The following is a 72,089-nucleotide window of genomic DNA, read 5'->3' as shown; positions in this document are numbered from 1 at the left end:
CTAAAAGTTGTTTTATTGTTTTAATTAAATTTATTTATATTTAAAATATTTTCATACATTTATTTGCTTACTAAGATGCTCATAAGAATTTTTGAAAAAGAAAAAAGAAAACAAAATATAAAATAGTCAACAATTAATTTTAAACTTTGCATGCATATTTACAAATAAAAATATATCAATGTCCATTAAAGTGTGAAAATAAAAAAAAAAACATAATAAAAACAATTAATCAAAACCAAATTTGAATGAAAATGATACTAAATTCACAACAATTCAAGATTTTTGAAAACTTATCTTTACTAAAAATAATAATTAACAATTTTGAAAAGAGAAAAAACCTAAACGATTATAAATAAATGAGTGTATTTAAATGTATAATTTTGTTTTTTGTAATTTTGCGCTTTATTCTGAAGTATTATGAAGTATTATGAATTTTCCATAATCCTCTTATTTCAAACTATATTTTTATCGGAATCACCGGTAAAGCGTTCACAAATGAAATGACGACGATATTTACATTGAGTATCGTTCCATTTACCCAACTCACGAAAGCCCATCTCCACACAGTGTTCGTTTTTCTGCCAATTATCGGGCATACCGGGTAACCAGTTTGTATACTTAAACGCTTCACCAGTCGATGCCCAAACAAAATTACCACGAGAATCGTTGTCGTTGCCTGATGTCCAATAAATAAATCTATTATCAATCTCAGGACGATCTATAAAGCCTGTGAAATAGAATTAAAAACATGAGTATTGACTAAGTCTACGGTACGGTTACACTATCACTCCACAAACATACAGTAATAAGTGCAACTTTTACTACAAAACACACACAAAGGTCTAATCATTGCCTTCGATCATTTACATAGATTTTGTTTCAAAGATAAGATATCCCTATGTTAATATACAACTGTCAAGTTTATTCAAAAAATGAAAACGTACTACTTATTATGTTATATGTACGGTATATGAATTAAATGAGATATTACACCGCCTTTGCTTCATTGTTGACTTGGTAACTTGGTGCCTTGGTGACACAAAGTGTAGGGCTTAGGCCAAATCTAATATATAATAACATAATCTACAGAAATAACAAGCAGTCTGATGGAAATCAAATTAATTCTTGGTTTGTCTTTATATATAACACATCGGACTTTTGTCGATATGCATACAAATATCATTCTGATTCCAGTCGTAGAAGTAAAACCAACAAACCATTGAATACAAGATTAAAAAAAATCAAAAAAAAAAAAAACTTTAATGTAAACAATCAAGATAATTACTTTAGCATTTTTTTTTTGTGGTGAGGAGGTAGAATACTTTATGCACCATCAGACCGACCATTGTCGGAATGGTGTGCCCGATAGGGATATGTAGTATACTATATGTATACTACATGTAGTATACTGATATGTGGTATACAAATTAAAACATCCCCTTTTCGGCGAGACTTATTACTTCTCGAAACCTTTTTCCCATTACTTCGAAGAGGGTCCCTTTTATGCGTTCTCACAGTCTCTGTCGCCATAAATGCAGTCGGGTAGATTCACTTTTCCCATGTAATTACAAAAGAACCCATGTCCGGTCAGCGTTTGAGTGAGACAGTCATTTATGTCTCCCGATTTCTGTTTAAGCTAGGTGATTACATTTGGTATTAGTCTAGCCTATTAGTCTATTAGTCTATCTTCCTTGAGTGCTATTGTTCTCCTGCCATTTGTTGAGTATAGTAGTCGGTTATTTTCTTATTGTATACTCTTTGGCGCTCCTTTGTTTGAAAATTAATTTGAGATACACCTACAGTAATTGTTATTATAATTCATCAAGTGAACTGTTAAAAACCTTTAACAATAATATTTTTCTAATAGAATCCCCCCTTAACACAATCCTCTAATTAATATTAGTTATAGTTTAGTAAATTGTTTAACAACTTTAAAATAAAATATTTTGTAGTGTAATCCCCCTTTAAAACACTCCTGGCCACCCCACAGAAAAATACGAATGGAAGAAATATATGTATATTTCTATGATTATTCCACTATAAAGCATTTTCCATAGTATATGCTTATACAGATGCTACATTACTTAATTTATTAAACCATTTTTGGATTTAGATTTGGATTTGGAGTTAAACCAGAAAATTTCATTCAGATTTCGTACCGAACCAAAGGAACTTAGAATGAACTATGCTTCACCGATTGAATCTATCTGACTTAAGCAAAGGTTTTAATAATAAATAATATATAATATTATTTATATATAAATAAATAACAGTATTTTCCCCAATTTCTTTGTGTATGTTGTATCATTGAAATCATGCAAAGAGCTAGCAGTTTGGAAAAGTGGTCTATTCCGAGTATTGTTTTTGTTACTGAGATCTTGAAAATTATAAGTTTTTAAGGCATACATTAAGGTGAGTATGTTTTATTTCTTTATTTTCTTTCTAAACTAAAGTGACAATGACTAACTTTCTTTCTATCATAACTAGCCAGGGATTCAAAACAAACTTAAGAAATATCCTAAAAAATTTGTCTACCCTATATTCCAAAAATGTACCTAGCAGAAATGAAAATCTAACCATTTACATAAAAAAATATTTTTTGAGCCACTAAACTAAACTTTACGTAGTCAAGAATTAATCTATGGACTTTATTTTTCACTATATTATTTGTGTCTATTTTAATTATTTGAGTCATAATTTATATATTACCTACCAAGTTTCTCTAATTGTTCGTTCAGTTTCATCTGTTTTTCCTCTGACTCTATGGTTAACAACTGCATATCGTTATTTGCACAGAATTTTAACGCCTCCTTCCATGGAAACTATATAAACATAATGAAAAAAAACACCATTCTTTATATGTAATATTTAGTATATGTATTTTGAGAATACTGGTTAATATAATTATTGAACTGTTTATTATGTAAATAAAACTAATGTATATTGTAAGTTCCTTTAAAAATAGTTTTTTGTAGTAAGGTCAACTATTAGTAATAGTCTACGAGTATTACCAATTCTCAATAACATCAACCTGACTATAAGCTGAATTGAGATAATTTTTTGTATAAGAGCAATACCTTTTCTACCTTGAACATCTATGATATGTTGTATAATTTCTTTTTTATATCAGGTTCTACTTTATGCAATTAGTCTTTACACTCTTTCCAAGTGGTCCATAGCTTATAGAAGACACACTGAAACATTGAAAGGTGGTCTGATTCTTGCTTTTTCTTTCTTTCTTCTCTTCATCCTTCTTTATAGTAATTACTTTATTGCATTATTGAAATTACTGCGAGCGAAAAATTGATTTTTAATGGTGAACCAGTGAAAACGGTACAGCAATACAAATACCCAGAACTGAGGGTGAGAAATATAGGGATCAAAGGACAATTTAAATACACTCTGAGCAGCTTTCCAAAACGATTTTTCAAGATGTACGCAAAGCAGTTTAGTCATGTGGGCTTTATGGCTGCAGGGCGGAAATATCTCTCACGGTGAAGAACAGCTATTTTGCAAAAAGAATATTGAACGTACCTCCAGCTCAAAAAGTACCCGGATTTTATGAATAAAACACACAAATTTAAATTTTATTCCAAATTTATTTTATCTCTTTCAATAAGCTCCTTCTGAAGCGATACACATATGCTAACGCTTAACCCAATCTTCCATACACTTTTCGTAGGCCTGTGAAGGTATGGCTTTTAGTTCCTTCAACGAATTCTCTTTTACCGATTCAATCGACTCAAAACACTTACCACGAAGGGGCAATTTGAGTTTCGGGAACAGGAAAAAGTCGCACGGATCCAGATCTGGCGAATATGGTGTCTGAGCGATGACAGTGGTGTTGACAGCCGTGTTTGGTCAAAAAATCGCGTAGAACAAGAATTTTCCATAGTAAAAATCGCTAAATGCACTTGAGGTATTGAGGTAGTCTCACATTAACAGCTGCTGTAAACAAACTAATTAACAGATGGCGCTCAAATTTGTACCATATGTCAAGAAAGGGTGTGCCAACATACCAAAAAAATTTTTGAAAAGGGTCTATTACTTAAGGAGTAGTTAACAAACAACAAAATCCGGTTACTTTTTGAGCATAAGGTAGACAGTTGCACCTTAAATTGATATAGTATTAAATATAGAAAAGCTAATAAAAGAAGAATATTTATGTTACAACAGTAACTCGGTGATTATCGACTGCAGTATTTGTTCGCTTCACATGTCAAGCAAAATGGCACCGCTTGTTACCAAAATCAAGGGAAAGCTTTCATTTCTGAGTTATTGCTCAGATGCTTACTATGTGTATTTGATTTATAAGGCAAACTGTATTGAACTACTTGCTGCCGAAAATATTAAAAAACGCAAGAAATCGCGAAGTCCGCGTATATAAACATCTTGACTTGGATCTGGTATTGTCATACTATAACGTTACCTAAGATCTCATGGTTGAAATTTAAAAATATATTTTTTTACAAGGCAATTATATATTCTGACCTATTAGGCTATCCAACTGATCTTAAATTAGTTTAAAATTTACATTTATTAATTATTTAATTTAATTCAATTAAACTGACAAGTAATTATCTTTGGATGATATTATAAAAAGTTTTATACTTACTTTTGTCTGATTCCAGACTAAAAACTCAGTATCACCTATTCGAAATTGTGGTGCCGAATCTGCAAAATTATTTTTTTGTCATTAATTTTTTTATTTTATTCATGAATTAATGAATTATTATTTATAATTCAGAAAATTATTATTATTAAAATTATTGTTTATAATTTAATGAATTATTTATAATGACAGAAAATTATTCAAATTAAATGACCATAGTTTTTCAACAATAATTTCACAAAATATTTCTAGTTCGATCTATTAATCGTAGTTCATTAAACGATTTCAAATTTTCAGTAAGAACCTGGCACCTCCACATTGTATAAAGCTTTTTACTAACAGCGTGATTTGAGGATTTTGAGTCAATACTGCTTGAGAAATAATATTATAGGTTTCACGTAAAGTGTGACCGATTTGACTATACTTCCGTTGTTTTACTTCAATATTAATGTTGTGTGATATTCTGACATCTGCGATATTTCATCGGTTGATTTAAAATGCCGTACCATTAGTTGAACTTACGTATAGGGATTCCTTTGTATTGATATTGATTTTTAGTCCAGGTTCTACTAGCAACACGTTTTCATCTGCATATCCTTTAAACACTCGTTTAATCGCCAGGTGGTTTTTTATTGGTACTAACAAAGATTTCCTGGAACCCATTAAACAAAACAATAAATAATATTACCAAAAATATACATCCTTGTCTAACACCTGAGGTAGAATCAATGGCTCTACTTTATTGTTCATTATATACTACTTCACATCTAGCATCCTACAAATTGTGTAGATGATATTCATAATTTTCTGAAAAATTGTGATCGCTTTCTAGCGCCCTCGAAATACAACTCTTATAACGAAGACAATTATAATGTATACAATGTTGAATTTATCAAGAAAATTGAATGAATGAATAAATATAAAATACACACATATAATAGAAATTAGAAAATTTTAATACTGGTAATATCGATATCCTAATGTAAAGTTAAGCAAAACAGGTAGCTTACCATAATTTTATTGTGTATTTGTGCCGCATTTCTTGAGAAACAATCTGGTATTATTATTTATTACTTATTTACAAAACTTATTGAATTCAGGGATAGAGCCCTTAAATTATTTGCGAAAACTGACAGATTTACCAACACTGCGTTATCGAATCTCAGAATGGTTACAGCTCCTCGGGGAGGTATGCAGATCTGAGGTTAATTATTGCTTAGTCTGATGAAGTGATAAACAATAATCCAGTGTAGGCGTAAAGAGGAGTTTTGAAGATACCTCGAATTAATAAAGAGTAAAAGTACTCAAGTGCACTGGTTCATATAGCTTCAACATAAATACTATAGTATTTACTTGGATAAATAATTATAATCTTTCATTAATGACGCACTTAGAATTATATAGTAATCCTTCACATTGATCTGACTTATATGTGTATTATATACATTTCATTTTTTTTAAGTTTTATAAATATTATTCGATATTTAATTAAATGATTATATTTTTGTTTTTCTCAATTAGTCTGTTAAAAAAATATACATTTTTTCCTATAGTTTTCTGCTATGAAGAAATACTTTACTGGTGACAATATGGTGTTGATTCGAAGAACTAGATGTGTTATAAAGAGTTAGGTCTGATTATCTGTAGAAAACATTAGGATCCATGTTAGGCATCAGTACTCTATTTATTTATTTATATATATTTTAATATCTTTTGCTTATAAAAATTTTATAATTTTTTGTTATTTTAATTATTGTACTTTATTTACTGCAATTCCAATTTTACAATTTCAATTAATGTTTTATTTTTAATGAAAGAATTAATCTGCCATGGACTAAATATGAACAAGTCTCTTTTATTTCCCTTAAAAGATATTCTTAATATAAATAATTCACATTATGAATTATCATTGATCTTATGTTGAAAGTATTTAATGATACACTATTTTATATTATTTAAAAGTGTTACTGATATTAACTCACTGGTTGCGGACTGCGCATCTATAAGCACCAAACACTTGATTATGAGTAAAATTATAGCAAAGAACTTTATCGATAAACACGAAAGCATGTTTGCTTCTGTTTAAATACGAGTTTGTTCGAAAACTAAAAAATTTTGTGTTTAAGTTCTTTATATTTATATGTCTAAAGTTCCAAAAATTATAAACGAATGCCTAACAAAACCCAAACCTTTGACAGAAGTTATATATACATTAGAGTCTTAGTTATCAGGTCTCATATTTTGTATCACACATCATTTTTAAGAGAAAATAAAAAGGTTTAAATTTAGAAACTGATTACGAAGCATTTTAAACATATATTACTAGCTAGAATCATGCTAATTCTCATAATATAGTGGTACAGATAATTAATCATCTTAATGAACAAACGTTTTCATATGAAAATATAATAAACAAACGCTTTCATTTAAAAATATATTTTTAAAGTTTTTATTAGTGTTGGCGAAAAAGCTACGCTTTCTTTATAATGACAAAGAGGCTACATTTTAAAATTTAGAAGGGTTTGAATAGAAATAAAAAGACAACAACAAAAATTATAGTTAATTTATTGAAATTTGGATGACCATACAATGCTACTTCGAGTATTGCCAAGTACTCATCATCAGTGGTCTTTGGAAATAATCGTATATAATTAGTTTATAGTCCATACATAATTATTTGTGTTTCCAAATAAAGCTGTAGTTTATAAGCTCGTTCTAATTTAAAGCTCGGCAAGTGCTTTGGTTAGTGTCACTAATTAAATAAAAAAGTGACAAAAAACCTGGGACTAGAGCACTGAAAGTTTGTGCAGCCTTATCTGCTTGTGGATAAACACGATAAGTGATTAGTGATTAATGACTATAAGCTAATTAAAACATTCGATTATTTCCTAAGACCACTGATGATGAGTACTTGGCAATACTCGAAACAGCGTTGTATGCTCAACCAAATTTCAATAAATTAACTATAATTTTTGTTGTTGTCTTTTTATTTCTATTCAAACCCTTCTAAATTTTAAAATAAAGCTTCTTTGTCATTAGACAGAAAGCGTAGCTTTTTCGCCAACACTAATAAAATCTTTAAATATATATTTTCATATGAAAGCTGTTGTCAGCTTTATTAAAGCTGATTAATTATTTGTACCACTATATTATGAGAACTAGCATGATTCTAGCTAGTAATAGTCACGAAATATTCTTACACAAATCTATCATTTTAAAGTTATATAAAATATATATATTAAGCTATGCTTCTTGGTCACTTGACATAAGAAAATTTGTTGTATTTTGAGATAAACTAATTTTGATTAAACCACATTTTTTAATTTAAAGAGCACATAAACACATTTTTATCAATAGCTTTGCACATAAACATATTTTTTTCATTTAATTATTTATCAAAAATTTAAAAATAATTCAAATTGACGAAAACAAAAAAAAATTAATATATTTTTACTACATTAACTTTCCTCAGCAAACAATACAATAATTTGTTTTTGTATATCACCAACGTCTGAAATATAAATACAAGTAAAAGTTAACATTGAGAACACGTTCAGGTCTCAAAGATATTTCCTGATTCTTCGTACCTTAACATATTTAATTGCATACTGACTATCGCTAGCAGTGTTGCTATCTTCGTTCATTTATTTTTGTTAATCTGATTCCTGACATTCTAACAATATATATTATTAGGTTCTATGGTCTATAAATTTTCCCTACACTCAGTAGTTAAAACATAAGAGTATATACTCGTATTCCATATATGCAAAAATGTATATCAAAGAAGTTTCAAAATGTGTAAAATCCTATATTATATTAAATTAATATAGAAACAGTATAACACTTGACTTTATAAAAATATGGTATGGATCCTCAAAAAGTATTTAACTTTTTCTATAATTCTAGGTTTGTGTGAGCGACAACTTATATGTTAATTTATTGCCACTTGAACACATCTAGAGTCTATTGTCATTATCAAAGTTGACCTTATCATCGTCCTTGCATATCAGTTGTCCTTGAATGAGGTGAGCTAGACCGTACCGTTCTTCCATTATAACTGTGTGCGTTGTCCTTTTTAAGCTACTTGATTATCTAGATGAAAACAAATCTAATAAGTTAATCTTTTTTATTTCTCTTAAACTAATTAAAAAACATTCTGCAAGACATTAAAGTCACTTTGTCTGTAGTATAGACTAAGAAAAAGTTCGATAGATTTCAAGTCTTTCTGATTATTGCAGCACCTACAATAGCGAAGAATAACTATTTTTTTAATATAAATAGTTCTTTCTAACTTTTCAAATTTTAATATTTCGTTTTATATTTGTACTTTGGTTTATTTAATTTATATATGTTTAATGATAAAAATTTGAAAAAAAAAAATGTAGGCATTATGTTTGAAAAAATAAAATTGTATGAGAGATTTTTAATTGCTTTTGAATGAATAAATACTGATGAAGTTCGCAAAAAAAAGAAAATATTTGATAATAATTCTCAACTAATGCGTATTTTAAAATTTGCCGGAACGATAAAAATAATCAACACCCATTAAGTACACAAACTGCAGAATTGCTGGAACCTAAAAGATCTTCAGTTCTTTTCTTATCTAACCTAGGCATTCGTCGCCGCAATAAAAAAACCATTTATGTTTATGTTTCTGAACTGGAATTCCCCTAACATAATTAAGGAACCTGGCGGATATCCCAGACATTAATCTCTAAAAAACATTCGCATTTATCAAACACGTAGGTTGGTTTTAAAAATTAAACAGACTTGGATAGAACATGAAACTCTGCTGCCACTAAAACCAACCAAACTAATCATATTCTCAAACAGTTTTTATAAAAGTATTTATGTTAACTTCAGAGCTGGTCTGACTTCCTTACCTGTTTTTTTTTTATCCAATGATTCAGAAGAATTGTCTGTAGATAAGGACGAGCCTAATGGTTGTCGTATATATGTTATTCTGTAGATTACGCACGATGGCATCTTCATTCTTGACTAAAGTTCCATTCACAGACCCAAGAAGCAAACCAGTCCACTAAAGTCATGTGAAAGCACAAAAAAACCTGTTTTTACATCTTAACTGTTTGTGACACAGGATTCACACAATATAGGTAGTACGAAGGCACCATCTGCATACGGTATAGGAGAATCATACATCATAATTTGCTATAGATTTGTACCAATGAATTTGTGTCATTGGAATATGGGATATATAACAGTGAATATGTAAGTATCCAGTAGAAATGTATGATGTTTGGAGAAATTGCTTCTTAGTGTTATTTTTAATTTCTTTTTCATTCATAAAAATAGTCCTAATATTCCGTATGCATTAAATATATACCTTCTGCTCAAAAAGTACTCGGATTTTGTAAATAAAACACAAATTTAAATTTTATTTTTTATTATTAATTTATTATTTATTATTAATTTATTTATTTTATTTATCTCCTTCAAAATATGCTCCTTTTCATAGGCCTGTGAAGGTATGGCTTTTATTTCCTTCGGCGAATTCTCTTTTACCGATTCAATCGACTCAAAACGCTTACCACGAAGGGACAATTTGAGTTTCGGGAACAGGAAAAAGTCGCACGGCGCCAAATCTGGCGAATATGGTGCCTGAGCGATGACAGTGGTGTTGACAGCCGTGTTTGGTCAAAAAATCGCGTACAACAAGAATTTACCAAAGTAAAAATCGCTAAATGCACTTGAGGTATTGAGGTAGTCTCACATTAACAGCTGCTGTAAACAAACTAATTGACAGATGGCGCTCAAATTTATATCATATGTCAAGAAAGAGTGTACCAACATAACAAAAAAAAAAACAATTTGAAAAAGGTACATTACTTAAGAAGTAGTTAACAAGCATCAAAATCCGGATACTTTTTGAGCAGAAGCTACATAAAAAAGAAATTACAGAAACTAAATAAGTTTAATTCAAATTAAACCATAAATAAAAAAGCACTATTCGTATTCAAAGGAAATGAGTTGTAGGGCAAGAATTCATTATATACCGCTTAAAATCCCTACAGAGTTATTATACATTTGGTGCTCTATCGTTGACATTGGTATATTAGTTCCTCCTATATGAACTTTGGTAAATTTTTTCGCTATATTGGGAACGAATGTCTGGATTACAATGTAAGTCAGAATTTTTGACTTTAACTATATCATTAACTATATATCGTAAAATTTTGTTTTAGAAACGCTGTACTATAGCAATACTGTTTTTGATAGTACCTACCCATTAAATAATTCTTAAACCAAACTGAACTTTCTTATATCTATACATGTACAGATATTTGATAATAATTTATATAAAAGTAGTTCTCTGTTATCACTAATATTTATTATTTTATATATAAACTAGATAACCCGACAAACGTTGTTTTGCCTTATAAATTATTTCTAGTTTCTAGATAAATTCTAGTGTAGACAAAAAGTAACTTACTTATTATAAGTGTGTAAGTATGTAGTATATGCATGAAATAGGCATGGAGCACTATGAACGAAAAGGAAAATAAATATAACAAACGCCAAACAATATTATTTTTAAGTTATTATAGTTTATTTATTAAATTATTAATTTAAAATCAATAGATTTGTATGATACCAAGTTCCCTGGCAACAACTGTTGTAAATAATAATAATGATAATGGGCCAGTAACATTAACCAACAACAGTCGAAGATAAAAGCACTCAGTGTGTCTTGGATTAACTGTAAATAAGCGTTCGATTTAAATAAATTGAGACATGGATCAACTGGTGAAACTTGCTTGCGGGGCATCCATTTTTTTGTTTGAGCCCATGTGAAATAGCGTGGTACTTGTGAATAGAGTAATGTTCTTGCAAAGGCACCAAAATCATCCGTACTATTACACAATTCAAAAAATGCAGTGAGTGTAGATACAGATGATGTGTTCAAGATGGACGGCTAACTGAACAGCTGCTGGATCCCGTTCATGAATTAGAAAACCGAAGATACGCCAAGCAGCTTCATTGGAGCTGATGTACCGACCAATTTGGTAGAGCGTAATTTCACCGTTTTTGTTCATTGGAGGAGCATTTACATTAGTATTTTCTACTCTAAACACAGCCATATCACTGCCTTTATGGACATACTTATATATTTGATGCTCTTCACAGAACTGCAAAACTCAACATTAATATGAGCATTGTATGTCTTGCTTAGCAGAGGCGAATACGGCACCACCCGCCATTGTCCCCTATTATCGGGATTTCTTCGACGATATATTGGATATCCGTCGGTATTTGTTATAGTATCATTAGTGAAATCTTTTGAAAAATTTTTAGTACATTTTCCATCTGCCATGCAAGGCGAAGACGAAGAAACGAAGTGGATGTAATGCTCGATGTACTTGTTGGCGTAGTTACATAAAATATTAAGAAAAAAATTTTTCTTTTTCAAAAATATAAACAACATTTATGTCAAAAAAATAAAAAATTTTTTGTCAAAGCAATAAGGATATTTTTGCTGGGTAGGGACTCCCTAATCACTTTAGCGGTATGAAAAATAGATAGTACCCGATTCTCAGACCTACTGAATACACCTATAAAATTTGGTAAAAATCGGTAAAGCCGTTTCGGAGGAGTACGGTAACTAATATTGTGACATGGAAATTTTATATATAAGACCGCAAACAGACATCGTTTGGCCTTGTGACTTATTGATGGTCTTTGCAAATGCCAATCTAATAGGAAATTGAACGCGTTTGAATTAAATTGGCTTGTCTGTGAGAATCATTGGAATTCATGGCAATAAAACTTTTTCGTTTCGGAACTTGCCATTCAAAATGGTGGCTTCGATAATGTTTTTCATCAATTTTTTAATTACCAATCGCGTACTATTGCATAGCCGTGGTGGGTTCAAATTCCGAAGTAAAATAATCGGTGATCCAACTTTCAGTCGTAAAATGTGTGGTGGGATGCCTGGCAAATCCAGTGAGTTTAAAAACTCTGCTGGATAGTTTACAACTTCGTTGGTATCACAAACTGTATCGATCGATTTGTATGATATTAAGTCGCCTGGCAATGTCTTTTTTATCTTGAAGTTTAATTCATCAACGTCCACGTTTTTTTTTGCTGCTAATGGCTCTTTCTCCCAGCCACCCATGATTTATGTATTGTATGTGTACATCTGGAAATACGCGGTCAATGAGAGCATTTTGGGAATCAACGATAGTGCAGAAATTAGGGGGCAGTTTTATGAATTCAGTATTTTCATAGACAACAACTTTTCATATCATAGCAAGTTTTCTTTTTAAAAATATAAAAAAATTTATGTCAAAAAAATAAAAAAATTTTTATTAAAGCAATAAAGATATTTTTGCTGGATAGGGACACCCTAATCACTTTAGCGGTATGAAAAATAGATAGTAGCCGATTCCCAGACCTACTGAATACGCATATAAAATTTGGTGAAAATCGGTAAAGCCGTTTCGGAGGAGTACGGTAACTAACATTTTGACAATGTTAATTTTATATATAAGATATAAATAAGTACTCGTGTCTACAGTTCTTTTGAATTCGTGATTACTAATTATTTTTTTAGAAACATACTAATGCATTATCATTTATAAACCAGATGCACAAGATATCTTTCTTCTTTCAACATATTAAAACCAATTCACACTACAATGTAAACAGACATTTTCATATTTATACCATATTCAGTAGAAATTTGCAGAAAATGCTTTTGGATAGTATCAGATACTTTGTTTTGCACTTTGAGGGCAATTTTAATTTCGATTGTTAAATCTGGAGCAAAATGTACAACACTCGAGATTAATTTACAACACTCAAGATATTTCGCCAGAGTAGTAAGATTACTCTGAAAATTTTCGATTGGGCAACAATATGCGACAGATAGCGTATAAATCTTGACTGAATCCAGATTTACCCATCGAAAACGTCATTATACAATACTATTCAACACAATTTTGGCGTAACTTGTAACTCGTATGTAGTAATACTGCAACGACCTCAATCCAAAAGGGTTAGATGTATTGTGCAAGTCCCCTGCTTTGTGACTAAGAATAGTATTTAAATGAAAGCTCTAAGTATATTCAAAGATTGAATAACCACATAAATCGACAAGCTTTGAAAATTATAATGCTTAACACGTTATATAATGAATAGGTACTTTAGGAACTGGTGTGCCAGTAAGAGTTGATCTATGACAGCAGACTCTATGTAAAATGCCTGGTTCATTGCGTTATACTAGGGATGTCGTTATATTGTATCCTCTTCAGTAATTCGATCATTTTACGAATAAAGGGTTTTTGTCAAATATGTACTTCTGTTAAGGTGTATCATTTTTTTGTGAGAATTTTGTAAGGCTTCCAATATCAGTAACTTTAGCTCTTCTCACAAAAGTATTTTCCAAGAATTGTAATATAATAGATGAAAGTTTCTTCTTCTTTCTCTTGCTAGAGTCTCTACATGCCTCCTTTTTAGGCAATATTCGATTACAAGGGATATAATGTCGCCGATATTATCAGTAAATTAGTTTTCATCTTCTTAATGTGTTCATAAATAAACAGGCTTGTTTAGGTTTGACGTAAATGGGCTCATTTTATCAACTTATTTGTATTTTTTTAGGAAAGGAACAATATCAAGCAGTTTTTCTATTATATCGCAAATAAATTTAAACTCACTTATTCATTGTGGAATAAAAATATAATCAAATTTATTTTTGAATTAAGAAATGTATATATATGCTGGTGGAACACTCCTTACTAAAAAAAGGACTGCATTTTGTTAAAAATAAAAGAGTATCTGATCCTGTGATCGGAACACTATTCGTTCTGTGATCGATACTACTTTGGCATCAGATCAAATGCTTAACCTGACGGATTCATTGACACCGAAGTTAACATGAAGCTAACATTGTTCAATCCCAACATGGACTCAAATAAATACAATACTCTTCGTTACATCCACACTTTCAAAGAATTACTACGATTTAACGCTACATAATAAACAAATACTTTTATAGTGAATACAAAGTATACTATCGAGTATACTACCGCATGGTAGTATACTCAATCTACTGTCTTAGGAAAATGAGAGCAAGAGACTCTTCCTCCTTTAGAGGAAGAAGGATCTAGTTAGGAAGCATTAAAAGGCTGTAGCAAAGTTCGAAAAGGATCACGCTACAAATCGCTCTCATCAGCAGAAGAGGGTAAGTCAAAGTCGAAGCAAAGTCCGTTAAGGATATCGTTTCAACTGAAGGTAAAGTGGATCAATCGAACGCGGTCAAGAACAGCAGCCTTAAGCGGCCACCAAGGACCAAATCCACAGGATCCTCTTCTTCGGGCTGTAGCTGTTCATATTCTAAATAATCACAGTAAACTGGATTATTATTTAAGTATATTGACAACATTAAAACTTGAAATTTAAAAAAAGAAAATTATATTCGAAGTAGAAGTTTCAGTTTTCTGATAAAGAAAATAAGTAGACTCAATAAATAATTTTGAAATTTAAATATAGTCTCTGTATTTCAATTACGTTAACGTACAGAAACCCGCTATAGGGCTATAAAGAGAGCACGGTCTAAAGAAGAGAAACATAAAAATTCCAATAACGAAAAATTCCTTGTCTAGCCATCATAGGCAAAGTTGAACCTGAAGGAAAGATATCGCCTAAGAATTGGCTACTTGTTGAAGCGTGGTTGATGACGGCAATGGCGGAGGTGCAACCAACAACCTTAACACCATTCTGTCATCCAGCTCCAACTAGTATACGATGGAGCTGAATTACAGAAAGGTGTTAAGGTTGTTGGTTGCAGCAACAAGAAATCCTTCGATTTCCTAGTGCGCACAATCAGCAATTTTGGCACACTGTGGCAAGGAACTCAACTTGAAGTAGTTCCTCGCTCTCAGCTCCCTGTAAGCCCAATTGTTTCTGTGTCCACATTCAATTCGATCCTGTTAAAACTCATCGGACGGCAAAATCAGGCGCTGAAAACATTCATTATCGCAGAACTTGGAATGGACGGTTATCGTCTTTACACTCCACTTAAACAAGGTAAGATTGTACAGTTGCAAAAAAAAGTCTTAATATTTTTCACCTAACTTCTTTCAGCAATGGAGATCTCACAGTGATAGTATGTGAACAAAGGCATAGCCCCAGATTGTTGCTAACGTCCGTATACTTTCCGTACTACGAAGAAGAACCATCATCAGTACCCTTTCGATCACTGACTGCCTATGCAAAATCACGGGGACTGTTTCTGGTAGCTGACTGCGACGCAAATGAACATCACGAGCTCTGGGGTAGCAGTGATACTAACAGTAAAGGTGAGTCCAATTTTGATTTTATTTAAAATCTAAAATCAAATCCAAAAGTCAGAATTGGCCAAGGGAACGCAAACATTGATAAAGCGGTCGGTCGAAATGCGGGCATTTTAAATAAATCTTTTAAATCAGCTTGCTGCATGACTAGGCCAAGAACCAAACCTCAACCGGTTTGGTGGAATGCTAACTAGAGGCTGCTGAGAACTAGATCCAGAAAACTTTTTAACAAGTTAAAGAGTAGCCAACAAGAAGAGAACTGAAATATATACAGAATCAGTTTTAACGTATAAAAAACTAGAATTAAAACTGCAAAGAGAAACTCCTGGCATCAGTTCTATAGAACTGTCGAGATTGTAAATGAAGTCTCAAGACATACCGTAGAGGTATGTCAGTAGAAAGTGCTCTCCATGAAGTGATTGGCACTATTGAAAGGTCACTTGAACTAAAGGAGTACACCTTGGCTGATTTCCTTGACAACGAGCGAGCTTTCAATAACGTAAACACTAAACACAATTACTATTCAACAGTTAGTGAGCTCATAGAATCGGCACTTGGTGAAATCTCCAGGTGGGCTAAAAGTATCGGTTAATCCTACTAAGACAAAGCTTGTGTGTTTCACATGGAAAACCAAAATACCTACTTTCATCTTATCCTAGACTAGATGGAGTTTCACTGAATCTTTCCTCGGAGTCCTTGATTCCAAACTAAATTGGAGAAGGAACATTGAGTAGAAAACTAAGAAAGAACTAGCTGCAAAAAGATTATGTTTGCGAAGGAGATTGTCACCGTATGTAGTCTACGGAATGTACATGACGACCATCAGACCCATCATCACCTATGCGTCCCTCGTCTGGTAGCAGGTGTTGAACAAAAAATGCAATTTAGCCCGCATCGGAAAAGCACAAAGATTGGCTTGCTTTGGTGTCACTGGAGTAATAAATAGTACGCCTTAATAGGGCTTAAACGTAATACTACGCCTCCTATCACTATGGGTATTTATTTAAGGCTGTGCTGCTAAAAGTGCTTTCAGACTTCGAGAGTCTAAGATGTAGTAACCAGTTAACTATGGACACCGCACAATTTTTAAGCAGATCAAAAGGAAGGATCGTGGCGAATCTAGATTCTGTTACAGACTACATGACACCAATACCAGATTTCAAAACCAGAATTTCCACTTTTTATCCAACCAGAGGTAGCTAGAAGCTTGGATCTACAGGTAACTCTGTAGTTACCAAAATGGTTAACTCCAAGATTATATTAAAATGTCGTGCCTCACTGATGAGCATCAAACATTAAAAGGTCTTTCTTTGCTGCGTTTCTGGGCATAGAGAAACTGAAGGGAGTGAACTACATACAAGAGAAGCCGACCTCTTTATACAATGACAAACAATTTATGGACTAACCGTGAAGACTGTGAGGTTACTAGAACCTTATGGCCTGGTTTAGACAAAAACAAAACGAAAAGCTTTTTAGGCTGCAGCAAACCTACAGTTCGTGTACTTACTGGAGTACTAACGGGGCACTGTGACATCGCGCCTATGCTCCAACGATGGCGAGTTCCAACAAATGGATTATGCAGGAGTTGCCAATATGAAGAGGAGGTAGAATCTATCAACCAATTCCTGCGTCTCTATGCAGGACTTCAATGTCTTGGGGATTGCTTTTTCACTGACTTAGAAGAGATAACGAAAGCAAACTTATCGTATCTCCTCAACTTTATTGAAAAACCAAATCGTTTAACAAGGTTAACAAAGGTTAGCAACTCGCCTCTCCCGACACAATTTTTAAGGGCATCACAGTAGGCAATATATGCCTCCGAGTTGAAGTGCTGCCAACTGTCAGCTGACAGCTGAGAATTCAACTGGAAAGATAATATTTTGCGAATAATAAATTACCCTGTTTGCTTGATCCAAACCCGACTTTATCATGTGCAAATAAATTATTCATATGCAAGACAGGGGTATCGCTAGCAAGTCTAATATTTCAATGGCACATACGCACCAATTCGAAATACTGATAATTGCAGTTATGCAGTGTAATGTATATCAACTTACATAGAGATTAACTAAATGATGGTAGAACTACATAAATACAATATAAGGTGTACCATACGATTGTTTTCTCACACTCAAAAATTAAGTAATCCTACTACCAATACTCTAAATACCTATTAGAGACACAGCATTCTGAAAGCGTTTAAAATGCTCTGAACTTATGGATGTGGTATAAATATGTAAACGCGTGTAATACTAATTTACTCTATTTTTTATAGCGCAATTTTAACCTTATTGTAACTAATAAACTATAACAGCTGTACATACGGCATCCATATAAATAAGTATGCATCTATGGATTTTGGGCTTAATTGAGATTGAAAGCAATGAAAAGTCAGATGTGCTAGCAAAGAGAGAAGCAGGATCATAGCTTGTAGGCTAAGAGCAATTCTGTACTCTTAACAAAATTATCATTTTCATACTTATTAAAAAAAACAAAAAAGGTTATACTAACAAAACTTGCCGATTAACTACATACTACTGGGTTTTATAGGGGCCTACAATGAAAAGGCAAATGTGCTGGCAAAGAAAGAAACGGTATTATTGCTTGAAGACTGAGAACATATCTGTGACCTAGGCAAGAGTAACATTTTCCTACTTATTAGAAGTGAAGAAAGAAAAACGAAGAAGATTATAACAGAAAAATATAAACATATGAAATACAAACGGAATAGTTGCTCTAAAATTCTATATCTTTTTAAGCCGCTGTTCAATAATAATCGCTTCAACCTCAAAAACAAAAAGTTATTATATACTTAAATAATTAGACCAACACTACTGTATGGATGTGTAACAGCAAAGCGTCAAATGCTGTCATAAAGCAATTACAAATAGCACAAAATCTGGCTTTAAGAAGACTGATTAAGATTTCTTGGTATATTAGAATAACAGACATGCATAGAGATCTAAGAATCGACTCAGTAAAAAAGTATATCAACGACAGAGCCCTATTATTATTCACAAAAGTTGATACGTTGCCCAACCCCGCTCTAACAAACCTTAAGTCCACCTCAGGACGCACAGGAAGATATGCTGATCTACGGTCCGTCATTAGTTAGAAAATAAATAAATAATAATGTTTCTAGTATAGTTAAAGTTTAGTGTGAGGCAGGGATAAGCCCCCCAGCCACAAAAGAGTAAAAGTGCGCAATAGCACTTACTCAAATCACAACAACAATAACTTAAAAGGTTTACTACATTCAACTGCACTTATAGATATCTACAACCTGAGTCGGTAATTTTAGAATTATAACTGAAATTTTATAATAAACTGAGAACCGAGAAAAATAAACTGAGAATTGTCTCCAATGAAATTTGGAAGTTCTGGAGAAAGGACGAGAAGACCTTAGTGCCTTGCACTAATACATAATCAAAACAATATCCTAAATATAGACTAAACATCTGATAATGAATTGAAGCTTCGAATAATGGAACAAATAGTGCTATTTATTGATGAGGTAGAACCTAGTTAGTTACTCTACATCCAAGTAGAAGACATAATCTTAAAGTTTCAAAGCAAAATCTACTATTTTGAATAATAATAAATATCGCTCTGTATGCAGCAATTAAATGTTGTTCTGACCTAATGGTACCAAAAGCAAATGTAAATAACAAACAAAAAGTAAATTAAATTAATTGAAATATTTATTTAATTTATTTTTTATTTAAATAATTTAATATTGTAATATATTTTATAATTTATGGAAATCAAATGTACAAATCCTAAAATCGGGATGACAAAAACCAGAGCAACATTCTCTGTGCTTGCGGCAGGTGGAAATGACCACGTCCGGTATACAACCACTCAATGGCTATAAGAAAACAAAGATTGTTTTATAGATTATATCACATGAATTTTGATTTAAATCTTTTTACTTCATTTTTTGAATAACAAAAATGATATTTTGGATGACATTTTCCCTCGCAGCACTGCTGATCCACCTGACACTCTTTCACATCATATTTAGTAAGGCAACGTATCTAGATATATATATAATTATGTTTTAAAGTGAATAATCTATATTATGTAAAAATCTTCCTCGTACCTTACATTCTGCAAGGTGTCTAGAGTCTAGAAATAAATAAACTACAAATATTCTTAGAATACGAAATTGCATTTTACAATGATTTACAACAGCAAATGATAAAATACATTGTGTAACTAAAACTGTGAATCTTTAATTTTTGTTGCAGGTTTGTTACAATTTATTTTTAAATATTTTACATACATAATATTTTACAACAATTTACATGAATTATGCATTAAAACATTCATATACTCGCTATCTTAAACTAACACGACTAACACGACATAAGGATGTCTGCGACACCTTTTGAAACCCACTAGCCTTAGCCAGTTGCTCTACTGGCGATTCGTCTAATATTTATTATAATAAAAACGAAGACTTGATTATTTATAAATTCACTACAAGACCAATTTCATTTTTATTCCTAATAGGTCACATAGCTCTGACCTGTTGGTCACTATTTCAATTATATTAAATTGAAAAGTGATGGAAAGATTAAAATTAACCATGAACAGGAAATATACATTACTAAGCAAATCAGGACAATAAGACAATGACTTAGTTATACAATATAATTAACTTAATTAAGGATAACACCGTTCATTCCTTTTAGAAGCTAAAACATTGTCTTGAACAAATGCACTAAGATTTTCTTACCTTTAAATGTTTTTAGTATGTTTACACTTTCGCACTTAACTCCGCAAGTGTGCAGCAATTATTGTCACTTTCCATAAGAAGTCATTATAAAATCCAACAAAAACTCTTATAGTTCATATTTGCTTTCAACTATATATTTGTCATGCTTTAATCTGTGGTCAATCTCTTTTTTGGATCCTTGTGGTTTTGCATCAAATAACTTCCTCGTCACTCTTTCATACACTCACCTCATATATCACCATATTGTCACGTAGTACAATATTTTCAGACCGCTTGTGTATGCCAATGATATTGATATTATTAGCCTGAGCACCCGTACCGGCAATGTGGTTTTTTTATTTAGTAAAACATGGAAAACTAATAAATCTTATGATAAATTCACTAAGAGACTAACCAGTCTCTTATCGTTCCTTTCTTACTGGCGCAGAAGCATGGACATCAACTGACACGAATTAGAAAGTATTAGACGTATTTGAGAAAGAAATTCTTTGCAAGATATATGGTTTCTTACAACCTAAGAACTAGTATGGAATTAAATAGAAGGAACAATAATAGACAACGTTCATATCCTCACTAGAAAAACCTAGGTCAGTGATAATATAAAAGCACTCAGTATTAATAACACCGATACTTGGCAGGTTGCTGTCAAGTACGACACACATGACATAATTGGTAAAGACCAAGTAAGCCAGTTTTTTTACACTTATATATATATATATATATATATATATACATGAAATTATTTAAGAGTTCATTATTTCAGCATTAAAATATGGACAGCAATATTTTTCTCTCATGTGCTACTTTCTTTCTCTTTCACGCTCTCTCTTTGTCTCCCTCAATCTCTATCTATCGCTTTTGGCACTTTTCATTATTTTTATTTCTATATCAATATCAATATTTTACTATATTTCTTCCTGAATGTGTCCATCCACATTTCTTTCCGTTTCTTGTTTATTTATATCTTTAATTCGAGCTCAGACAACATTAAGAAATGAAATATAATAAAATGAACTCAGCAATGCAATTTAGTTTTACCTTTTTATATTGTGAGATAAAGTTAGATTCAAATAATTGATGTTAGATTTTACATAGAGTGAACCTGCAACCATCTTGTTCCTTTCACGTTCTTCGCGCTATAGAATCCACCATACAGTGAGGCAAATGCTTTGATTTAGTTGATTAAGGTCTGATAGTAATAGCATATCCGAAGAAACTCTGAGACTATATATGTAATAAAAAAAATACAAAATATATATATAATATATTATATATATAATTTAAATCAAATCAAGTATGATATACATCAACAAATATAACTAACTATAACTTGCTATAATACCCTAAGAAACAGTTCAGTGCACTTAATTTTTGTAGGGGGCATATCATACATATTCATATACGCCATCTCCGAATAAACAAATTTAGTGCAAACTATTTTTTATATTAATGATGGTGAATGATGATATAAATTCATATAATATAGCATTACCAAAACATTTAGATGAAATGCGAGTTTTATTTAATATTGACACATTTTGTCTAATCTTCTTCAGTCACCTCTAAACCACACTTCATGCAACAACGGTTTTGAAAGGCAATAACGGCTTCTTCCGCCGACAATTTACTCGTATTCTTCACGTTCGGGAACAAGAAGCAGTCATTAGGTGTCATTGGGTGTGTGGAGGATGGCCCATCAATTCGATTCTTTTAATGTTCAAATACGAGTAGTCGGTATGAGCACTCGCATTGTCGATCATTCGTTTCGACCACGATTACAATCATTGTATCAGTGTTTCACAGTGGCAAATGATGGAGCTTACTTCACATCGCCAAATGTGAAAGTTGATCGATGCACTCTTGTCTTGATTCAATTTTTTTGCGAACACTTAATTTCCACTTTAAATAACACTAATAACGCTCTCAGGTAGGTTATGTTTAATAATGTCAAACTTTCTTTTTGAAACTCCAGATGATACCTGACAATAATCAGTATTGACAAGGGTCAAAATATAAATAGTAACCTTCCAACCATCATAGCTTGTTTGCTGTCATAAGTCTTCTACGATATTTTTCATTTAACGTATTTTATTTTCATTCATTCTATATTTCATACTATATCTGTTTTGACATCTATGTGTGAGAAGGGGTATTATAATAGTGAGTATTATAATAGTTTTGAATGTCCGTAGCACATTTTGTTTAGCTATCGATTTAGGTTTCATTAACTGCATACATATATGCGTTTTTCAATTGTTCTAAAAAAACGTATCATCGTTTGAGAATGTGTCGAATTGCCCAAGATCATCGACTAATAATGTAAGCGTCACTCTCGTGACTTTTAAAATTTATGAAGTTCCGAGATTGACCTAAGAAATGACTGCTATTGAACAAGGTTTAAATCTTGGACATACGAACAAATCAACAGGATTAGATTCCTGAATTTTAACTGAACCTTAAAAAAATTTAGCTCAATTTCATCTTCAAAATTTTAAAAATGGAAAGACCAGCACCATAAATAGTTGATAAAGCTTGATACTACAAGTAGAACCCTGAAACATGGCAACAGACGATAGTATGGAGCCCAGAAAGTGCTAATCAACACGTTAAAATCCGGCAACAAAAGTAACGATGTCAATTTACGTCACTAGAAAAAAGGTTAAGACTGGCCATACTGTAAGTGCTAAATACTAAACTGCCACCTGCTTATCATAATTTTGCAAAAGGAAACAGTGTCGATACTGTCAGCATCAGAAAACGCGATATCTGACACTGCTAAAAAACAAACAAAATTATAATGTCTTCAGGAACTCAAAAAATTCGTCCAGCACTATATTTCTCAGATCCAGCGATATATGGCGTCTGCTTGTTTCCAAAAAGAAAAAAAATAGTTAAGAGGAAAGGTCATTGGCAGTATTGAGGAGATAATTAGTGAGAATTATTTTAGAAAGTGGATCTATCGACTTTAAAAATGAAAATATGAAAAGTAATTAAAATCTAAGTTATTAAGTTAAAATTATTATATTATTATATATTCTTTGTTATATTATTATTTTTCTTTGTAAACAGCTAACCACAAGGAACTTTTCGTAAGTCCTATTGGAGATAGTTGATATTTGTTGGAATTTTGTCTTCAAATAATGAAACTATGAAGTATTAAAAATAAAATATTTTCCAACCAATAGAATTCTTATTGACTGAAATGCTAATAAACCATTATCTTTAAGTAAAAACAAATTAAATTTATTGACTGAAATTAAAAAATAAATGTTGTGTCTCCCCAAATTCTTTGAAGACTGAAAATATTGAATCTTTAATCTACATTAAAATCACACATTTATAAATCTTTTCTACAATTTAATTTATTATATTGTATTTCTAATTTTTTTTATTGCTTTTACATTAAATAAAAATAATAATAAATTCAAGACACTCAAATTGTTATTACACATTTTTAGTATACATTTTTAAAATTCATATTTTATATTTTATTGTTAATAGTGATATAAGCATTTAACCGCATCATACGTATGACAAAACTTGGTAATAACAAATTAAGGTTTTAAAAATTATACGGATATAATCAGTAATAAAATTTTAATATTCAAAATAAAATAAAAATATGTAATTCTACGAATAAATATATTTTTAAACCAAATATAAAATTTTTAATAGTTTAAAATATTGTATATACCATGGAAAGGATGAAATAAGCTTTGGCTTTGCCGAAGATTCAATATCCTTCACACAACTGTTTTTTTTTTTTTTTTTGAAAGATGAGATATCTCATTATCGCTAATATTTTATATGAACACGATGCAGTCATCCAATTTGCTTGGATGCACTAAAAGTCCCTATGAAATACAATTAATACGATTATATCAAAAACTGAGACTAAATAGTTTAGCAATAAACAGAGAGACAAACAGACAGACATCACTTAATATATTCGTGTTGTAACGCTGTTTATAGATATGCGAGTATATGACCCACATGGATGTTCGACGATTTCTTAATCGCCTTACTTGTATTTTGATTAATTTAATTTAACCCTTTTAGATTACATACTCGTTTGTGAAGAATACATAAAATTTACATAGTTTCTGTTTTAAAACAAATTTTATACATGGTTTTTCGGTAATTGTCAATACACTTAAAAATATATTATTTGTTATTAAACGAAGACAACTTTTAGAAAATAAACAGTTTTGAAATGACATGTTTTAATTGCAAGTTTTTAAAGAGTTCAGCGACGGAGCTACCGACGACGTTCCCCTTTAACTGTTTTGCGTTTCTCCTTCTTCTCCTCGCGTTGTTGTTTCTGTTTTTCACGGTCTTCTCGGTCCTTTTGTTTTTTGGCTGCACTATCAAGTCGCGCTTGCTCCCTACGCTCTTTCTGCAACTGTATGACATCGTGAACGTTAGTGTTGCGTTCAATTCCGGTTAAACTATTGGCAGTGGTTTTCTCAGCAGTTTCCTCAGGCTCATCAGCATAATCTTCATCACTAACTGCAGTCTAGATTCAAGAAAACAAATTATTTAAAAATATAGTAATCAGAGTTGTCAAGCAAATAGACAAATATATATAGATTGGTGCTTCGATGTTCTGTTGTTGTTGTGGCCTGAGGAGATCTAACATATATTGCAGTAGACATGAAAGGAAACAGAAATCGCGAATGCTATAATTAGGATATGGATAGGAAGGGATAAATGCGAAGACGAGAAATTGTTTGACATAACATGTAGATAAGGACTGGGTGGGATTTATTTGAAACTAGCCATGCGCAGAGTAGAAAAATTGTGCTATTTCAATGGGTCGGAGCCAAAGTCAATAGGGCCAAAATTAGTGTCCACATTGATACATGAGAACAGATAGGCTACATGGATAGTAGAGCTTCATTTACCCTGGTCTCAGTTAGCCAAGGACTGTTCTTGCTACCTTTGTTTTTCCGTTCTTCCCTAAACATATCAGTCCTGCTAAGAAGTGTGTTGAAGTTCAATTGTGTTACTTTATCTTTATATATACTTTATCTGTGGGGAGAGCTACAAGTCTACGTTTAAATTCGACCTCACTGGTGTTTGCTCCATTACAATGAACGTTACATTAACATTATTATACAAAAAAGGTATCGTCGGATACATTGTGGAAGAACTACGAATCATGTTGCTATTGGGATGTGTATTTATGTGACGGGACGGTAAATATTGTGTAGATAATTTTTGATTACATTTCAATATAAGAAGCATTTTAATTCTACATAAAGATGATAAATATGAGACATGCGATAGGAACCAGTTGAAATCCGCACGACTGTATATTAGCAGGTTAAGATATTGTTCAATTGTGTCTAGAAACCTAAACATAGTTGACCAAAACAATCAGAAATGAATTTGATGGATTTCGTGGCATGTTGGGATTAAAAATAAAAATACAATTAAACTCGACAAAAAACCTCCAGCAGGCTGAAATATTTTATGACCTATTAAAAGACAGCTTGTCCTTATGTATTAAAAAATAAAAAGATAAATTTAAAGATGATTATACTGGAATAACTTATTAGGTTTATACACTTTATATTACTTATAGGTAGCTACAACCTAAATTGCTATAAGAAGTATTTGAACTTAACGAAAAACTTAAGAATTATAACTAAACTTATAACAGGACATTGTAGGTTCAATTATCGTCTCAATACGGTAGTTGTCTAACATAAAGAACGATTTATTGGTTAGCCTATTTGTGAAAGTCGTTACATCAAATGAATATAATAAACAAAGAGATATAACTTTCGGTACTTGTAATTATCTTTATCTTTCTTTTTAATTCAAAATTATTTATTTCTTGATACTCTGTATTGATTTGTTAGTTGCTTTCTTTTGTGAAATCATAATTTTGGGTTAGCGAACATTAGTTTCCATAGTCAAAGCCTAAAATATTCCTTATATTCGAAAACTGTATAGGAAACTGTATTAAATGTGGTCTGCAAGTCTGCAGAAAGGTAAAGAAAATAATTTGCGAATAAATTGAAAAAACATTTGGATTAATAATGAAGTAAGAATCAGTAAAATGGAAAAAACAATATCATTTATAGAGGAAGTAGGACTGACAAAAGCACTCGCAATTCATTAACATCTCGGTACCATATACACTATATATTAATAATAAAATTATCATATCATGGACATGACATTAATTAATGAAATTGAATTTATAAGAAAAATCATAAAATTATAATATACTAAAGGTTTTGATTATTCGTAACACACCAACAAAATTGTATATTGTAGAAAATGAGTTAAAAATGATGAATCTCTAAAACGGAGGTTACTTTAAAATGATAAGTAAGCTAAGCGACTGATTCGAATCTGTCAGCAATTAGTGCAGTTGAAGTAATAAATTAAAAGAAAAAAAATAACTTACTTGATATAAAGACAAATTTTATATTAAACACATAATACGAGGACACACACATCTTTTGCTGCCCGTCATATATTTAGAGACCATATCTAGGAAGTTTTCATGTATTCATCATATATCCCTGAAATGCCAGCGTAAGATTTTTATTTATTTACCCCGATCTTTGCAACAGTTTTTTGTTGACAAAAATGGAGAACTAAAAAAAACATGGAACTGGTTTTTAAAAAGAAAAATTAATAATTTAACCTCAATATTTTCATGATTTATCGTGTTCACATAACGGGACCACTTATGTTTTCAGACGTCCAAGTAGTGGCTCTTGTAACAGGGACAAAACTAGTAGGTCTTTTCAAATTATAATAACAATCTCAAATTACCAAAACACCATTTGGTTTTCAGAACCAAATGGGCTTTAACTGCAATTGTCAGTGACGTATGAAAGAAAAAATGATTTAAAATTCAAAACTCAAAAATCATCAACCAGACAAAACCGAATTCCAACTTTGAAGTCCGACATCTAAAAACCTAAGTCATAGGTCTACATACAGTGTATTGAAAAAAGTTGTTCCTCAAAGCCGTTCTTACTAAAACCCGAAACCCGTTGTTAAATAAGTGTGCCCGGAAAATCGAAGCTTAGGAACTGCTGATGTTAATAAAACGTACAAACAACGACCAACCATAAATAGTAGTAATGCTTCAGAACAAAAAATGTATAGACAAACCTCGAGCACATTAGATACAATAAATGGGAGTCGATCTATAATTATAAAAACCTGAAATCTGACTGCTACAGAAGAAACAGCTTTCGTCTGTTGTCTTGTCCCTTATACTGCTTCTGAACGTTGCTGATAGTGATAAAATTTGTCCTGATATGAGGCCATTATTGCTTATCTTAAAAATACAAACCATTTAACAAATTTATAACTACCTAACTGGATTTATTTTATTCCTTTATTTTAGTCATTTGTGCTGTTTTCTAACATATTTTGTTCTTGAATTAATTTGAGATTACTAGAAAAAGTTGAGGAGTTTTTGAATTAATTAAATAATTGATATCATAGAAAACAACACTTAAGCTTAGTCTTACTAAAGATTACAAATATATGGATTGTAATATACTGAAAACTTTAATAAAATTGTATTATAAAAAATTTTACAATAGTTAAAAATTTACGAAGGTTTCTGAAACAACCAGGCATATGTCCTAGATCTATTTGTCTTTTTAAATTACTAGATTCCACTTAGCATTTAGTCACAACAACGATGAAAACAAACTAGAGTACGAAGATAAAAGCTTTGTGGTGTCTCACAGCGTAATAGTTAGTTTATTAGTTGTGGTGGAGGGAGGACGAATCCAATTAGCTAAAAAAGAAAGCCGTTTTGAATCCACAAAAAACCTCGTAATAGTGGTTAGTAGATAGAGGGTCAACCTAGAACCAGCCAGAGGCATTAACAAAGGTAAGAATCTGGCTAACGCTAATGCTGGAGATATCGCTATGTGAGTTGAAGAAGGGGGCCCCCAGAAGCTTAAACGTAGTTCTGGCCAGATCTGGACAAAAACACATCAGGTGTTCTGGTGTCATATCTTCAAGAGCTGGTAGACACGCACTGCAAGAGGTACCACAGGGAAGGCCGAGTCTAGCTCCATGTCTTCCTGTGGGCCAGTATCCCGTAAACACAGATATTAGCCTGGACACCTCAGATTTGTTTCTACGAATAAAGTCAGAGGTTCTATATTTGGAATAGATGGGCCAAGTAGCCCTTGACCTGGCTGCAGAGGCAGTAAGGGTCCTCACAGCGTAATACAGAATCACAAATCTTTAAATAAAATTGAGATGTAAGCAGATTCTGTCAGCCCAATAACACAGTGCGTCTTTTTTTTTATTTTGATTTTTCATTTGTGTTAGGTTATTTTGAGACTGCTAAGCAAATCATCAACCCGTGTTTTCCTAGATATCTGGAACTCTTACAATAACTGATTAAAGTTAAAAAATTAAATTTTTAAATGGTTCATACAAAATTATTATTTTAAGTGATACGAATTTAGTGCCTAGCAAATTTGTTAAGAATAAATAGTACACATCTATAATATTACAGTCAAACCACTCTTTGACGAACCTCTCTGTAACAAATTCCTTTCTATAACAAAGTTTATTCAGGTATCTAAGCAAATTTTTGCATACAAAATAACCATAAATCTATAACGAATTTATTCAAACACAAGTTAACATTCAACTAACACGTATCATACTCGATATGAGCTCGTGGACATGTTATTCAGTTTATAATAAGAATGGGGACTGTTTGGCTCGCGAGTAGAATGATGAAAGTGAGAAAGAACATCATGTGAATTTGCTGAAAGTAAAAAAAATTTAAATGAAAGAGTAATCACCAAACACATGTGTGTGCTCTCCCTTTTAATACGAATGGTAGAGAATTTTTAGAGAGGTTTAGAAATTTTTGAGTCTATTAACTCGTTGAAATACTTTAATGACAAGAAAAAGATTTAAAGCAAAAATAATAGACTATTTTCGAGTTAAATAAAATAATAAATAATAGAACTTTAAGTTCTATATAATAATAAATTAAATAGTAATTAATAAAAATATTTTTTCTAAATACAAACCAATATATGATTAATGCTTTTAATATTTTGTATGTTTATATTAATAAGCATGAATTATATATATTTTTAAAGTAAATACGTACACAATGCCCAGTAAAACACAAAAAAAAATCCCAACAACAGAAAATTTGTTTAACGTCTCTATAATGAAGACCTTTCTATAACGATGACCTCTCTATAACGAAGACCTCTCTATAATGAAGACCTCTTTATAACGATGACCTCTCTATAACGAAGACCTCTCTATAACGAAGACCTCTCTATAACGAAGAGCTCTCTATAACGAAGACCTCTCTATTACCAAGACCTCTCTATAACGAAGACCTCTCTATAACGAAGATCTCTATATAACGATGACCTCTCTATTACGAAGACCTCTTTATAACGGTGACCTCTCTATAACGAAGACCTCTCTATTACCAAGACCTCTCTATAACGAAGACCTCTCTATAACGAAGACCTCTCTATTACCAATACCTCTCTATAACGAAGACCTTTCTATAACGAAGACCTATCTATAACGAAGACCTCTCTATAACGAAGACCTCTCTATTACGAAGACCTCACTATAACGATGACCTCTCCATAACGAAGACCTCTCTAGTACGAAGACCTCTCTGTAACGAAGAGCTCTCTATAACGAAGACCTCTCTATTACCAAGACCTCTCTATAACGAAGACCTCTCTCTCTATAACGAAGACCTCTCTATTACGAAGTTTTTGCAGGCACCTACGACTATATTTATAAAATAATATACATTATGGTCATTATGCGACATCTAATCGTTTAATACCAATGTTAAAATCGCACTTTTATATGATAGTGACACCTGCAATAAAATCGCCAGCAGCGGGCAATGTTTGAGAGGCTTTATCAACCGCAGTCTTTATCGCATCTTATGAATAGTGTGTAACCCTAAGCAGACCACTAAGATTCCTAATGACAAACAACGAATTAACTTTAACTTTGACAACAACGTTAGTAAGAAAATATATCGAAAATTAATACCCGGAAATATACTATGGCTTATCTAACACCAAACTCTCTAGACTTGAAATACGCCGGCAATACGTTGACTAGAAAAATTGAACCATTATTCTTTAAATGAAATTCAATGGAAATCATTTGTTATGGACCTATGTTTTGGGTAGAAATTTAAATGATAAAAATATATACCTTAATGTAGATTACTAGAAAACAGTAAAACGGAAACAAAAAGTTTTATGAAATATAGCCACAAAATGTTTTAAAATTTTAAATTTTAGTGATGAGTACTTTGGTTTTAACAAGAACTAAAAAAAATTTCAAATGACAACACTATTACTATCAGTTGTTGTTGTTGTACTCCAGGTACAACAATTTTGAAGTAGCTTGAGACGTAGTTATAATTTATTGAATATAAAGTAATGAAAGCAACTAGGATTCAAAATTCAGAACTAACCGAAACTATGTTTTAATCGAACCAACCAAACGGAGCTGACCATACTCGTTGGGGTTTCAGTATTTGTAAGGATAACGGTTATAACTGAGAGTCATTCACCATTCAAGTCGATTGAATTAAAACGGCATCTATACTGTATAACGAACAGGTCATGTACCCCACTTACAACTACTTAAAAGTTTATTTAAAGTTAAATGATGCCTTTAAATGAACACTCTTTGTGGAAACTAAAGCAGAGATATTAGAAAAGCTTTATAAGGGCGTCCAAGCGAATTATTTCGCTTTAAAGTACAATGTGACAAAATCTGCTATCACTTACATTAATTCCATACTTTTGCTGCTTCTGATACTTATGGAAAAGGAAGCAAAAAATCTTTGCTTGGCGCTGAAAATCCTTCGATGGAAAAATATCTGTTTAAATTGTTTTTAAGTCAGCGCAAAAAGATCTGTGAGTGAGTGCGTGGTGTAAATGAGTGGTTTCATAAGATATTTATTAAAGACGTAAACAGAAAGAATTTCTGTTTTTGAATTTATCATTTAAAAATATATTTCTTGTTTAACAGGTTTCCCGAATTTTAGTAGAAAATAAATTGACTCCGAACGCTCTTCTACTTATTGACAACTGTTCTGTTCATGCTCCGATAGAAAAACTGAAAAAGCGACGATGGAGATATTGTTGCATATTTCTTCTCAACAAATGTAACAACAGCTGTGTAACCAATGACCGAAAATCCTATAAGGTTGACAAAACTCAATTATGGAAATAAGTTTCTCGCCGAAATAATTGCTGAAGGTGGTGAAGTGAATAATTTTTAAAAACATCATTCCATCCGAAATGCAATAACTCTTCTAAAACAGGCTTGGGATAAGCTGCCTCACAAAGTAGTGAAAAACTCTGGGTCCAAGGTATTGTATTCGGACTCTGATCATTACGACAGCGATGATAAAATGCCACTTGTACGTTTAATTAGGGAAAATGAGGACTACACTAAAGCAATCCAAACAAATTTGGTTCTTCTAGCAAAATTGGACTCAAGTATTTCGATCTGTGCAGAGCAAAACGATGAATGGAATAGAGATGTTTTTCAAGACGGATCTGAATATGAGTTCAATAACAATGATTATACTTTAAATAACAATGAATATAACGTTCCTAATCCCCCGCCAAATGTGTCGCATTCTGAAGCAAATGAAAGCGTCAATATTTTGAGAAATTGATGCAAAAAGAATGACTCGTTTTCTATTGATTCGATGACCAATCTTTTAACTATCCGCAACGATATCATTGCAAAAAAATGTGACTAAATCTAAAAAACTAACAAACTACTAAATATTTTAAACAATAATGCTTAATGAAGACTGATTTCAACTGTAAAATAAAGTTTTTATGTAGAGTTTTAATTTGTTGATTATTTTTTATAGGAACTAAAAAAGTCCAGAAATTTGAACTACCCAAAAAACCAAGTGGTTCTAATTTGTGTCTCTACTGTACCTTATATAGCAGATACCTTTATCTATAACATTTAAAGCAACTACATTCATTAAACCATTTTGTCAATTTTCTTACAAAATGGTCACAAAATATTTACATTGGCGATGAAGTAGCCTATTTTGTTTATTTTAATTTTTATGAGTAATAAACTATACCCAAGCATAATGCAAAACAGACATTTATAAATTCCCATTAGTCACTATGTGCAATTGCATATGTTTATGAAAATGAATCGATGAATAAAGGCATATGTTTTATATGGAATAGTTTCACAATTTAAATGTTTTGTTGGTATCACCTCTGAGTATTGTGCTAATATTTGTTCACGTATCCGACGCTCTTCTTCTGTATATTGACGTTCCTTGTTAACAGGTTGTATTTTTTGTGCTTCCAATAACTTTGCCAATTGCTCATTAACGTCAATAGGAGCAGCTTTGGCTGTTTCTTCCTTCTGTGGCATTAGCTCTTTCCATTTTTCGAATATCATTTCAACTAAACCACTTGTATCACCCTAAAACAGGATCAAAGTAATGTTATAAACACTTAATATTATTGTCACAAACTCACCACCACTGCACCTAACAGATCCTGTAAAGCATCTGTTTTTTCCTCATGGGTTTCATCACTCTCCAAGACGCCAAGTATATAATTACCGAAAATCGATTCATCTGTCTGCCATTCGCGTAATCTTTCCAATAACCATTTTTTAAAAATAGCGTGGTTGTCGGTCATGTTAATATTGTAATTTTATTAATTGTTATGATTAATTTTATAATAAATTTTAAACAGTTCACAATTTATTCACTGTTATTCGACGTTTACATATAAATCAACAAAATTTATAACGTGAAGTTATATATTTTGTTGATTTATATTGAATATTATCATTTGCTTTATTTATATAAATGATTGACGGCGTCTGACTTATTTGGCTATTTTTGGTGTTGTACTCTTAATTCCGGCACTTTTCTTTTCATTTACTTAATTTTTATTGCTTATGATGTCTGACAGCTGTCAATTACAGTGGTGGCGGGAAATATTGCAATAACTCTAAGAAAATTTGTATTGTATATTTGGTGAAGTGTTCACACATTTTACGTAAAATTAATATATACTATATATAGTAAAAATATAAGCAAAATCGCGGTTGAATTTAAAAAAAATACCTTATTTAAAAATACATATAGGCAATACGAAGTATTTCGGTGGCTCGTAAATATGATAAAAAATGCATGCTAATCTATGCTGGCCGAAATGTACGCTAAACAATTGTCTTGCAATTGTCTTATAACTTTTTGTTTTTATTTTAACGTTTGGGTTCTGTTTTTATTCATGAAATACATTTATTTATAAAAACAGAAATTCAAAAATCCTTTATAAATAATTCATTTCTTCACAATTACTAGTCTATCAGTAATTTTCACAAATTTTGTTAAAATATTACTCTTAAAATATTTAAATTTATTCATTAACACTTGGAACAAATGTAAACAATAAACAGCTGACTGTTTCCATTTTCTTTCAAAAATCATTCACGATAGATTTTAAAGATAGTTAAATAGTTTAGATAAGCTTTGTCTTTTGTTGGTTTGCGATGGTAGTCAACTGATATCCGATTTCCAATTCCGAGGCATCCTTACGTCTTTCATTGGCCCAAATTTCAAATCCTGGGGATCGGACTCGCTGTACGCACTATTAGTTCATTATCCAGCGAGTACCCGATAACTTTCCAGGGGTGCCATGATATAGTACTGATAACGTCTAAAATATCTATCTACTTTGAAAAACTATATCAGTTTATTTTTTACAAATCACTCAATTTAATAAGAAAATTATAAATAAAGTATTCAGGTGCAAATTAAAGGACAACTTAAAAATATGCACTTAACATAAAATTGTTTCACATTAGGTTATACTTTTTATAATAGAAAAGATTTTTACTTTCTACAACCCATAAAAAGCGATGAAACTATTTTCCAGAATTGATAGAATCCTACTTTGATGTACAATAAAATTGGCAACATTGGTGACTTTCTTGATTCTAATATTCTATTTTATTAAGAAAATGTCTTCATTGAAGTCATACAATTATATCTACATGAGACATAAATATTATTATATTGTATATAAATTTTAAAATACAAATATATGTAAAAGTTTACTTTGTAACTTGTTCTTTTAAATTTTTACAATCATTCCTCATTTGTCATTAGAGGGTATAACATTAACATATATTCGTCTTGCATACACATTTCTTCTTGGATAGGTGCATATTTGGTCAAACTTTCTGTTAATATTACTTTCCATTTAAAACTCTTTTTAACTAATATCGAAATTTTAATCCCTTCCTTCTTTTACATCGCATAGGTTTTCTCAAACAAATTTCGATTACATCCTTGAAGATTTCTACATCCATCGCACTTGTAATTCGTATTAAATGTGAAAGGAAAACATCAGATACAGAATCCGGCAGGTCTAATATTTTAGTGACGACATTGACTTAATATCACATAATTTAATAGACCTAGTCAGTGGAAGGCAGTAAACAGCAAGCCACGTGATGTCATCACATTCCAAATTGTATTCAATAACAGCTTTGATAGGGATTTATAAGCAACATTGTCTATAAGTACAAATTAATATTTTATTGACTTCTTTTTAATTAAAAATTAGTTTGAGTTTAAATAGTTAATGAAATTATTATAATCATAATTTTAAATAGGTAGTTAGATAGTAGCTTAAGTAAAGGAAAAGGACGGATAAATAATATAGAGTAAGAACCTTTATAGCTTGCACCCTAGACTAATGACACACCTATTTCTTATAAATACATATTTTTTATTATTTTTTATATTATTTAACTCATAGGGAATATGTTTTCCGATATATTTCTACTTCCTAAAAGGTACTAACTTTACTATATTACACAGAACTTACATATATGCGAAAAATTTAAAAACAGCTAAATTCTTATTAAACTTAGACTAGGTGCTCTCTAGTAATAACAAAATTTTAATTTATTAACAATATAATCAAGATATTTTGAAGTTACAAAACTGATATAGACGAGTGCAGATATTTCATCTGGATCCATGTTAAAAACAACCCCTATACCAGTACCTACACCTGCGTCTTTCATTCTTCCTTCCTCATCTCACTCCATTGTACAAAGTCTTGTCAACCTTTTATGTGCTTGCTGTGAGATGGGCGTTTGGTTACAACAACAACAGTTAATGCAATAAAATTATTGGTATATTTCAGTCAAGACTTATATTTGTTAATATCTTGATTAAGCTTAATCAATTCACGATTATAGTTAACAATGGAATTCATAGCCAAATATAGATTAAATACAGAGTCAAATACATTTAATTACCCCATTTTTGCTGAAGTTTCACTATTTGTAATGCAGGTTATTAATCTTTCAAGTCACTATATAATCAATCCATCAACTATTAGAGCTCTTTTTACATATCATAATCCTCTAAGTTTTTTAGTTAGTTTCTCTAACCATAATTGGAAAGTTCACTCTAAATTATAATCAAGACTCAATTTTCTTTAAATGGTGTCTAATTTATTGCATTTCCTTATAGAGTGGATTATTATATCCGAAACTTTTTAGGCACTAATTATTCAAAACTAAATTATGTTTATGTAAAATATCATTTTGTCTTTCCTATAATCGCTTTAGCGAGAAACCAGTCTTTTATGTTCATATTAATTGTTATTATAAATAAATTACACCCAAGCTTAATGCAAAACAGACATTTATAAATTCCCACTAGTCACTGAATCGACGAATAAAGGCATATGTTTTATATGGAATAGTTTCACAATTTAAATATTTGTTAGTGTCACCTCTGATAATTGTGCTAATATTTGTTCACGTATCCGACGCTCTTCTTCTGTATATTGACGTTCCTTGTTAACAGGTTGTATTTTTTGTGCTTCCAACAACTTTGCCAATTGCTCATTAACGTCAATAGGAGCAGGTTTGGCTGGTTCTTCCTTCTGTGGCATTAGCTCTTTCCATTTTTCGAATATCATTTCAACTAAACCACTTGTATCACCCTAAAACAGGATCAAAGTAATGTTATAAACACTTAATCTTATTGTCACAAACTCACCACCACTGCACCTAACAGATCCTGTAAAGCATCTGCTTTTTGCTCATGGGTTTCATCACTCTCCAAGACGCCAAGTATATAAATACCGAAAATCGATTCATCTCTCTGTCACTTGTTTAATTTTTCCAGTAATAATTTCTTTGAAAAGATATTATGCGTTGTGTTCATCTTTTTAATTGCTACTGATTAATTTTATTTAACTTTTAGATAATTTTTGTTGTTCAGTGCAACTGTCTTTATTTTAAATTTACATTGTCAATTTATTTTATAATATCATTGTAAATTGATATTGTTAGATTATTAATAATTTCTATTAACGTTAATTATGTTTATTCAGGCATTTTTAAATTTAAGTAATTTTCTTTATTTACTTGATTTGTTTTTTAGTTTTCATTTGACAACTGTCATTTACAGTGGTGGCAATAAATATGTTCTTTAATATAAAAATGACTTGTTTAATAGTGCATGGTGTCATAATAACATTCGGGCTGTAATGTGATATGGGTATAAGACCACACATATCACACAACGTATAAGTGTTCCAAATAATTTTAACGTAAATATTTACAGAGTTCTATTTTAAATACCAATAAATTGTTTTCAAGTAATATGAGCCTCTATTTTGTTATTTTTATTTTACAGTAGTCATTATTTACAAAAATAAGTACAGACAGTTCGTAAAATATAATTATCATAAGGTTTAAAATAATATTTCTATAAAAACTAAAATGATTAACATTTTTACTTGGTAAGCCTTATTCAAAAACCTAAAATAAAAGTTATTTCAAAAATGTTTATGAAAAAAAGCAGCAACAAAAAGTTCATATTTAAGTATATAGTTATCATTCTAACAACTTTTATCCTTAATATTATGCATGCTTTTCATATATGAGCATACTAAAATAAAACTCAAAAAATAACAATTAAATTTGCTTTATATTATATCCCTCAAAAATGATTATTTTATGTGCCTTTTATTTTTTCGCGCAGAAATAACTCTTAAAACTCTGCTTTTTATTTTGAAACGCACAAATAACTGTTGTTCTTGCGTTATAAATATAAAAATCATAAATAATTGGCGCTAACCTGCCGAATATTTTTAAAATGAAATTATAAAATGCATTTTTCATACAAGGTAGTTGTTTTTGTAATTCCGTACAAAAAAATTAATAATAATTATAATGAATTAAAATTTAAAATACTATAATAATTTAAAATATTATAATATTTTTTATAAGTTCATATTTTTGTGTGAGAGTTTTAATTAGCAATAATTATATTAAATACAAGTAATTTAAAAATCGTAAATTATGTTCATCAGCAACGAGATAATAACAACACAACACAAACAAAATAACGAAAGATACCTGAACCTAGATAGCAACGACGCTGAGAGGACCAAGCCGATCCTCTGACGCTGTTCCTGAAGTCTAATTTTTTGTGGGCATGCTTCTTAGCATAAGCAAGCCGATTGCTCTGATTTTTTTTGATTATAAAGAATTTTTTTAGGTACTCGACCATTAATCGAATTCTCTGCCCATATTTTGAGTCGTATTCTCACGAACAAAGCGGTTAATGATGCTCTGCACAGTGGAGCGACTCAAATTAACAAATTCCGCAATTTTCCGCGGAGGTTGACCGTTCTTAAAATGGGTTAGCACTAATTGTCTGTGCTCAATTGCAGTGCGTCATCCCACTTTTTAAAAAATTATCGTGAAATATTCCATACTAATATAAAAGATAAACCACTGCTTCACATTCGTCATAGTCAAAATAAGCTTCGATACTCTTGCTTTACATTTGTTATACTCGCACCGAGGTGCACTATAAATCATATAAGATAAATTAATTATATACAAAAAGCTTTTTTTACCATCCATCTTATTTGTTTACAAACTGATCAGATTCAAGTGGTCTATCAAAATGCTTCACATGTTTTGATTAATTGGTCAAATTAAAACTTGATTAATTTCGTATCCGCTTTAATTTCGAAATAAGAGTGAATCAATGTTTCAATCACTGACTATGCTACAATTTTTTTATGTGATTTGATATTGAAGTAAGTATTAGTGTCGCTGAAAAAGTTACGCTTTCTTTATATGGTGACAAAGAAGCTATATTCTAGCTATATTTATTGAAGTTTGGTTGACCATACAATGCTGTTTCGAGTGTTGCCGAGTACTCATCATCAGTTGGACTGCAAGTGCCAGGCTTAGAACTCGTGCCTGTCAATTTAGAAGCGATGACTTATCGTGTTTATCCACACGTAGCCAATGCTGCACAAACTTTCAGTGCTCTAGTCCCAGGTTTTGGTCACTTTTTTATTTAATTAGTGACATTAACCAAAGCACTTGCCGTGCTCTAAATTAGAACGAGCTTATAAACTACAGCTTTAAATTATGTCATTGGATATTATATAATTTAAAACAGTGAAAATGAATTCTTAGCGACTAAATAGAGTAATTTTGATATTGAGTAAAACGAGAAACCAATATCTTAAACACTGACGTGATTATATTTTTGCAACAGGTTTGAATGCCTTTTTTTTAAAAAAAATAATTAAAATTTTTTTATTGCTATCGAATATACTGCTACCGATGGATTCACTCATTTGTAACCAAAATGCCAGTGTTTTAGAATAAAAATAACACAGCAATATCTACTTTTTCATTGTCGATTTTTATAGTAGAGAGAAATTTATTTTAGGAAGAAATAAAATACTTTTTATTGGGGCCGAAATAGGTCCATTAAATTGAAATTGAAAACAATTCGATAATTACATGGTTTACTAATAATATAAATATATTTTTGCAAGAAATGATCATGTCTAAAATCGCTTAAGGAATTCTTCTGCGCAGGTACGTGCCCTTGCGTTCACTGCCAATTTCATTTCACTGATCTCCTTGTCAATCTCTTCCATGAAACTTATAACAAAGTCCACTAATTTATGTTTGTACATTTGTTCTGTATGAAAGTTGGTAATAAGGAAGCTTATATCATAGCCATCAATTGGTTTTCTACGTAGTATTATGAAGGATTCAGCTCGTCTCATCATAAAACGTGTGAACTTATGGCAAAGAATTTTTTCAATCTCGTCGGCTTGTTTAACAGAGATACTAACACGTACCGAATTGATGGATGGTTCGATAAGTACACGTTCACGTTCATTTCGGGATACAATAATAGGTGTAAGTACCAGTTCTTTGCTGGAACAGACTTCAACCTCCGGTTTGTTGTGACGCTCCACTACCTGTGAGGGAAAATCTTGTAAACACATCGCAGCTGCAAGCGAATGCCGAACGGCTGTTAAATATGGTTTAAGTGTAGCCGCCATTGGAGCCTTTTCAAAAATGCATATATCAGTTTTAAATAATTTAATCAATTGTTCGCTATCTTTACAAATGAATCACGCACTATTCCAACATTAACAACAAACTCCACACAAATGCACTGCACCTTCTTGCTTGCAAATGTCATGCACACGAAATGTCAAAAATTGATTTTGACACTTTGCGTGCACCCTACAGAGAGTAATTTAGCTTTAAAGTAATGACGTGTGGTATTTGCTTCCATGACTGCATATCAGATATTATAGCAAAAACTTATAGTTATTGCTATTCATATGTTTATGGAGAATTTTTTAAATTTATTATCTTAAAAATTATGCTTAAAATTACAAAAGTAACATATAAAACATGCAAACCAACATTTGTCTTTCCTACATACATTTATTATTGTATACTATGAAATTAATCGCTAAAATAATTTCAAATATTGCTTTATCAGCTACATATAAAAGCAATAATAATAATGGTTTTTGTTATTTTCAAAGTATTAATACTGTTTTTCATGCTAAAATTGAGAGAGGCAAATCTAAATTGAAATTTTGTTAATTATATCAATTGTAACAATTAATTGTGGTTTCGAAAAGTAGTGTACTACAACAAAAACAATTCTTTTATTACTATTTAAATTAATTGACTTTTTGGCTGACCATATAGCTGTTACGAGTACTGCCAAATACCTACCACCTTGGAATTATTTCTCATATATAATTATTAGTAAAAAATTTTTTGAGACTGCAAGTAACAGTGCCCTGTCAAATTTTGAAGCTCAGAGTCAGCACCCCAAAATAATAAATAAAAATATAAAATAATTCATTTGTATTTTGCAGATTCGTTTATTAGATTATAAAATATATATCAATATATATATGAACTGCAACAATATTTTATTATTCTATAAAGTTCACAAGCATTACATTTATGTTTTTTGATTTGCTTATCAAGTGATACTTTATAATTGTTTTCATGTTTTGCTCGGTTTGCACGGACTATTAACAATCTCCCTAATGTACCAGATATTTTCTACCCTGGAACTTTATCGGAAATACTTTAGGATAGGCTCCCTATATAGGTTTTCCATTAAAATTTTTTTATTTTTCTTCGTTAGCCTGCGTCCAGGTCTAGCTTAGATTTATTTATTTTTTTTTTTAAATTGGCCATTTTTTAAATCGTAGTTTTTCCGTTAGCTGTCCAGTTTTCTTCAGATAGCATTATTTTCGTTGTGATATTTTCGACGTTTATTTCACCGACTATTGTTTCAAGTGATGTTCTTGCAGTGTTCCATTTGTTGCATTTAAAGATGGTGTGCTCAGCGTTGTCTTTGTCTGCATCTCCGTATATGCATTTCGGATCATTTGCTTTGCCAATGTGGAAAAGGTATTTTTGAAAATATCTATGACCAGAAAGGAATTGAATTATAGTTTACTTCGCCAGTTTTCATGTCTGACCATTCTGCCGCATCTGGGATCAATCTTGCTTTAATCTTCCTTTTCTTTCTGCATTCCATCTTCGTTGCCACAGTTGTTGAATGTATATTTTATACAACGAAAAATTTATGTTCAAAATATTTTTGTGCATGTCTGTTTATCAGATGGCTGGTTATTGTACAATATATATAAAATTTATCAAATCAAACCATTGTGATGAAAATGTGGGTAAATATTTACTTCTAACACGTAATGCTTTTGGGTGTAATAATACATTCTGTATAGAGGATAAAACAAGACGAATGCTTTAATCATGTATAATTACATTGATTTGAAAAATATGTTTTTATCTGTTTATTCCTTATTTTATGAGCAATTGTAATATCCCAGTAGCAGAATACTCATGGCCTTGTCAAAAAAAGCCTTTTAAAAGCACTCCATCAGAAAGTGTAATGAAATTCACATGCCTTTTGTTAAAGTACTTTAAAAACGCCTTTACTAAGAAGGCGTCACTAAAGGAGTTGATGCGCATTGCGTACACGCAAGCGGTGTTTAAATCATATTTGCATGTTTTGTTTTTAAGTATATCTATTTTTTTTCGTTTTGACTTACCTTTGCTTTATTTCGTTGTAGTCTAGACTACTGTCTCTTCTTTGTTAAGTTAAATTATTGCAAGTTATGAAATTCTAACAAAATTAGTCCATTCGTAAATTCGAAAGTAAGCTGATCGCGAGTGAAATAATTTATAAATAGTGCTTATTAAAAGTAATAAAAATATATAAACTAATTAAATAATTAAATAAACTAATTAAAATAAATGAAAAGACAACTGAACCATAAATATTAAATAATAGTGCAAAACAGTGGAAAATTGTACGTAAAAATTGTAACAAAACAATTGTAAGTGTACTTTTATACCTGATTGGAATTATATGTAAAGTTGTCATTAGTGCATATTTTTTCAGTTAGTATAAATATTTTTCAGTTTGTTTAATTTTAAAATCAACATACACATTGTCTAATATTGCATTATATTACAGAAGCTGCAGATACTGAAGAAGCTGCAGGTTTCAAGGTTGCAAAAAACAGATATTATAGAGTGCTTGCATCAAAAAAAAATTAACAAAAGAGATTAACTAGATATAGTTATAAATAGTTTTACAATATTATTAGTTTAATAATATTAATTTAAGTTTAAATAAATTTTAGGTATAGTTTTAGATAGTTTCATAATATTATTAGTTTGAAAAATGTTAATATTATATTATTTAATTTATAATAATGTTAATTTAAATTTAAATAAATTCTAGGTATAGTTATAGATAGTTTCATAATATTATTAGTTTAAAAAATGTTAATATTATTTAATTTATAATCATGTTAATAATTTTAATTTAAATAAATTTTATTATAATATAAAAGATATTGGAATTTTAATAAATATAATTAAGTACATATATATTCATATTTTAAGTGCTTCATAAAGGCCTTTTCTACGCAGCGAGTGTGTAAGGCCTTCCTCAGAATTTGTGTTGCAGTGCTTTTTAAAGGCCTTTTCTACGCAGCGAGTGTGTAAGGCCTCCGATATTGGCTCATCCAGAACAAAAAAGAAATAGTAAAAAATACAAGTGTGTAAGTACTACTTACTGCAGAAAAAGGCCTTTAAAAAGGCCTTTTTACTCCTTATTGCTGGTACTGGGATATAATGATAACTAACACATGATCAATTAACTTTTAAATGCTATGGTCAAACGGACGGTAGGGCTCATATTGCACAAAGTGCAATGTAGTTATAATAATTATCAGCATGCTTATTTACTCACATAGCATATGCTTATGCACGCTACAATAGTTATGATATTGCATGAAATATACAAAAACAGTGATATCATTAACGTAAAGAAAAGCGTTTAGGTTTAAACGATTTAAAGAGATGGCCAACGTATGTTGAAACTGTTATATTGATATTGATAACATTAAGTTCTATTTGGCGGGGAAATATATGTTTTTACCTACCTGCTCCAGCAAACCTTCTAGCCTTATTAATGGAAGTTTTTGTTTACAGTCTTTTATTTCAGCTGACACCTACGATTTAACATATCTTATCGTCGCCTGACCACTTTTTTGTTTGGTACTACTAATAATGGAGAATCAAACTATAATAATGGAGAAATTAAGTCTTTTACTTGATTATTGATTGCAATAATTCGAATAACTATGCGGTAAACGCTAATTTTCTTTATAAACTGGGTTTTTGTCATTCAGTTTCATGGTCTATGAAAAATATTTACTGTGGAAAATACTTTAAAAATGTTCAAAAATGTTTTATATATTATTTTGTGCTGTGTTATTTGAATTGTTAATTTATAGATGTTGGCTAACTAAGTTCCATCTATCTGCTTTTTGGACTATTATTTCAAGTTCGATGTAGATGTTTGATAATGGTTTTGTTTGTATTTTTGCCGAAATATATAGCTCTTTTCCGTCATTTATTTGATGTTTTAAGTATTAAAATATATTTTTTCCTTTTGGATGGTATGATTGTATTTGCTATGGAGATAATGTCTGGTAAAATTTCATTGCAAATATATATCGTCTAAACTAGTTCAATGTCGGTAAGATATGTGTTATATTTAACGCCTTATATATACATATATAATTGGAATATAAGAGCGACGGTGTTCATATGATCTATGATATTATATACATATTTATTTTATAATATATGACAATATAAAATATCAATTTAATTTTATTTAAAATTACGTTATTAATTAAAAAATTTTCCATTAAATATACATTTAATATAAATACATTTTTCAAGGACGAGTCGATCCAACTCAAGTCATTTCGCACAATTCATACCATGGGATTCAGCTAGCATACAAGTCGCAGCTTTTCCACGAAAGCTTCGTTGTGAAACTATGTTTAAGAATGACCTTTCGGAGTTTGATGAGTCACGTGAAATCGTTGATTCTGTAATCCATGAGTATGAAGTACTAGCATAGACAAATTACTTGTAAGGGGCTCCAACTCGTAAGAATCCTTTCGGAGTTTATAGGGCTCCATCTGAATACATGTAATTTCCATTCTTCAGATAATTGTATTGTATTAGATATATTCTGTTAATATAAGAATCTTGTACAGCTTCAATAAATTATCGCTTAAAATATCGATATCCTTGGATGTGTTCTTAAATATCACATATTGAATTTTTGAATATTGTACTAATATTCTTATACTTATAAGTGTCTAAAAATATTTGCTCTTTAATTATTTGATTTTTTCATTATGAATTTATTTATGACTCAGCTTTTGAATGAAATTATATTATTTATATTACCATAGATAATAGATAGTTATGATGGTTTCAGCATATGTCATTCTATTATTCTAAAACTCTTACTTCATCAAGTTATAATCTGGTTTCAGGGAATTTTTAAATATATATTATATATTAGTAAATATTGTATTGGCACAATTAAAAGTCTGCTATATAATCTAAAGATTTCCACTTTCTTCTTGTAGGGTAAACTTAGGTCTGTAATTAATTAATTTGCATTAAATTTGGGATAAATTAATTTCCAATTGCACTCTTGATTCTCTTGATTCAACAATTCGGTTGAGATAGGTTTGAGTGCCTATAATAAGCATTCCTATATTCATTGCTCTTGAGTATGCCAAATACATAAACAAAAATCTGAAAATTTGTTTATTCAGTTTATCTTAGTTTAACCAGTGGCTTTATCTTTGTCAACACCGAATTATGCCGATTTCAACGTATAGGTAACCTAGTTATTAGACTATAACTTTGTAAAACTACAAATCAATACATCACTCAATTTTTATATTTTAGATTATATTTACAATAACATATATTAAATTCCATTCTTTTTTTTTTTGTTTTTTTAAAAGAAGGGTTGGGAAGTAGTCACCGCGTCACTGCATCCTCGAGGATTATTGTGACATACCCACTTCAGTTCCATAGACGAGTAGCAGTTAAGAATGCCAGTATATCCTTTGGAGAGATGTTGCCTAATTCCGTTATAAGCGGATAGGCAATGGATAAGTAGCGAAGTCTGAGTCTTGCAAGACTATCAAAGTGACACAATATGTGTTCTGCTGTTTCCTCTTCTTCGTAACAAAGTCTACAGCTATCGTCTCCAGTAATACCTAGTAATTCAATAGATGTTTTTTAACTCCGCAGTGTCCAGTTAGAAAACCTGTGACAAGTCGGATGCCACTTCTGTTCAGCATAAGTAGCTCCCTAGTTCTGGCTTTTGATCGAAACGGCATGGATTCTTTTGCTTGTCTGCAGGTAATTGTATTATCCCAATCATTCTGAGCTGCTCTTTCCAGCCATTCATTAGTTTTAAGTTTGAAAAAGCTTCACGAACGACCGCAGAATGGTTGTGGCCCAATATAGTATGAGGCCGCCCCTTTTCTCGCTAGTTCATCTGCTTTTTCGTTTCCCCCAAAACCGCTGTACCCTGGAATCCATATTAAGTGGACTCTGTTCCTTTCAGCAAGGTCTTTGAGAAGTAGAAGTCATTCCCACACTATTTTTGAGGTTACTCGAGGTGAGCGTAGTGCCAGGAGTGCCGATTTACTGTCAGAAAAGATATATATGTTTTTTCCTGTGACGGGTTTACCTTTATATACCTTGAGACATAAATCAATTGCGTGTACTTCAGCCTGAAAAACTGAGTTTTCTTTACTCATACTCGCAAATATTTTCTCTTTAGGTCTTACTCCATATACTCCCGCCCCCACTCCTTCCATCATTTCTGTCTGGTATTAGTATTAGGAACTTTTGGTGAAAGTTGAATTAAGGTAAACAAATGTCAGATATGGTGATATTTAGTCCTTCCTCTCTTTGCATTTCCCTACCTAGCAGGGAGTTATCGAGTAGTCTTGTTGATTGATTGTTAGTCAACTGTAGCTTGGCCATAAAAGTCATTGCTTCCTTTTTGACTAGTAGGTGAAGTGGGGGGAGCCCCAATGCAACTTCTAGGGCTGTTGTCGGGGTAGTTCTCGTCGCTCCACTTGTCATTATGCAGGCTAATCTCTGCAGCTTACGAAGTTTATCTATCACAGCCTTCTGTTGTGCTTTTTTGTACCAGATAGCTGACCCATAAGTTACAATTGGTCTGGCAATAGATGTGTACATCCAAAGGCTGAGTTTTGGATTAAGGCCCCAGTGCTTACCAATGAGGTTTCTGCTGGTCCATAATTCCATTCTTAATATCTCGTGTTTATTTATAAGCAGATATATTCAAAACTCATAAGAATAACAAGCCGAAAAAGTGTTTTACCGAAATTGAGTGCATAGAGTATATTATTTAGACAGGAATATGATAGGAGTATATAGGAATATGTTTTCGCGACGCAAATTGGCATTTTTTAGGTTCGTAACTAAAAAGCCTATATCTCGGCTAGGTGACTAGGAGGACGACAAGCAGGAGGACAAGCAGGAGGATGACAAACCGTTTTATGGATTTTGATGTTCATATTAATAGGTGTGAATGGTGGAAACCTGGAGTAATATGTAGTAAAAGAAAACTGAAATCTATACTAATTGAAATTTTAGCAACTCAGTAAAAGCGACTTAGCAATTTATTAGGTTTAGACGTATGCAATTTAGAACGATTGAGCAGAGCAGTTGGAAAAATAAATAATTTTTTCTATTATATATCTATTATATATTGAATCCAAATATGTGTTGTAAATCAAATATTACTTGATATATCCAATATCCAAAACTGTAATGTAATATATCAAAGTTATATATAAAAAGCACTGTTTCATTTCATAATATCAGTTCATATTATTTATTAGTTATTTACAATGTACAATTTTATAGTCTTTAACTATGGTTGAATTTATACATCATAACTATTATTATACTTTAATTTAGATTCCATACTTAATTTGGAACCTCTATTTCACATATCATTTTAACCTTTATTTCAAAAATGTTTGTATCTTTTTATTTTTCTCAAAGATTAGTTACAAATTTATATAAATATTTTAAATTTAATGTATCGTTTCTTTAGTATATAGCATATTTTAGTTTTCACAATTAGCTTAAACTTTATTTTATATGTTATTAGTGTATTATTTAATGAATCGATATTTTAATCTATATCACCGATCACTTTACTAAAGGTTTAAAACTTTAGTTCACATTTGTCCTTAGTACATTATTTATATTCCTGACTATTAGAACTCAGAATTAAACGTTACTCTAAACTCAGATTGATCTGAGTCTGATTATTCACTTACATGATTAACTCAATCACAGATATAAACATTAACAAAAATCAGCATTTCTTTTCGACGATTTGTCTTACTGACTTTTTGCTAATATTTATGCAACTGTACAGGTAAGTCAAAAATTAGGTGATATTTCTTTACTATGTCATATAATTTTGATCGTGTCTTAAGGACTTCTTTAAGAGTTTCAGGCGGGATGCAACCGTAATATAAGTAGCGTAGTTATGATTTTTATAATTATTCTGCTTCTTTGATTGCTTTATCTACATAGTCACACATATCTATTCACACGACCACTCGAGTATGAAGTACTAGCATAGACAAATTACTTGTAAGGGGCTCCAACTCGTAAGAATCCTTTCGGAGTTTATAGGGCTCCATCTGAATACATGTAATTTCCATTCTTCAGATAATTGTATTGTATTAGATATATTCTGTTAATATAAGAATCTTGTACAGCTTCAATAAATTATCGCTTAAAATATCGATATCCTTGGATGTGTTCTTAAATATCACATATTGAATTTTTGAATATTGTACTAATATTCTTATACTTATAAGTGTCTAAAAATATTTGCTCTTTAATTATTTGATTTTTTCATTATGAATTTATTTATGACTCAGCTTTTGAATGAAATTATATTATTTATATTACCATAGATAATAGATAGTTATGATGGTTTCAGCATATGTCATTCTATTATTCTAAAACTCTTACTTCATCAAGTTATAATCTGGTTTCAGGGAATTTTTAAATATATATTATATATTAGTAAATATTGTATTGGCACAATTAAAAGTCTGCTATATAATCTAAAGATTTCCACTTTCTTCTTGTAGGGTAAACTTAGGTCTGTAATTAATTAATTTGCATTAAATTTGGGATAAATTAATTTCCAATTGCACTCTTGATTCTCTTGATTCAACAATTCGGTTGAGATAGGTTTGAGTGCCTATAATAAGCATTCCTATATTCATTGCTCTTGAGTATGCCAAATACATAAACAAAAATCTGAAAATTTGTTTATTCAGTTTATCTTAGTTTAACCAGTGGCTTTATCTTTGTCAACACCGAATTATGCCGATTTCAACGTATAGGTAACCTAGTTATTAGACTATAACTTTGTAAAACTACAAATCAATACATCACTCAATTTTTATATTTTAGATTATATTTACAATAACATATATTAAATTCCATTCTTTTTTTTTTTGTTTTTTTAAAAGAAGGGTTGGGAAGTAGTCACCGCGTCACTGCATCCTCGAGGATTATTGTGACATACCCACTTCAGTTCCATAGACGAGTAGCAGTTAAGAATGCCAGTATATCCTTTGGAGAGATGTTGCCTAATTCCGTTATAAGCGGATAGGCAATGGATAAGTAGCGAAGTCTGAGTCTTGCAAGACTATCAAAGTGACACAATATGTGTTCTGCTGTTTCCTCTTCTTCGTAACAAAGTCTACAGCTATCGTCTCCAGTAATACCTAGTAATTCAATAGATGTTTTTTAACTCCGCAGTGTCCAGTTAGAAAACCTGTGACAAGTCGGATGCCACTTCTGTTCAGCATAAGTAGCTCCCTAGTTCTGGCTTTTGATCGAAACGGCATGGATTCTTTTGCTTGTCTGCAGGTAATTGTATTATCCCAATCATTCTGAGCTGCTCTTTCCAGCCATTCATTAGTTTTAAGTTTGAAAAAGCTTCACGAACGACCGCAGAATGGTTGTGGCCCAATATAGTATGAGGCCGCCCCTTTTCTCGCTAGTTCATCTGCTTTTTCGTTTCCCCCAAAACCGCTGTACCCTGGAATCCATATTAAGTGGACTCTGTTCCTTTCAGCAAGGTCTTTGAGAAGTAGAAGTCATTCCCACACTATTTTTGAGGTTACTCGAGGTGAGCGTAGTGCCAGGAGTGCCGATTTACTGTCAGAAAAGATATATATGTTTTTTCCTGTGACGGGTTTACCTTTATATACCTTGAGACATAAATCAATTGCGTGTACTTCAGCCTGAAAAACTGAGTTTTCTTTACTCATACTCGCAAATATTTTCTCTTTAGGTCTTACTCCATATACTCCCGCCCCCACTCCTTCCATCATTTCTGTCTGGTATTAGTATTAGGAACTTTTGGTGAAAGTTGAATTAAGGTAAACAAATGTCAGATATGGTGATATTTAGTCCTTCCTCTCTTTGCATTTCCCTACCTAGCAGGGAGTTATCGAGTAGTCTTGTTGATTGATTGTTAGTCAACTGTAGCTTGGCCATAAAAGTCATTGCTTCCTTTTTGACTAGTAGGTGAAGTGGGGGGAGCCCCAATGCAACTTCTAGGGCTGTTGTCGGGGTAGTTCTCGTCGCTCCACTTGTCATTATGCAGGCTAATCTCTGCAGCTTACGAAGTTTATCTATCACAGCCTTCTGTTGTGCTTTTTTGTACCAGATAGCTGACCCATAAGTTACAATTGGTCTGGCAATAGATGTGTACATCCAAAGGCTGAGTTTTGGATTAAGGCCCCAGTGCTTACCAATGAGGTTTCTGCTGGTCCATAATTCCATTCTTAATATCTCGTGTTTATTTATAAGCAGATATATTCAAAACTCATAAGAATAACAAGCCGAAAAAGTGTTTTACCGAAATTGAGTGCATAGAGTATATTATTTAGACAGGAATATGATAGGAGTATATAGGAATATGTTTTCGCGACGCAAATTGGCATTTTTTAGGTTCGTAACTAAAAAGCCTATATCTCGGCTAGGTGACTAGGAGGACGACAAGCAGGAGGACAAGCAGGAGGATGACAAACCGTTTTATGGATTTTGATGTTCATATTAATAGGTGTGAATGGTGGAAACCTGGAGTAATATGTAGTAAAAGAAAACTGAAATCTATACTAATTGAAATTTTAGCAACTCAGTAAAAGCGACTTAGCAATTTATTAGGTTTAGACGTATGCAATTTAGAACGATTGAGCAGAGCAGTTGGAAAAATAAATAATTTTTTCTATTATATATCTATTATATATTGAATCCAAATATGTGTTGTAAATCAAATATTACTTGATATATCCAATATCCAAAACTGTAATGTAATATATCAAAGTTATATATAAAAAGCACTGTTTCATTTCATAATATCAGTTCATATTATTTATTAGTTATTTACAATGTACAATTTTATAGTCTTTAACTATGGTTGAATTTATACATCATAACTATTATTATACTTTAATTTAGATTCCATACTTAATTTGGAACCTCTATTTCACATATCATTTTAACCTTTATTTCAAAAATGTTTGTATCTTTTTATTTTTCTCAAAGATTAGTTACAAATTTATATAAATATTTTAAATTTAATGTATCGTTTCTTTAGTATATAGCATATTTTAGTTTTCACAATTAGCTTAAACTTTATTTTATATGTTATTAGTGTATTATTTAATGAATCGATATTTTAATCTATATCACCGATCACTTTACTAAAGGTTTAAAACTTTAGTTCACATTTGTCCTTAGTACATTATTTATATTCCTGACTATTAGAACTCAGAATTAAACGTTACTCTAAACTCAGATTGATCTGAGTCTGATTATTCACTTACATGATTAACTCAATCACAGATATAAACATTAACAAAAATCAGCATTTCTTTTCGACGATTTGTCTTACTGACTTTTTGCTAATATTTATGCAACTGTACAGGTAAGTCAAAAATTAGGTGATATTTCTTTACTATGTCATATAATTTTGATCGTGTCTTAAGGACTTCTTTAAGAGTTTCAGGCGGGATGCAACCGTAATATAAGTAGCGTAGTTATGATTTTTATAATTATTCTGCTTCTTTGATTGCTTTATCTACATAGTCACACATATCTATTCACACGACCACTCGAGTTCGACCTTACTTGATTAATCTTCGTTTTTAAAACTCGTGTAACAGTTATTTATGGGGCCATTGGAAGTCTTTTTTAAAGTTTCAATAGATGTTTTCATTGCGTCCTGTGTTTAAAAACAGGTTCAATCACCAAATGTCCTAGAATATTACTTGTAATAGTATATGTATTCGGCGTGTATTTATGAACCTAAAAAGTAGATTACATACTTTTACTACTATTAATACTGTAGTAGTAACACATTTTTGTATTATTAGCCCTCTTGATCTTACTGACCATAATTGTTAAAAGAAATCAGATATTTTTATTATGCCTTAATAGGTATAACAGTTTCAGGGTGCTTTTGACCTAAAATAAAATCTGAATTAATCTATATAATTTTTAAAAATCAACAGACAATATACCTTTATTTAAATTTGTTCGCGGGATGTTTGGCAGCGGTTTTTTTCTATCCCACGTAAAAACTTATGAAACAGTCCGTATTCGTAACGTTTTTGGGCTGCACCAAGTAGTGTTGTATTTCTAGTTGAGATATTACAGGTCTAAAATTATCAAAGTATATATCATTTTAATAAATTAATCTTTATAAAAAGTAAAAGCGGTTTTGTTTGGTTATTTATACAGAATAAATAGAAACAATAGGTTAATATTAATAGGTATTTAATATACCCCGTGCACCTGAATATAACTAACAGTTTTAAGTCAATTTGAGACCTATCGTTACAGATGTGAGTAAAACTAAATGCTAATTAATAATGTAAAGGTAAGAAATAATAAAACTCAGTTACAAGCAGAGGCGAGGCGTCGAATGGTTCAGAGTGTTCACCGAACACCTTAACAAAACTTCCTTTTTAGATTTTTTTTTTATTAGGTAAATAATCTTGCTATTTTGCTACTTAACATTTTTTATAATAGCTTTTCCAAACAGATTAACATAAACACAAAACGTATAATACAAACAAAACCACACATACATATATTAGTTACACCCAACATTACTTATAATTAATAAAAGAGAAAATACATTCCTCTTAAAATATACTAACGTTCAGAATAAAAACTGCAATCAAAGTTACGGTTGCTGTTTTATATGGGCAAATGGTTCAGTAAAAAAATTGAACCGCTCATAGTAAATACAAAGCAAAAGAGTATATGAATGCATGAGAGTTTCTTACTCCTATGTAGAGGTTGGAAATAAACCAAAAACAAAGTCATTATTGCAATTTTATACTAGCAAATGGTAAAAGTAAAAAAAAAATTAAAGAGATTTGAAGTGAAAAATAATATTTAGAAATGGATAAATGTGTGATTAAAGATTTGATTCAAATATCTTTTTTTAAACGCTCTTCTGACAAAAAGATTTTAATTCATAAAATGAATAGACCAACTCCAGATATGAAGAATTTGGTACCTGATGTAAAAATGTCGAAATCTGTGGTAAGTCGCCGTTTTCCTACAGCTATTTACCATAAAAACCAGTGGATTACAGGCTGCGAACATTTAAATAATTGTTTTGTTGGTCTTGTACGCTATTTGCTTGGTGAAAGACAAAACTTAGGAGTAGGGAGAATACGTTATAGTTGGAATTCTGTTTTGAACACCTTGCCAAAAAGTTGACACCTCGCTACTGGTTACAAGTGTGACATTGTCACGAGCCTGATTTTATTATAAAAAATTAGAAAATGGTTTTCGATTAAATAGTGGCAAATATTTCCAAATTAAAACAAAAGGAATTAAAACACTTTTCAATAAATTAAAAATACAAACGAACTGATCGATACACGGTACATACAGTACTGTTTTTGTTGTCTAGCGTATGGCCGTTCTATTAGAGCCGTTCTGTTAGGCAGTAGGCAGAAAACATTCCGCTTTCAATATTTGGAGGATTATTATGATTAGAAAAGAGGTGGAACATGATAATGACGTAAGAATGAAAGAAGCATCCGTTAGAGAGATGTGAGAGATTAGATGGCAAAATGTAGCCCTTATTAATTGGTTAGATGCCTCGATGGAAGAAGATATAAGTAATGTAGAGATATTTCTAAAAACCTGACAAATAATTTAATAATCAAAAACTTAAACTGGATTTGAGCTCACATACATTCAGTTTATTTATTATATATATTATTAAAAATAAATTCAATTACTCACCGTAAGAGTTGATCTTGTTTACTTCGGAATATTTTCCTTTTCTTATATCTTTACCAGGGCTGTTATCTAAATGAACAGCAATTGATAGAATATTAAAAGATTGATGAACAGATCAATTACTTATTGGATATAGGTTTATTAATTTTAGAAATATTCGTGTGGGTCTAGTAATGGCCGTTTTTTATTTTTGATGGCTTTTAGCTGCTTTAGCACGTTTACCTAAATAAATAATAAATTCTTAAATACTTATTAAAATGAGAGGAATTCATTTGCTCACCTTGATTTAGTTCTCTGTAGATGTTTTTTATCGGACGGGCAGTCATATTGTGTGATTCTTCTACGGAATAAATAAAAATACAATTTTCAATCCATGACTATAAATAATAATACTTCAAGGTCCAATACAACATTTATATATTTTACATTTGCCTCTATTGTATTTTGTATTATATGTTATTATTGTACTATTGGAAATGATTGACCTTTGCGGCATGAAGCAGGGGTTGCTATTCGGTAAAAAATATGTTTCTTGAATCTATTCTTGAAACTATTGTGTATTTCTAGTTCAAGTTAAGTATTGACCCCAAGGAAGAATATCAATTCCAAAAATTGCTGTGTGATCTGCAAAAATGGAAGTTCGGAAAATAATTGCTGTATGCTGTCGTTTTACACCATTCCTTGGAAATGCTTAATACGATCACTACCAGGAGATTTTTTTTATTACGTTTTTTGATGATGGATGACATCTCGGTGTATAAAATTCGTCTGACTGCAATAGAATTAGATTTGTTAGCAGAAAAAGACAACAAAGAGTATCTTACTTCAGTGTTGAAAGCAGGTGCATTAAGGTTAGCGGTGGGTACGTTATTGTGAGTAAACGTTTGTCTTGTAAAGTTAAATATCGTTTTTCGCTGTGCCGATCTTTGCTATGATCAGTAGTGTCTTCTATGACTGTACAATATAATTTTTCAAAGATTGGAGACATGACTCTTTTCTCAAATTATGTGCTGTTGAGCTTCCGGTCATTGTGTCATTAATTGACTTATGAGTTCTGTATTGATACAGTTTACATTTAATATTTGGAAAGTTTTAGAAATAAAAAATTGTACAATTTCTGAAATTTTTTTATTAGTGCTATATTATGTGATATGCTAACTTAAATTATTGAAAATGTTTGGCTGTGCTATGATTGCATTGTCTTTTCTGACTGTCTGTCACTGACAAAAATGAAGTATTTTTTTCTCTTTTTTAATTCTTCAACGGTTTTAGAATAATTTGCATTTCCTGAACTCAAATCTGAAGCTACCATTTTTTTGACATTTGGATCTCTTTCAATAATGGGTTAAAGTAAGTAGACTCGAGAATGACAGATAGCGTCTTCACACCACACAGACATAAAAAAGTGTAAATCTTCAAAGTTACGAATATATATATATTTCCCCAAACTTTCTATACCAATGATAGCCTCACGTCAACAGTTCAACACTTTTCGCTTTGGTGCTTTCGCTTGAAGTTTTGCTCACGAGGTCTTTGATTAATTTCACTGCGAATAATAATCGCAAACCGGAAATTCGAAGACTCCAGATATACAAAAAATCCGATTTTATTCAACGGAGACTTCGTTGCTATTTAAGTTATTCGATTATAATTTCGGTTTTAAAAATATCCGAATAATATTAACAGCACTACATTGCACTACGTAGTAGCGAACGTGCAAGGAGTATAAGGCGGATCCGCTGCATTAATGCTATCAGACCATGTTAAAGACTATGTCACGTTTCCCATCCAATCATTATTTACTAACAATTGAACTAGCGGTAGAATTGTATATGAAATCACTTGATGACCTTAAGTTATCCTATATAAAAGCTATAATACCATTAAAGTCGTACTGTAAACAATATGAAAGCTTCATTGACGTAAGCGTATTGGACGTCCATGAATACATGAAAGAATGTGAGATAAAACAAAATCCATCTACGATAGTCAAAAATGATATTTTGGAATATAGGCGTCAAAAAGAGGAAATTCAAAGAATTTTACCAACAAATATAACTATAGGACCATTTCTTATAAATGTCAATCCATTGAAACAATATATGATCAAAAAGATTAGAGGACTTGTGAAACGTATATTCGAATACTATGTACAACGTATGTATGACATCAATTCGAGTCTGCTCTTAAAGTGTTCAACGACATTTAAAAATATAGACGAGAAACCTAGAAGCATTGAGCATTTGTATAAGATTAGGGACTTTTGTGACAATGTACGGAAATACGTAACAGAACAAATATCTGAAGCACATGTCATGTTTATAGAGTACGATTTATTGGACAATTTCTTTTACAGCATAAGCGATAGTCAATTCGATATGAAATGGCAAGTATTTGCTTGGCCTCATAAAATACTGACGCGAGTCAGCACAATACGTGAAGAACAAAAAGACGATTTTGAGGAGTTCCTTCGTGCACATAATCTCGAATGCACAAATTTTGAAAAACATTTAGAGAATCTTAACGATGAAATACAGATATTGTCACTACGATTTGATCCACACAGGGCAATAGAAACTGGAGTAGAGGTACATGCTTTCATAAACATTTAAATCTCAGATCATTTAAGTTAAATATTACTTAAGTCTCATATCGAATCAGCTTGTCAAGACGAGAATATCAATTATTTAAATGTTTTTAAAAGCGAAAAGTGGCAAAAATATTGACAAATGTGTTTTGCTCAATATGTTTAAAAAGTTTTTAATGCGAACTCATCTTTGCAGTTCAGTTGATTTGATATTAGTAAACGGCCATATGATTTCTAAATTGACTTTGAACTATTAGATATCTGTTGAACTATTTCGAAAACGTGTAGTTATCGCTCAATTAGATCTGAAAATAAATTGATTTTTGTTAAATTCATTACTGCAAGTGATATATATATATAACTTTAGAAGGATTTTTACCACTTGTCATAATTAAGGAAGCAAATTTGCTAAATGAAAAACAGATTATCAAACGATCCAATAATTTATTCTCACCCGTTCTATATATATAAAGACGTAAAACTTACTCTATAAATTTTGAATTTACATAAGTGTTATGTATTATTATTAATAAAATAACATATTTGGTGATTTTCAACAATATTATATCAATTATTATTGATGAATTATTATACGTTATTAGGTTAAGATGTCATAAGCTAAGATGTCATATGACGTTAATGAAAGTTTAGCACCATATCGAGACTTATGGACTGCTTTCAATGACTTTATGAACCTCGAAGAAGTTATGTTACGATACGTAATTCGATATTTCAAATTGATTTGAAAGAGCTTGTGAGTTTATATGAGATATTGTACGAAACCTTTAAAGAAAGACCTGAGTTACAAGATGTCGCACATTTTTACTTGAACAGAATAAAAGAACTTAAACTCATTTTTAAAAGAAACTTAACAGGACTACAAGTTTTAAGAACTATTCTCGTTTTTAAAAATTAATTTATGCTCTATAAAAATAAATATAGGTTTTTACAATCGTACCACCTTATATAAACTGATTTTTATGATGATTTATTTGAATTTTTTAGAATCCGTCAACTTTTAGATAACACCTCTACCCGTTATTTTACCAGCACTAACACTATTGAGATTTTTGTTATCTTCAACGTATTAGAAACGATAGTGATATAGGTCAAAGTTAATAAGTTTGCAGTTAGTAGAAATGTGAAAGGTAGAGATGTATGTGGTGTGGAAGTATTATATAGAAGAAAATAGAAGAATTATATAAAATATAATTCTAAATTCGAAAATAAATATTTATATATATTAAAAACAAATATTTTGTTGTTGAGAAAAATCAACGCCAGTATTTCATTGTTCGATATTTAAAGATTTCGTTATATCGAAATCGCTATATCTACTGTATACTTCATAAATTAGACTGCCGTGTTGCACTATATTATATCAAAATAACATTATTTATAGTTTCATCAAACTGTAACATCAATATTTTCTTATCTTAATACAATTTAACTAAGCTTTTTAGTGCCATTGCAAGTACACACCTGATTCATGTTTCTGCTCCTTTCAAGAAACCTGCAAATATTTTAAGTAATTTATTATTCCTATGTATTTTATTACCGCAGTGTTATTCATGGAACTCAGTTAAACATACTTGAAAATATCATGTTTATAATACTTTTCAAAAATAAATCAGATTTATTCGAAAATATTCCATTCGTCTTCATACTCCACAATAACCAATATCTAAATTTAATATATTTAGTAATAATACTTGTACATAATTTAAATATCTATTAACACCTCGTACTGATTATGTGTTGTCTCTAGTAGTGATAGAAAAGATTCTACTTCGAGGATCACAGAGAAACCGTCATTCAGTCCATTTTTATATAAAATTTTGAGAATCTTCAAATTTTGATTCAGTGGACACACTTAAAAATTATTGTTGCATTACCCACACTGAAAACATTATGTTTAACATTTTATTATATTATGTTTAATATATTATTACATTATGTTTAATATATAATTATATTATGTTTAATATATTATTATATTATGTTTAATATATTATTGTATTATGTTTAATATATTATTATATTATGTTTAATATATTATTATATTATGTTTAATATATTATTATATTATGTTTAATATATTATTATATTATGTTTAATATATTATTATATTATGTTTAATATATTATTATATTATGTTTAATATATTATTATATTATGTTTAATATATTATTATATTATGTTTAATATATTATTACATTATGTTTAATATATAATTATATTATGTTTAATATATTATTATATTATGTTTAATATATTATTATATTATGTTTAATATATTAATATATTATGTTTAATATATTATTATATTATGTTTAATATATTATTATATTATGTTTAATATATTATTATATTATGTTTAATATATTATTATATTATGTTTAATATATGTAATGTATTATTCATTCGGTACTCAGATCGAGAGTGCATTTATTGATTCAGTTATTTATACATATTCTCTTAATCTATATACATCTCAAGATAATGTTAGATAACTAAACACAATATGTTGCCAGATTGGCTTTATATTACAATACCTAACAATATACATTTTCAATAGAAAAGAGAATTTAAATTAACCTTGTATGATACGCAAAAAAAATGTTTGCAATCGCCAATTTCAAAGTGGTTTCCTTTTCCTTTTTCACTTTTCGACTAACATTCTTTAGAAAGCAGATTTTTATCTGATGTCATAGGTTCTCCAACATTGCCAATGCCGTACTTTGCCTTTTAAAATTTTCAAGCCGTTCCGAAAACATGGTTTTATGTCTTCTTAAATGTATTGTAAATGTATTATCTCTCTCATCGTACATCATCAGCTAAGTTCAAACTGAATGGGATGGAATTAGTTACAGCAGATTCCTTAGAATTCATGTCATTGATTGAAAACAAGTTAGTATGTTAGACGCCGGTAATCGAAGCGAGTAACTCGTTCACACGCAGATCGGAGTATTCCTGAAACCATAAACATAAATTTGAATTATACTTGAAATTTAGTTATTAGTCGCTATTAGAGCTAAATATTAGTCGCTATTAGGGCTAAGCCGCATATGCTTACGATATGCTTACTTCACAGGTTTCCATTAAAAAAGCAACAAGAAAAATTCAATTTGCTTGCGGAACTACATCGAAAAGAATTTAACCCACCGATAATGCAAAAAAAACACTTAATTTTTGATTAAATAACTACGAAGCGTGTACGAAAAAATAACTTTATTAAAATATATACCTCAAAATAATTTCCAAACACAAACAATTCAAGCTTTCCCAACAGTGCACACAAACCACATACAACCTTTGACGTTTAATTGCCGATTGTCAAAATTAACAACAATTCACAATAGCTCAAGCAAAAATGTGCACCATTCACAATAGATACAGTGTGAGCATTTCATTGCAAAAATACTTTATTATAAAAACTGTAATTTTTTCTTTCAGAATAGTAAAAAAATACTCGCAATTTACGAAAGTAAACATGTTAAGCAACAACAATGCTGTTAAAAACTTCAGAGTTTCAGTGCAATTAAATTCAAAATTCAGTTTATTATAAATGTTCACAAGAAATATGTTACAAAATTTTAATTATTCCTAATATCATATTGGCATTTTATTTATTTATAAATTCATTTATAATTTCCTTTTTAAAAAGTTCAAAATCATAAAAATTATGCATATAGATTTTTAAACAATTATTTTTTTAAAAATTTTTGATATTTTTTCACAAGGTATTTCAATTATTTGAAAAAAAAACTCATACATTTGCAGCGCCAAATGCGGAGTAAGTTCAAGGTACATGTGCCAGCGCCATCTATATTTCAAGTACGAATAGTTGTTTGTATTTTTTTACGCAAGTGTTGCGAATAAATGAATTGATGAAAAATTGAATAGAAAAAGCGACTTGTTTATCTAAAAAGACTAATTTAAAAAAAACTAAGCTATAATAAAGATTCGAATGCACACGAAAACCTCAAAAGACAATAAAACACGCTTTCAATTGCAAACAAAAAAAGGGTTGCATTGTCTTCACCCCAGGAAATTTAATAAAACACTTATTTTAAAAAAAGTAAAGATGAGAAATGTTAAAATATATATTATAAAGCATAATTGTAAAATATAAACAAAATATTTTACTCATATCACAGAAATTTCATTAAAAATAAATAATTTTTTTGTGGTATTTATGGCATTTATATATCCCGATAACTTTTTGTGCAAGATAGAAATTGAAATCTGCTATATATGTATCTCCATAAAGACGAAGAAATTTTCTTTTCAAAAATGCAAATTTTTCGCAAATGCCACTTTTCAAAAAAGAAGTCGATCGATTCACAAATGCAGGTATTTGGAAACCTCTGAAATTTTCCCAAAGAGCTTCGCCTATCCTGCTAGTGCCAAAATCTGATGGCTCCATAAGAATTTGTGGTAATTTTAAACAAACAGTCAATGTACAAATTGACATTGAACTATATTCTTAGCCCACACGCTAAAGTCTATTCCATAAAATTGATTGCGGTCAACATTTTACAAAAATCGACCTTAAAGACGCGTATTTACAAAGAAAACTGGACGACGAAACAAAAACAACAATCGTTGTCAAAACACCGCATGGATTATACCAAAGTTTGCTATATGGAATTGCAGACGCTCAAGCTATATTCTAAAAATATTTTGAACAGTTACTTCAAGGCGTAGAAGGTTGCTGAAATTATTTCGATGACATCATCATCCTCGCACCTACATTTCAACAACACATCAGCCGCCTAGAACAAGTGCTTCAAATTTTACAACAAAATCTGGTATCAGGTGCAAGAAAGAAGAATGTTTTTTCCTACGAGATGAAATCCAGTATCTCGGGCGTCAAATTAGTGCAAAAGGCATATCGTGAGACGAGTTAGGACTAAAATTAGTCAAAAAGCTGCAGCCGCCTAAAGGTTTAAAGCAAGCAGAATCATTCATGGGTAAGGTGAACTACTACCATAATTTTGTATCTAACTTAAAGAAAGGCTTATTGCTTTTGCATCTAAAACTCTCGATATTCATCAGCAACGATATAGTCAGATAAAGAAGGAAGGGCTAGTCATAGCGATGGGCTATTATACAAATGGTTAATCAGTATGATATATAGTATCGTAAAACTACCGACTATGAAAATATCGATGCTTTATATCGTTTACCTGTTGGTTAAGATAAAACTTTTGACCACGCGGAATCCAATTTCAATATTATTGAACTTTACACGCCTATCGAGGCCGAAATTATTCATCAACATGCCAAAAATGACCCAATATTTCGCAGAGTTTATTCTCTCATTAAAAACGGTTGACATGAAAAGCTAATACCGCAAAATGCTAATCTTCGATCATTTTTCAATCATCGCTTTGCTTTAATGTGAAACAACAATTTGTTTTTCCTCCAAACGGAGTACAACCGGGTTGTCATTCCAGCCTTTCTTAAACAGAAAGATCTTCAGATCTCACTGAGGAATATCTAAAATAAAGCAGTTAGCTTGACAACATGTTTAGTGGATTAATATCGACAAAAAGATTGCACAATTAATTGAAAATTGTGATGTGTGTAAAATTGGAAGTCCTGCTCATGCACAAGAATACGTAAGCTGTCCTGAAACTAATAGACCTTGGGAGAGAGTACATATTGATTTTGCCGGCCCATTTTGTAATTCAATGTGGCTAATATGTGTCAACGCTTTCTCGCAATTTTCGTTCATCGCACAGCAATCTGCATCACATCATATCAGCATGGTCTTCTATTTTTTTGCTGGAAGGTATATTAGAAACCATCGTAAGCGACAATTTTTGCTCGAAACTTGGCATCAAACATATAACAACAGGACTATTTCATCAGATCTTTTAAAATTGCTGTTAAGAAAAACATCGACGATGGATGGACCCTCAAATCCTTGATACAGCGGACATACCTTGCAACATATCGTAAATCACCTGCTGAACTTCTACATGGAAGACCTGTTCGTACTCTGCAAAGTCAACTATTTGAATCGGCAAAGAAGCATATTGAAACTTCAAAGTGAAAAATGAAATTCAAGCTAAAGCAACCTGTCTTCGCTCGAAACTACGCTAGAGGGGAAAAATGATTATAAGGAGTAATCATGAAATAGCTTGGTAAAATGGTTTACCGAGTAAACATATCTCATGGCTACATCAAACATCATGCTAATCAGTTAAAAACTAGAAGTAATTTGACCAAACCTCTTAAGAACCAATCTTTAAATTCTCTCCTAATAACGACAAGTCAACACCGTCTTCATCTAGCCATCCAAACAACATCCCTAGTGAAGAAGTGAATTCTTCCAGAAGAGTTCTTAATGCCCGTATTAATAGAATAAAATTGCTTAGTTATAGCTAGTTACAACAACTCTTCTTCTTAAGATCGCTTCATCTTCATCTCCACTTTTAGGTTGGTTATATTCGCCAATATTAAATTAAGTTGCATTAAGATATAGTTGGTAATCCTTGTGTATATTTTAATTTTCAGTTCGCATAATGTAGTTAACGAAATATTGAGTTGCTTTTGATCTCTCATTTAAGTATCGTCGGATTGTTAGGGCACCGATAAAAAACAAGGTAAAGTTCGTTTTAGTTTTTATCCGATAAATGCATAAAAAATTAATAAAAAAGCATTGAGCAATAAACAATCGGTCTTACTACTTTAAGAAAACCATGCGGAGACATTTTAAGAGACAGTCAATAACCCAGCTCAAGTGGATGTTTTTATTTTGATAACTTTTTACTTAGAAAGACGTCGTAAGTGCTCTAATGGATTAGTCGTAAAAAAATTTGTTGAGCACTATTTATGAGTAGAGCCTGACGAAATTATAAGTATAGTTAACAAATGGTGTCACTAGTTTTAATAATAACTACGTTTAGTAGTTTCTGTCCTTAGGATTCATCTTAGAGGAAACTCGAATAAAAAATAAAACAATTTTTCCTATAAAGCTGAGCAAATATTTTATTGAGAAAAGTGAGTCTCTGGGGAGCACAGCATAAAAATATGTTCCAATTTCCACAAAGCCCAGAAGCATATATTTGCTTCCACCTATACAATGCACTCGTAGAGGATGCAAGCAGTAAGAAGACTAGTGAGTCGGCGAGCGACAGGCTTAAGCGCATATTTGCTTATTATCGATGATATGTTAAACGTAACACTGCCTGTTCGTTCCATTTGCTTCGTGGGCTAAACAACAGCGACAGTGTTGCGTGGGTGCATATGAGCTATCATTATTTTTGTGGGTTTATGGAGTTTTTCCTGGTCTGATTCAAAAACTTTTCCGTTTTATGCTACGAGTACAAAAATAACTAAGTTACATTTTTTATATATCAAACCGAAGTACGAGTAACTTGTGGAAACGCCGCGCTGTGTGGATGGTGGTGGGGTGAGTTTTAAATGCTATATTGATTTAACCTTTTCCGCTCATGTGCTACGTGGAAAGTAATAAAAAAGTAACTGTTGGACCAACCTTCCTTACATTCACTTTTTTCGTTTCATCCGGGCAGGGTAGTAAAATTTCCCATATGTGTTAAAACGGGATTATGATTATTGCACTTGCCTTATGGGCTGCGTCTGCGACTTTTGTGGCTGCGGCTTGATGGCCTTAAGATAGACTTTACCTCTTTGCAGTTGTTGATAGTGTGTTGCTTTCGTTGTTGCTGTTTGGGCAACTAATGTTTTTAAGGATATGTAACAATGTGAAGCGATAAATAAATGCGACATTAGAGATGAACTTAATGTTACAGAGGGGATGAAGGGCGCAAAGATAAACAAGCAAATGAATGAGAAAATCATTGATTTAAATTGAAATCGTCAGGCGTAGGCAGAAACGGTATTATGTTAAGATGAATCACAAGAAACTTGTCCTTGCGAAAACCCAAGCAAGTTACATTCGGATAAGCTAAATGAGACAAGTTGCACAGAATAAAAGTACAAAATATATGATTTTTTTTATTTGTCATTATTTATTTAAAATAAAATTCATTAATTTTGGTTTCTGATCATGGTTAACAAATAACTTTTATTAACGTGCCAAGACTTATATAAAATTTTAACGGCTTTCAATAAATTTCCCTCAGCTTCTGTTCACAGGGTCGAATCTTCGATTTCTCATATACCCAAGAATATCTTAAATAACTTAGTTGATATTTCGTGTTGATTATTATTGTGGTACCATAATCAAAACTAAAGGAGATGTCATTAAAGCCAATGGGATTTTGCGTTCTTCGTATTGAAATGATCGGTTGAGTACCTATTCTGTAGTCAGGAGTAAGGAGCTAACCGTATTGTTTGGGGCATTTGAAATCCTTCTTGATATTTAAAGAACTTTAATTGCCTTGGAATGTTTCTTGGCTAAGTATAGTAGTAGCTTATTTCAAGTGTCGTTTCAATAGGTCTATATAATGTCAATTCAAACAGACTTTTTCCATACTATAATAAATATAATATAATATTAAAAATTATATACATTTTTTTTAGCATGTTTGTACTTATAGAGTAAAAGAGAATCAATTAATTTTAATTAATAGTCTTCTAAAGGAATAACTATTGTGTTATACAATAATAAAATGAAATGAAATGACCATTTATGGTGGCTAAAATTTCGTAGCACTTCAATTAGATAGCCTGTGACTCTAACTCTAAATAAGGAAAGCTTATAGAAGTCTGGTCTATAGTTCCAAAAACTATGATATGCGAAACATTCAAGGGAGCTTAATAAAATGAGTTTTCTTTTCCTAGTAAGTTTCTAAGTAATTTAAATTCCGATATCGCAATTAAAACAAAATACAGTCAAATTTCCATAACTCGAAGTCCAATTTTGCAAAGAAAAGGTTCGAGTTATGGAGATTCCGAGTTAGAGAATTTTTTTATTTTGTTTTATTTTTGAAAGAAACTACAATTACATTTTGATATGTATGTAAGTAATCTCTCCCACTCCATCTCTTTCTCTTAGTGTAGAATTAAGATAGACATAAGAACACTATTCTGTATAATATATAATATATAATAAATTGAGTCTGTTACAAACCGTAGACAACAACGGTCTTTTATGTTGCTCAAATATATATTACATATTAAGATATTTATTTATTTGCAATCAAATAAAAGACAGAAGTTATACTGAAATAAAATAATTAGAAATTAGGGTTTGGGACTTTAATTTTTTTCTTATTTTCAGTAAAAAGAGATTCATACACTTATAGTGATCATCAGTTGTAATATCATTCGATGCAAATATAAATTCAGAATTTTGAATGAACCTTCTACTTTATTCGAACCCTCATTATTACTTTCCGTTGCGCTTAGAATTGGATCCAGTAATTTAAAGCTATAGTGATTAATAATATCGTCATCTGTACGAAAGCTTGATGTACAAATTTCATTGTCACGCTCAATATAATATAATGGTTAAGAGTAACATTGGAAGTTATTTTATTTACTTTGAACCAACCTGACAGCGACTGGCATTTGCACAAAGAAGCAACATAAGAAAGAAAAGGTTAAATATTTGGGTTCCCATATTCCTTTCTCATATTCCGATCGGCACGGAACAAAATTTTTCGAGTTATGGAGAAATTCGAGTTAGAGAAGTTTGAGTTTTGGAAGCAGAATTGTATGTAATTTGCTCTCTAAAACCTTTGTGCACTGTTTTTGGTTCGAGTTATAGAAGTTCGAGTTATGGAAGTTTGACTGCATATTGAAAAACTGTATGTACATATAATCCCTTTAGCTAGAAGTAAAAACACACAAATTTAAATTTTATTCCAAATTTATTTTATCTCCTTCAAAATATTCTCCTTCTGAATGGATACACATATGCCAACGCCTACCTCAATCTTCCATACACTTGTCGTAGGGCCGTGAAGGTATGGCTTTTAGTTTCTTCGGCGAATTCTCTTTTACCGATTCAATCCACTCAAAACGCTTACCACGAAGGGGCAATTTGAGTTTCGGAAGCAGGAAAAAGTCGCACGGATCCAGATCTGGCGAATATGGTGCCTGTGCGATGACAGTGGTGTTGACAGCCGTGTTTGGTCAAAAAATCGCGTACAACAAGAATTTTCTATAGTAAAAATCGCTAAATGCACTTGAGGTAGTCTCACATTAACAGCTGTTGTAAAGAAACTAATTGACAGATGGAGCTCAAATTTGTACTATATGTCAAGAAAGGGTGTACCAACATAACAACAAAAAAAGGTCTATTACTGAAGGAGTAGCTAACAAACAACAAAATCCGGATACTTTTTGAGCAGAAGGCAGAAGGTTTTTTTGAAAAAGGTCTATTACTTAAGGAGTAGCTAACAAACAACAAAATCCGGATACTTTTTGAGCAGAAGGTACATCTTTTTACCTGCTTCACTTGTTCTGAAAAGAGTCTTAATGTAATATTAATGGTAATAATTTAGTTGTATAGAATGACAACATCAATGACGTCACCGATTCTCAAATATATGTTGCATATTTCATGAAAACCACAACTAATAACCTTATGGGCTATTTATAACCATTTATATCTTAATCAGATGGAGCAAACCTTTATTAATGTTCTTATGCTAACGCCATCTATACTGCTAACTGCTGTTTTTTGTTGATAATTGAGAACGATTCTTAAGCAAATCAAATTAATTATAATTATAAGTTTGAGGTATGAGAAGATTTGAGAAGTTGCTGTGTAGAGCAAAAAATGCAGTCCATCCACTGAATTCTCTTGATTTTGATGTACATTGAGTTTGGCTTTCAGTTTTCGCCTTATCTTCCAGTCACAAGTCGGAACTACTTTTTCGGCAACCCGTGTACGTGGAATGATTTCTCTGCCTTCACTTTATGAATGTACATCCTGTCTTAATTTCATACGTAACACATGGTCCTGCTTCCTCTCATAAGCTTTTCAGTTGACCACAAAATCTCTAGAATTTCGTTATGTGAATGTTATGTGATTAACATTTGTTTCATATTTGCTACTTCATTTTTCCTTCCCAGAAAATAAAATAAACTTCATGCAAGTCCCGTCGGTCCATTGGGAGAACTTTTTCTTTTGATTTGTATTTTCTTGATGCTTTTGTTTATACTTTTGATTTATTTTTGTGCTTTCCTGCGAGTTATTTTCTATTATATCATTTATTGAAATGGGTTCGACTTATCCTTGGGGAACTTCTTTTCGGCCTCTGTCTACTATTCTCAATCAGAGATTGTGCAGGGATTTTTTTGCTTTTGTCTTAGAGCAAAACATTATTTGTTGTTGTTGTTGTTGTTGTTGTTATGTGGTATTTCCTTTAGAGTTAAAGCGCATATGAGATGATGATTACATAGCCGGAAAGCGCCTTATCAAAATATAAAATCGTTGATTTTGGGTGTAAATACCGAATTGGGGTCAATAGCAGAAATTGATACTGTGAAATAATAACAAACAAAAGAGTGAAGAAAGCATGGGGAACACAAGAGAAGAGAAGAGAAAATTGACAAAAATATTGATTTCTGTTTTTTAATTTCCTATTAAAGGACGAAAAATGAAAAACAACAATCCGATTATGTGAAACGAACTTTTTTGTTTCTTTTTTAATTTAAAAACATTAAATGATTTAAAAGTTTTAATATTAAAACACGTACTAATCAAGCCATACGAGTAAGGGTTCGAGACGAAATTAATTTTCAACTTTTCCATTTCCTCTTTGCGATAGGCGGAAAAAAGATTGTAACATAACCATATTCAGCGGATTTAACTCCGTTCTAGAAATTAAAGCTGGAGAGGACGACAGATAGGCTTAGTATTTACCAAGCTAAATTCATCAAAACCAAAAAATATCGTAGAACTCATTCAAGAAGGCGCGTGTATATAGGTAAAGAGCTGAGGTTGGCGCAGACTTGCGGGGACATCAGTCTGCTAGGTGCAAACTCATGAATTTTTCACTGACGGGAGCGCCACATACCAAGGTTGTTCGAAAGTGAAGTGAAAGTTGTGGATGGTGACATTACAGTTTGTTTTGACGCCTCTTTCTTTTAATTTGCGTCATCTATAAGACTGTTTATAGTACATTCTTCCCACATGATCACGAAACTGTTTCATTTATTGAAATCTATTTGTTCATTAAATTCCATTATTGGACGTAATATATTCACTTAATTTAACTATTTATTAGTACAAAAGAAGAGAGTATAGTTAATGATTGTGAAGACGGCTACAGCAGCCGTTTTTGTGGTATCTGCTTTTCCTTGAAACCCATAAACTAGCTTATAACTGTATACCGCTAATGATAGCGTGGGTGGAGTTAAGTACCAAGGGTTTAACTAATTCTGTAATCCAAGATTTTGCTTAAGTAAACAGTGTGCATTATAATATAAGGAAAGATATGATGTCCATAATCTAGAATATAAGCAATTCTATATACATCAATTGGTCGAATATGGATCTGCTCACAGAGTTGTAGTCTACTCTATGGGCTTACAAATAAGCTAATTTTCAAGGGGAAGATTTTGTTATTCTGTAAGCGTGTTCCCATGCTGCAGACATTAAACTTTAGACATCTATAAAAATATCTTCTCAATTCCTCTTCAAAAGCATTTCCATTTTCTAATATCCGGTTTTTTCAGTCACACACTGAAACTGCGTCATTAATATTTTTTGATATAGGTCAACAGAAATTATTTGGTTCTCATTGTAGATTGCGTTCACAGGCGTTCGAGAAAGAAATACCGGAACTCCTGTTTTCATTGTCCAGGGTTATCCAGATCCAGGTTTAAATTCACGGGCACAGTATTCTTTAACCCATTTCACAGCGTTTATAACATAAAAATCAGATAAATTTTTCCGTTCCAAAATGGGTTCAACTGGTTTTTAAAAATCTGATCCTTCTCTAAAAATCAAAAGGCTTTCTGTGGAGGTTTGAGCTCCTTTCACGGTATATACCTACAAACCTAAACATTTAGAACCATATTTCCTCATTAATTTAAACGTTTTGATTGAATAGTTTTCTAATAGCTAATAGAATAGCTAATATGAACAAAGTCTTACGAATTTCTTTTGAAATAGCTCTCTGAGGTTTAAATTCAACTTTAGCAATTTGTTGCATACAAAAAAGAATATTGAAAAAAATTTTCTAATTCAAAAGATTTGGTTTAAAAGATTTGGATTTCAATTGAAATTTAAATGTTAATATGAAGGTAATGCTTATGCAATGGAGGAGAGCACATAATTACTGTAATTATGTTGAGTTCATGTTTTTTAAAAACACAAAAAATAACAAAGGAAAGTCGAAAAAATATGCTGAAAATGATATAACAAGAACTTTTAGGAGTGAAACCCAAACCATCCACACAAATCACGAAGTCCATTCACAGACTCGCTTAAAAACAAAAACAAAAAAAACATCCCTGAATTAGTGTTTGTGCAACTACAAAAATAATGAAATAATAAAGAAAAGAGACAAAACAAAAAAATGTAAATAAACTTATTAATTCGAATGACTCCATAGGACATACTACAAGTCCCAGTGGGGGCGCTGTGGCTCATCGTTAAATCCTTAAACAGCTGTGTCCGTGTGATACACTGCAATCATAGAAGGCGCAATGTCTCTCTGTCGCTGAGCTTACATGTTCATGTGTCGCCGCTTACAGTTTCGTTACTCGCTGCTTATTTCCACTGTCTTGGGTTTTACCGGGCCAATTTGCCTTGCCCTATAATGTGTAGGACTAAACTAAGCTCGGTTGAGTCGAATTGTGTTTGGCTGGTCGCGAGTTACTTTACCAGCAAATTCCTTTGGATATTTCACATTTGTCGTTGCACTTGTGTCCTTGTAATTGAAGCAACTATTGTTGTTGCTGTTGTTGTTTTTTGTTTTTTTTTGTTGCTGGAGACAGTGAACAAGTCATGACGCCCAACCGCATCCGGCAGATTTGTAATTATGTACGGTTTGGGCCTTTGAATGCGGCATTAGAATGCGAATTGATGCTAATTGAAAAAACAAACTAAATTAAAAAAATTGTGAAAAATTAAAGTGGATAGAAACTTCAGAAATAAAGCTAAAAATATTATAACAATAAAATCATGAAAAAATCGTTTTTTTATTTACAAAGAAAGAGATGATAACGACCCAACAAGTAACATCACAGAAACTTGACTTGATTTGAAATGTCTTCGACTTGATTTAAAAAAAACGAAGCCGCTATTAAATGGCTAATGGAATTTCGAAATACGATTATTTCAAATCAAAGAAATATATATGGACTTCATATATGGTAGGTACCATTTGCAGTCTATGTTTTCAAGACTACTATGTAAACTTGCCCGAATTTTGTCTACTCATCTCAATGTTAGAAAAAGTTTTTATTAAGTCAAGTAAATTATTTATTTTCATATCAAATTCATCCTTCAATAAAGCATTTGAGTAGTCGTAAATCTCTTTCTCTCTTAAAAATGGATGAAACGTGAAAGGAGTGATAAAAAATTTAAAAGTGACTGCTTACAATATATTTGATTAATATACCAAGACATTTTGGATTGATATATTGCTTTAATAGATGAGGAAAGTTGACTTCTGTGCATAAACAACCTTAACTACTTCAATCCTTGATAACAATCTAGAGCAAATCCATGTTTAGAAGTTTTTAAAATTCTCTTTATTCGTCATCATTGTTCATCATGTTCCATCAATTGAATTGAATTAGTAATTATCTTGGAAAGCTATTAAATATGCTTAATAAATATAATTAAATAATGGTATTCATTTATATATCAACTAGGTCACACTGTAAACCAAGTATTTATTTCAAGAAGGTTTCTGGGAGTTTTCTTGTAAGATGTGAGGTCAAAAAAACGCAAGTTGACTTAGACGTTTTCCTTGATTGTTGCGACTCGGGCTTGTTTGTGTAATTGTTTATTAGAAACATACCAGAGAATATGTGCAAACAAGCGTAATGATTTCTATTTCAAATGTCGTGTTATTGCCAAATTTGTGTCTGTCATAGACCACAACAACAGTAGTTAATAATCACAGAAAAGGTTTCAATACGCTAAAGGCGTATTCTTTAATAATTAATTAATGATAATTTAATATTTCAATTTCGAAGTTAAAAAAAGTTTCATAGTTTGAAATTTAAAGCTTTATGTTTATTGAAAGGTTGAAGCTTTCCATCCATTTTGCTATCCAAGTAAATTTCTATGTATTTAGTAGCTACGGCTTGGAGAAATTCTGACATGATTATTGCAAAGGGTGGCTATGGAGGTCGTCTTGTAGTAAATGTGACCTCAATGGACTCTGATTAATTTGGTTTGATTCGTCAGTCTTTTATCCACACGGCTATAATATCAACGTATATCTGTATTTGGCTTACTATCAATGGATAGGACCGTTGTATCATTCGGAAATGTGTCTATTATACTTACTTCAGTAAAGGAAAGGTCTGCTGTATACAAACATTGGCCAAAACATGGAACATTGCAGTATACTATATATGGTGGGACGTTGGGACAGCGCACTGTCCAACAAGTGGCCCCACTGAAGTGAAGGATTAGTCGAAGTAGACCACGAAACGACTTGGGTCCTTTTTCGTCCTTCGATTCTCGGATGTTGTTATTGAGTTAAAGCTGGAGTGGCTTCCGTTCGCATA

General features: G+C 31.2%; 3 protein-coding genes across 3 annotated transcripts; all 3 read right to left on the bottom strand.

The window, feature by feature from the left end:
• Positions 1 to 218: 218 nt before the first annotated feature.
• LOC119661893 (lectin subunit alpha-like) lies at positions 219 to 6,703 on the bottom strand. Its single transcript, XM_038071397.1, has 4 exons — positions 6,595 to 6,703; positions 4,616 to 4,674; positions 2,714 to 2,822; positions 219 to 727 (listed from the first exon to the last, which is right to left on the bottom strand). The coding sequence occupies exons 1-4, from the start codon at positions 6,680 to 6,682 to the stop codon at positions 453 to 455; spliced, it is 531 nt and encodes a 176-aa protein (XP_037927325.1). The 5' UTR covers positions 6,683 to 6,703; the 3' UTR covers positions 219 to 452.
• A 17,593-nt stretch (positions 6,704 to 24,296) lies between these two features.
• On the bottom strand, positions 24,297 to 33,625 carry LOC119687987 (coiled-coil domain-containing protein 43-like). Its single transcript, XM_038102570.1, has 3 exons — positions 33,214 to 33,625; positions 32,945 to 33,157; positions 24,297 to 25,184 (listed from the first exon to the last, which is right to left on the bottom strand). Exons 1-3 carry the CDS (start codon positions 33,376 to 33,378, stop codon positions 24,927 to 24,929), a joined length of 636 nt encoding a protein of 211 aa, XP_037958498.1. The 5' UTR covers positions 33,379 to 33,625; the 3' UTR covers positions 24,297 to 24,926.
• Positions 33,626 to 39,502: 5,877 nt separating this feature from the next.
• LOC119688123 (actin-related protein 2/3 complex subunit 4-like) lies at positions 39,503 to 40,265 on the bottom strand. Its single transcript, XM_038102776.1, has 2 exons — positions 40,173 to 40,265; positions 39,503 to 40,113 (listed from the first exon to the last, which is right to left on the bottom strand). Exons 1-2 carry the CDS (start codon positions 40,248 to 40,250, stop codon positions 39,601 to 39,603), a joined length of 591 nt encoding a protein of 196 aa, XP_037958704.1. The 5' UTR covers positions 40,251 to 40,265; the 3' UTR covers positions 39,503 to 39,600.
• Between the last annotated feature and the right edge of the window lie 31,824 nt (positions 40,266 to 72,089).

The sequence above is a fragment of the Teleopsis dalmanni genome, chromosome X, assembly GCF_002237135.1.
Source record: "Teleopsis dalmanni isolate 2A chromosome X, ASM223713v2, whole genome shotgun sequence".
NCBI classification, from domain to species: domain Eukaryota; kingdom Metazoa; phylum Arthropoda; class Insecta; order Diptera; family Diopsidae; genus Teleopsis; species Teleopsis dalmanni.
The sequence above is the reverse complement of the archived record's forward strand: the minus strand, read 5'-3'. Positions and strand labels throughout refer to the sequence as shown.

Excerpts from the sequence above, each read along its gene's own strand:
- LOC119688123 (XM_038102776.1), bottom strand. The coding sequence starts at position 40,250 with ATGACATTTGCAAGCAAGAAGGTGCAGTGCATTTGTGTGGAGTTTGTT. Across the intron at positions 40,114-40,172 it reads GAATAGTGCGTGATTCATTT|GCTCCAATGGCGGCTACACT; the intron begins GTAAAGATAGCG and ends ATTTTTGAAAAG.
- LOC119661893 (XM_038071397.1), bottom strand. The coding sequence starts at position 6,682 with ATGCTTTCGTGTTTATCGATAAAGTTCTTTGCTATAATTTTACTCATA. Across the intron at positions 2,823-4,615 it reads TAGTCTGGAATCAGACAAAA|TTTCCATGGAAGGAGGCGTT; the intron begins GTAAGTATAAAA and ends ATGTTTATATAG. Across the intron at positions 728-2,713 it reads CGAACAATTAGAGAAACTTG|GCTTTATAGATCGTCCTGAG; the intron begins GTAGGTAATATA and ends TCTATTTCACAG.
- LOC119687987 (XM_038102570.1), bottom strand. The coding sequence starts at position 33,378 with ATGACCGACAACCACGCTATTTTTAAAAAATGGTTATTGGAAAGATTA. Across the intron at positions 33,158-33,213 it reads ATCTGTTAGGTGCAGTGGTG|GGTGATACAAGTGGTTTAGT; the intron begins GTGAGTTTGTGA and ends ATCCTGTTTTAG. Across the intron at positions 25,185-32,944 it reads TATTAGCACAATACTCAGAG|ACTGCAGTTAGTGATGAAGA; the intron begins GTGATACCAACA and ends TCTTGAATCTAG.